Here is a 72089-nt window from a genome sequence, read left to right on the forward strand (position 1 = left end):
GGATAGCTGAGTCGACACGTAGACTTGAGTTAGAGACGAACAAAAGTATTGCTCAAAATAACTTGAATTGCCAATATAGTGCATCCAATAATACCCTTGAGAATGAAGATAGTTTTTCACATAATCAAGATAACGAGGTTATAATTGGTAACACTACTTATTTAGATAAGGTTAAATCATCTTCGTACTATTATGATGATGAGGATAGTAGTGATGAAGAATCTGAAATATGTAGGCATAGTGATCAGGAATCTAGTAATCCAATTGAGCTTTATAGTGATTATATTATTTCTACTTCAAATCCAAATAATTTTTATGATTATTCACCTATTCAAGAGGACGAGGATTTGATTAGGAATACCACCGTTTTAGACGATGTAGTATTTCCTTTTGATTACGAAGCCGATAGTGGTTTAGATGAACTCGTAGAGATTAATGAGGATGAACCTGACTTAGAAGAATCAATTGCCCATTTTCAGGAATCTGATGACCTAGGAATTAGGGAGATTGTGACTAGTCTAACTAGAGACACTGAAAACTCTAAGTTTGGGGGTGATTATCATTCTCCATATGCTTTAACTCTTAGAAAGGTCCCTCACTTGGGACTTGACATCAATGCCTCAGCCATCTTACAAGATTATCTTCATACTCGCTCTCCCGAACCTCATAATGTCCAAGAAGAAGTTCAGTCGTTAGAAACCCATCCTCTGGTAGATGTGGTTAGCTCAGGCAATAACACCAAGTTTGAATTTATTTTCCCACCAAATAGTTTTCTTCCAAATGTGGGAACGTTTGTATTTAAAATGAGTCGAATATTAAGTTCTGAGACTAAGCCTAAGTACTTTAGGTTAATAGAATCGACACATTTTCCTAAGAATGACCATTACTCTCACTATGGTCAATTATGTAAGTCAAACCTGATTGACTTAGAGGATCCTCAGTTATTTAGGTTATTATTTTGTGATTCTAAGTTCTTATTTGAGTTTTTCCAGACTCTAGGACCTAATAATTTGGATCCAACCTATGAGGAAATGCATCCGAGGAAAATATTCTATTTAGACCCTTTCATTGAACCTGAACCTGAACCGAAAATAGCGATAGTTATCAGGAAACTAGGTAAGGGCATGCTAGTATTGTTCATTTCATTGGTTCACTGCAGTTTCCTTTTGTCAGCTCTTTTTGGTTTTAAAGACCCACCAGTTATTCCGAATACTTTTATACTGTTCGAGTTGACTAATCCTTTCCTAAGTCTGGCTGAAGACTTTAAACTTAGCACTTCTTGGGAGGTAACCCAATCTCATGCAACACGGTAATATCTTTCCTTAACTCTTTTGCTTCAAATGGTAACAGTTTCTCCTTGTTCATGCTTTTAATTTTATCTTTAGAACATTGAGGACAATGTTAGATTTAAGTTTGGGGGTATGGGAGAAACTTTTTAGTTGTAGTATGAATAAATAAACTCCAGAACCTAGAAATTTATGCCTATTGAGGATTGCACTAACTAATCTAAGTGGATGGAAGCATTTTGGTTGTAGGAGTTGAGGAACCAATCTGATTAGATGGCAACATCTAAAGAGTCTATTCATAAAAGCACAGAGCTCAGTTGTTAGGAATAACATGATAGTTTCACCATATCTCGTTGAGTCCTTTTCACTTCTTTTTTGTTGTTGTTTTCTTTTTAAATATGTTTCTAAGTGATTTGGTGGGGCTCACGATTCAAGTTGTTACCAATGCTAGGGTGAATTAGAGTGATTGAGAAAAAAAAAAGTTGAAAAAAGAAAAAAAATAAAAAAAATTGAGACTAGACCATTTGACCAAAAGGAATAAATTCAATAAAGTCGACCACTGGTACCCTTGTATATGCCAGTTGTGTTGACCTAGAGTTAGGTTATCGACCACTGTTACCCTTGTATATGCCAGTGTGTTGATATTAGTCAGACTAGTATCTCAATCCATTAGGATAGGTTCATTTTGGCAGAGACCTTCAGACAGATATGGGAAACACCGTTCACTTAGTAAACATCAAAACCATCTATGTTTTTCTATATCCATCTTCTTGATCTATCCATGTGATTAGTTTTGACTCCGGATATTGATGTCCATAGTGCGACTATCTTAGTAGAGCTCTGTCACTTTATATGAATTTTAGTATGCTTGAGTGCAAACTCGTGTACAACAATTGGAATTTCGCATCAGGGTACTTCTTCCTGTAGTCAATAAGTATGCCAACCAAGGAGATTCTTTAGTGCCTTCCAAGGTTCTGCGTAGATAGCTAAGGTCTGGAGTACATGTTTTGTGGGTATATCTCTTTTTAAGCACTCCCGAGACTATAACTCGGCCACTAGGGACACCTAGGGGTTTAAAGGCTTATTGCATACGCTAAATGCAATCGACGATGCCTGCGACAGTGAGTTAGGATTTTATTTTGTAGTTTTGATTTGCTCGGGACTAGCAAATAATAAGTTTGGGGGTATTTGATAGACGCATTTTATGTGTCTAATATAGCTCATTTGTATATATTGTTAGTGCTCGTTATCGTACTTATTTGGTTATTTTATTTATTTGTAGGTGTTTTTGGAAAATAAGCTTTGTGGCGAAATTGGCTAAAAATGCGGCATTTGGACCTCCGTTGATAACTACCAGAAGCACCCCAGAAGTATGTTGGAGACATCCAGAAATACCCCGGAGGAACCCCGAAAAAGTGCGGAAAACATCCCAGAAGAATTGCTAAAGGCACCCCATTTCAGGGCATGTACTAAAGGGACTCTCGAACTGGATAAGGGGGAGGTCATCTTCATAATTCAAATACAAGTTTTGGCGGGAAAATGCATGCAGCGAAGAACAGTTTTGGAGATCGAATTATGACGAGATTTTAGGAGATCCAATGGCTGTATTTGGTACGTATGGACTCTAACTGACTGAACAAGCCTGGTACAATCGATTTTAACCCAACCAGTTGGGCTGGAATGACCGGGAGAAGCAATCAAAGTCCAAACAGGACACGTATGTTGCTGTTCACGTTCAAATATTTTGTGAGAAATTTTTGGGAGACTTTCACGCTGGATATACATGTATCTAGTTTTGTTCAAGTCAGGAGAGAGTTTTGTGGCAATGGGATAGCTAACAGACGCGTACAGAAGAGAGAAGAAGATAGAAACCCGTAACTGGCAGAGAAGAGAAATAGGAGATTTCATCGGGATTTGATGAGCCTGTTGAGTTATAAAAAGGTTGGGTCGAGTCATAAGAAGGGTTAGCAAGTTTAGGATAGAGTTTAGAGTCCAGGAGAGCCGAGGAGAAGCGATTACAGAGAAGACAGTGCTGTTGCTGCTGCCATTGAAGAGCTTCAAGAACACGAAGAACAAACTTACATAGTCAGTCGTTCTTCAGCAGTCTTAAATAACAATACCAGTGTCGTTCTTTTACAACAGTAAAGGCTTATCGTTTACAACAGTCTTCAATAGCACTTACCCCTTTGTAACAGTGACGCTGTAACACTTCTACAGCGTTGCTAATTCTTGTTTCATCTTATATACATCAATAAAAACACCTATTTTAGCCATGAATTTATCTTGTGAGTGTGTTTTTGGGATGAGGAGCTAAACCTATTAGCCGAGGCAACGGAGGAAGCCATTGTCCCAGATTAATTGGTATAATTCTATTTTTATTATTTGTTTGCAATATTTTTTATATGATTATTTGCATGGAATTGAAATAGATAAATTGATTTTTATTGAGTAGTTGTGAATTATTTTGATGAAGCATGCTGGGTTTTTTAAAACTTTTGATGTTTCATACTCTGTGATTACAATTATTACTTCAAAAATTTATTATAGGCAAATATTAGAATCATTTGAAAAGGAAAAAATTGCATGAATATTGAATAAAATTTATCATTTAATGGGACAATGGTGGAATCCAGAGTCTTGGTGTTTTTCTCTATAACTTTGAACAACTTTATTTAATTGTCTAGTTTAATTTAAATCTAAAAATTGTTTTCTTCACAAGTCTGAAAAGAACCTTTTTACCACTACTACAATCACTATTTGAAAATACATCAAGTTTTTGGCGCCGCCGACGCGGATTTGTGTTTAGGTAGCATTTTTTTTAGATTTTTTTTATTATTATTTTTATTTGTTCCTTTTTACGTTTCTTTTTGTGTCTTTGATTTACAGGTTCGAAGTGGAATACTAAGGACTTGGGAACAAAAAGCTTAAAGCTAAAAGCTAAAAGAGAAGAAAAAAAAAATAATTTTTTTTTTTTAGGATTTAATTTTTATTATTATTTTTTTTTTTGTATATAGCTTTTATTTATTTTTTTAGAATTTGTAAATAGGCTTTATTTTTCATAATTTTTGTAATTTTTGGACTTTTTATTTGGACTTTATTCTGGACTTTTGGACATTTTTATATTTTTTTTAACCTTATGGAAGGGTCTTATTATTAATAATTTTTTTTTTAAATATAAACTGTTTGCAGGGAAGGACGACGATTACAATATCGTCTCGGCCCCTCGGGTTCGTACATGACATAGGAGTCGTGGCCCGAGTCGACTTCAACGGTTCATCCCCCGTCTGGTACGGGAGGTAAGCTTTCGAAACACCCGTGAATCCCCTGTTAGCGGGTTTACTGTATTCGTTAAGGTGATTCATTGATTGAGGACGAATTTGGACTGTTTTTAAATTCCTAGTAAAGGGCAAGGACTGGCCAATACAAGATAAGGGTTCGGATTTCATCACCGCTCCCTTCTTGCCCGCCTTAGGAAAACGAAACCTAACGCGAACCCAAGCTTAAAACTTGACTAGAACGAGACCGATAGGGTATCGCGCTTATCAGGAAAAATTTTCGAAGGATATTGGTTACTTTCTTAAGCACACCTCGAAGTTCATGATGGTTTCTGTGAGTTGAATGCGTGACTGCGCCGCCTTGTGATAGCGGTAAGGCCTTGGGTATCAAAGCTCCACTGAGCTTCCCTCGACTCAATTCAACTTACTTTGACTCGGATTGATTCCATAGGGTTTTGCTTAAATTGTAACGAATTCCCCTTCGAGAGATAGAAGCAAGTCTAGAAACAATCTAAGTGGAGCCATCATGCTTTTTGTTTGCTAGATAAAATAGGCTTGTCGTGGTCGAGTCAGCCTTCTTTGTGCTTGTTTAGAATTCCCTTGCAGTTAGAATGTCAAACTGGTATTATAATAGCCATCAAAATGAATATAATTATCCAACTGAACAATATGGACATTATTATGACCATAGTGTGAATAGTGGTTGGGAACGCCAACCTTTTGAAGGTTATGCGTCATACCATGGTGAGCCCAATTACTATCCACACGTGCATCAGTCATACGAGTAAGAAGATTATAGTACTAGTTCTTCGTCTCTAGAGGATACAATCAAACTATTTAAAAGTAGTCCTTATTATGATCCTTCAGTTCCTATTTCTTCTCTAGAAGAGACTCTCAGGAATTTAGCTGAGTCATCACGTCAGTTAGCTGAATCGACGTATAAATTAGACGAGGTGAATAACGTAGTTATGGACGAAAGAACTGCAACAACAACTGAATCTGTAGAAGATATCCTCAATAGATTAACTCAAAACTTAGATCCTACACTAAGGGAACTTTCTTTGGAAGAGACCCTTGAGAGGATAGCTGAGTCGACACGTAGACTTGAGTTAGAGACGAACAAAAGTATTGCTCAAAATAACTTGAATTGCCAATATAGTGCATCCAATAATACCCTTGAGAATGAAGATAGTTTTTCACATAATCAAGATAACGAGGTTATAATTGGTAACACTACTTATTTAGATAAGGTTAAATCATCTTCGTACTATTATGATGATGAGGATAGTAGTGATGAAGAATCTGAAATATGTAGGCATAGTGATCAGGAATCTAGTAATCCAATTGAGCTTTATAGTGATTATATTATTTCTACTTCAAATCCAAATAATTTTTATGATTATTCACCTATTCAAGAGGACGAGGATTTGATTAGGAATACCACCGTTTTAGACGATGTAGTATTTCCTTTTGATTACGAAGCCGATAGTGGTTTAGATGAACTCGTAGAGATTAATGAGGATGAACCTGACTTAGAAGAATCAATTGCCCATTTTCAGGAATCTGATGACCTAGGAATTAGGGAGATTGTGACTAGTCTAACTAGAGACACTGAAAACTCTAAGTTTGGGGGTGATTATCATTCTCCATATGCTTTAACTCTTAGAAAGGTCCCTCACTTGGGACTTGACATCAATGCCTCAGCCATCTTACAAGATTATCTTCATACTCGCTCTCCCGAACCTCATAATGTCCAAGAAGAAGTTCAGTCGTTAGAAACCCATCCTCTGGTAGATGTGGTTAGCCCAGGCAATAACACCAAGTTTGAATTTATTTTCCCACCAAATAGTTTTCTTCCAAATGTGGGAACGTTTGTATTTAAAATGAGTCGAATATTAAGTTCTGAGACTAAGCCTAAGTACTTTAGGTTAATAGAATCGACACATTTTCCTAAGAATGACCATTACTCTCACTATGGTCAATTATGTAAGTCAAACCTGATTGACTTAGAGGATCCTCAGTTATTTAGGTTATTATTTTGTGATTCTAAGTTCTTATTTGAGTTTTTCCAGACTCTAGGACCTAATAATTTGGATCCAACCTATGAGGAAATGCATCCGAGGAAATATTCTATTTAGACCCTTTCATTGAACCTGAACCTGAACCGAAAATAGCGATAGTTATCAGGAAACTAGGTAAGGGCATGCTAGTATTGTTCATTTCGTTGGTTCACTGCAGTTTCCTTTTGTCAGCTCTTTTTGGTTTTAAAGACCCACAGTTATTCCGACTACTTTTATACTGTTCGAGTTGACTAATCCTTTCCTAAGTCTGGCTGAAGACTTTAAACTTAGCACTTCTTGGGAGGTAACCCAATCTCATGCAACACGGTAATATCTTTCCTTAACTCTTTTGCTTCAAATGGTAACAGTTTCTCCTTGTTCATGCTTTTAATTTTATCTTTAGAACATTGAGGACAATGTTAGATTTAAGTTTGGGGGTATGGGAGAAACTTTTTAGTTGTAGTATGAATAAATAAACTCCAGAACCTAGAAATTTATGCCTATTGAGGATTGCACTAACTAATCTAAGTGGATGGAAGCATTTTGGTTGTAGGAGTTGAGGAACCAATCTGATTAGATGGCAACATCTAAAGAGTCTATTCATAAAAGCACAGAGCTCAGTTGTTAGGAATAACATGATAGTTTCACCATATCTCGTTGAGTCCTTTTCACTTCTTTTTTGTTGTTGTTTTCTTTTAAATATGTTTCTAAGTGATTTGGTGGGGCTCACGATTCAAGTTGTTACCAATGCTAGGGTGAATTAGAGTGATTGAGAAAAAAAAAAGTTGAAAAAAAAAAAAATAAAAAAATTGAGACCAGACCATTTGACCAAAAGGAATAAATTCAATAAAGTCGACCACTGGTACCCTTGTATATGCCAGTTGTGTTGACCTAGAGTTAGGTTATCGACCACTGGTACCCTTGTATATGCCAGTGTTTGATATTAGTCAGACTAGTATCTCAATCCATTAGGATAGGTTCATTTTGGCAGAGACCTTCAGACAGATATGGGAAACACCGTTCACTTAGTAAACATCAAAACCATCTATGTTTTTCTATATCCATCTTCTTGATCTATCCATGTGATTAGTTTTGACTCCGGATATTGATGTCCATAGTGCGACTATCTTAGTAGAGCTCTGTCACTTTATATGAATTTTAGTATGCTTGAGTGCAAACTCGTGTACAACAATTGGAATTTCGCATCAGGGTACTTCTTCCTGTAGTCAATAAGTATGCCAACCAAGGAGATTCTTTAGTGCCTTCCAAGGTTCTGCGTAGATAGCTAAGGTCTGGAGTACATGTTTTGTGGGTATATCTCTTTTTAAGCACTCCCGAGACTATAACTCGGCCACTAGGGACACCTAGGGGTTTAAAGGCTTATTGCATACGCTAAATGCAATCGACGATGCCTGCGACAGTGAGTTAGGATTTTATTTTGTAGTTTTGATTTGCTCGGGACTAGCAAATAATAAGTTTGGGGGTATTTGATAGACGCATTTTTGTGTCTAATATAGCTCATTTGTATATATTGTTAGTGCTCGTATCGTACTTATTTGGTTATTTTATTTATTTGTAGGTGTTTTTGGAAAATAAGCTTTGTGGCGAAATTGGCTAAAAATGCGGCATTTGGACCTCCGTTGATAACTACCAGAAGCACCCCAGAAGTATGTTGGAGACATCCAGAAATACCCCGGAGGAACCCCGAAAAAGTGCGGAAAACATCCCAGAAGAATTGCTAAAGGCACCCCATTTCAGGGCATGTACTAAAGGGACTCTCGAACTGGATAAGGGGGAGGTCATCTTCATAATTCAAATACAAGTTTTGGCGGGAAAATGCATGCAGCGAAGAACAGTTTTGGAGATCGAATTATGACGAGATTTTAGGAGATCCAATGGCTGTATTTGGTACGTATGGACTCTAACTGACTGAACAAGCCTGGTACAATCGATTTTAACCCAACCAGTTGGGCTGGAATGACCGGGAGAAGCAATCAAAGTCCAAACAGGACACGTATGTTGCTGTTCACGTTCAAATATTTTGTGAGAAATTTTTGGGAGACTTTCACGCTGGATATACATGTATCTAGTTTTGTTCAAGTCAGGAGAGAGTTTTGTGGCAATGGGATAGCTAACAGACGCGTACAGAAGAGAGAAGAAGATAGAAACCCGTAACTGGCAGAGAAGAGAAATAGGAGATTTCATCGGGATTTGATGAGCCTGTTGAGTTATAAAAAGGTTGGGTCGAGTCATAAGAAGGGTTAGCAAGTTTAGGATAGAGTTTAGAGTCCAGGAGAGCCGAGGAGAAGCGATTACAGAGAAGACAGTGCTGTTGCTGCTGCCATTGAAGAGCTTCAAGAACACGAAGAACAACTTACATAGTCAGTCGTTCTTCAGCAGTCTTAAATAACAATACCAGTGTCGTTCTTTTACAACAGTAAAGGCTTATCGTTTACAACAGTCTTCAATAGCACTTACCCCTTTGTAACAGTGACGCTGTAACACTTCTACAGCGTTGCTAATTCTGTTTCATCTTATATACATCAATAAAAACACCTATTTTAGCCATGAATTTATCTTGTGAGTGTGTTTTTGGGATGAGGAGCTAAACCTATTAGCCGAGGCAACGGAGGAAGCCATTGTCCCAGATTAATTGGTATAATTCTATTTTTATTATTTGTTTGCAATATTTTTTATATGATTATTTGCATGGAATTGAAATAGATAAATTGATTTTTATTGAGTAGTTGTGAATTATTTTGATGAAGCATGCTGGGTTTTTTAAAACTTTTGATGTTTCATACTCTGTGATTACAATTATTACTTCAAAAATTTATTATAGGCAAATATTAGAATCACTTGAAAAGGAAAAAATTGCATGAATATTGAATAAAATTTATCATTTAATGGGACAATGGTGGAATCCAGAGTCTTGGTGTTTTTCTCTATAACTTTGAACAACTTTATTTAATTGTCTAGTTTAATTTAAATCTAAAAATTGTTTTCTTCACAAGTCTGAAAAGAACCTTTTTACCACTACTACAATCACTATTTGAAAATACATCAAGTTTTTGGCGCCGCCGACGCGGATTTGTGTTTAGGTAGCATTTTTTTTAGATTTTTTTATTATTTTTATTTGTTCCTTTTTACGTTCTTTTTGTGTGTGTCTTTGATTTACAGGTTCGAAGTGGAATACTAAGGACTTGGGAACAAAAAGCTTAAAGCTAAAAGCTAAAAGAGAAGAATAATTTTTTTTTTTAGGATTTAATTTTTTTATTTTTTTTTTTGTATAGCTTTTATTTATTTTTTGAATTTGTATAGGCTTTTTTTTCATAATTTTTTTTTTTGGACTTTTTATTTGGACTTTATTCTGGACTTTTGGACATTTTTTTTTTTTTAACCCTACGGAAGGGTCTTATTATTAATAAATTTTTTTAAACTGTTTGCAGGGAAGGACGACGATTACAATATCGTCTCGGCCCCTCGGGTTCGTACATGACATAGGAGTCGTGGCCCGAGTCGACTTCAACGGTTCATCCCCCGTCTGGTACGGGAGGTAAGCTTTCGAAACACCCGTGAATCCCCTGTTAGCGGGTTTACTGTATTCGTTAAGGTGATTCATTGATTGAGGACGAATTTGGACTGTTTTTAAATTCCTAGTAAAGGGCAAGGACTGGCCAATACAAGATAAGGGTTCGGATTTCATCACCGCTCCCTTCTTGCCCGCCTTAGGAAAACGAAACCTAACGCGAACCCAAGCTTAAAACTTGACTAGAACGAGACCGATAGGGTATCGCGCTTATCAGGAAAAATTTTCGAAGGATATTGGTTACTTTCTTAAGCACACCTCGAAGTTCATGATGGTTTCTGTGAGTTGAATGCGTGACTGCGCCGCCTTGTGATAGCGGTAAGGCCTTGGGTATCAAAGCTCCACTGAGCTTCCCTCGACTCAATTCAACTTACTTTGACTCGGATTGATTCCATAGGGTTTTGCTTAAATTGTAACGAATTCCCCTTCGAGAGATAGAAGCAAGTCTAGAAACAATCTAAGTGGAGCCATCATGCTTTTTGTTTGCTAGATAAAATAGGCTTGTCGTGGTCGAGTCAGCCTTCTTTGTGCTTGTTTAGAATTCCCTTGCAGTTAGAATGTCAAACTGGTATTATAATAGCCATCAAAATGAATATAATTATCCAACTGAACAATATGGACATTATTATGACCATAGTGTGAATAGTGGTTGGGAACGCCAACCTTTTGAAGGTTATGCGTCATACCATGGTGAGCCCAATTACTATCCACACGTGCATCAGTCATACGAGTAAGAAGATTATAGTACTAGTTCTTCGTCTCTAGAGGATACAATCAAACTATTTAAAAGTAGTCCTTATTATGATCCTTCAGTTCCTATTTCTTCTCTAGAAGAGACTCTCAGGAATTTAGCTGAGTCATCACGTCAGTTAGCTGAATCGACGTATAAATTAGACGAGGTGAATAACGTAGTTATGGACGAAAAAACTGCAACAACAACTGAATCTGTAGAAGATATCCTCAATAGATTAACTCAAAACTTAGATACTACACTAAGGGAACTTTCTTTGGAAGAGACCCTTGGGAGGATAGCTGAGTCGACACGTAGACTTGAGTTAGAGACGAACAAAAGTATTGCTCAAAATAACTTGAATTGCCAAAATAGTGCATCCAATAATACCCTTGAGAATGAAGATAGTTTTTCACATAATCAAGATAACGAGGTTATAATTGGTAACACTACTTATTTAGATAAGGTTAAATCATCTTCGTACTATTATGATGATGAGGATAGTAGTGATGAAGAATCTGAAATATGTAGGCATAGTGATCAGGAATCTAGTAATCCAATTGAGCTTTATAGTGATTATATTATTTCTACTTCAAATCCAAATAATTTTTATGATTATTCACCTATTCAAGAGGACGAGGATTTGATTAGGAATACCACCGTTTTAGACGATGTAGTATTTCCTTTTGATTACGAATCCGATAGTGGTTTAGATGAACTCGTAGAGATTAATGAGGATGAACCTGACTTAGAAGAATCAATTGCCCATTTTCAGGAATCTGATGACCTAGGAATTAGGGAGATTGTGACTAGTCTAACTAGAGACACTGAAAACTCTAAGTTTGGGGGTGATTATCATTCTCCATATGCTTTAACTCTTAGAAAGGTCCCTCACTTGGGACTTGACATCAATGCCTCAGCCATCTTACAAGATTATCTTTATACTCGCTCTCCCGAACCTCATAATGTCCAAGAAGAAGTTCAGTCGTTAGAAACCCATCCTCTGGTAGATGTGGTTAGCCCAGGCAATAACACCAAGTTTGAATTTATTTTCCCACCAAATAGTTTTCTTCCAAATGTGGGAACGTTTGTATTTAAAATGAGTCGAATATTAAGTTCTGAGACTAAGCCTAAGTACTTTAGGTTAATAGAATCGACACATTTTCCTAAGAATGACCATTACTCTCACTATGGTCAATTATGTAAGTCAAACCTGATTGACTTAGAGGATCCTCAGTTATTTAGGTTATTATTTTGTGATTCTAAGTTCTTATTTGAGTTTTTCCAGACTCTAGGACCTAATAATATTGATCCAACCTATGAGGAAATGCATCCGAGGAAGATATTCTATTTAGACCCTTTCATTGAACCCGAACCTGAACCGAAAATAGCGATAGTTATCAGGAAACTAGGTAAGGGCATGCTAGTATTGTTCATTTCGTTGGTTCACTGCAGTTTCCTTTTGTCAGCTCTTTTTGGTTTTAAAGACCCACAGTTATTCCGACTACTTTTATACTGTTCGAGTTGACTAATCCTTTCCTAAGTCTGGCTGAAGACTTTAAACTTAGCACTTCTTGGGAGGTAACCCAATCTCATGCAACACGGTAATATCTTTCCTTAACTCTTTTGCATCAAATGGTAACAGTTTCTCCTTGTTCATGCTTTTAATTTTATCTTTAGAACATTGAGGACAATGTTAGATTTAAGTTTGGGGGTATGGGAGAAACTTTTTAGTTGTAGTATGAATAAATAAACTCCAGAACCTAGAAATTTATGCCTATTGAGGATTGCACTAACTAATCTAAGTGGATGGAAGCATTTTGCTTGTAGGAGTTGAGGAACCAATCTGATTAGATGGCAACATCTAAAGAGTCTATTCATAAAAGCACAGAGCTCAGTTGTTAGGAATAACATGATAGTTTCACCATATCTCGTTGAGTCCTTTTCACTTCTTTTTTGTTGTTGTTTACTTTTTAAATATGTTTCTAAGTGATTTGGTGGGGCTCACGATTCAAGTTGTTACCAATGCTAGGGTGAATTAGAGTGATTGAGAAAAAAAAAAGTTGAAAAAATAAAAAAAATAAAAAAATTGAGACCAGACCATTTGACCAAAAGGAATAAATTCAATAAAGTCGACCACTGGTACCCTTGTATATGCCAGTTGTGTTGACCTAGAGTTAGGTTATCGACCACTGGTACCCTTGTATATGCCAGTGTGTTGATATTAGTCAGACTAGTATCTCAATCCATTAGGATAGGTTCATTTTGGCAGAGGCCTTCAGACAGATATGAGAAACACCGTTCACTTAGTAAACATCAAAACCATCTATGTTTTTCTATATCCATCTTCTTGATCTATCCATGTGATTAGTTTTGACTCCGGATATTGATGTCCATAGTGCGACTATCTTAGTAGAGCTCTGTCACTTTATATGAATTTTAGTATGATTGAGTGCAAACTCGTGTACAACAATTGGAATTTCGCATCAGGGTACTTCTTCCTGTAGTCAATAAGTATGCCAACCAAGGAGATTCTTTAGTGCCTTCCAAGGTTCTGCGTAGATAGCTAAGTTCTGGAGTACAGGTTTTGTGGGTATATCTCTTGTAAGCCGTCCCGAGACTATAACTCGGCCACTAGGGACACCTAGGGGTTTAAAGGCTTATTGCATACGCTAAATGCAATCGACGATGCCTGCGACAGTGAGTTAGGATTTTACTTTGTAGTTTTGATTTGCTCGGGACTAGCAAATAATAAGTTTGGGGGTATTTGATAGACGCATTTTATGTGTCTAATATAGCTTATTTGTATATATTGTTAGTGCTCGATATCGTACTTATTTGGTTATTTTATTTATTTGTAGGTGTTTTTGGAAGAATAAGGCTTTGTGGCGAAATTGGCTAAAAATGCGGCATTTGGACCTCCGTTGATAACTACCAGAAGCACCCCAGAAGTATGTTGAAGACATCCAGAAATACCCCGGAGGAACCCCGAAAAAGTGAGGAAAACATCCCAGAAGAATTGCTAAAGGCACCCCATTTCAGGGCATGTACTAAAGGGACTCTCGAACTGGATAAGGGGGAGGTCATCTTCATATTTCAAATACAAGTTTTGGCGGGAAAATGCATGCAGCGAAGAACAGTTTTGGAGATCGAATTCTGACGAGATTTTAGGAGATCCAATGGTTGTATTTGGTACGTATGGACTCTAATTGACTGAACAGGCCGGGTACAATCGATTTTAACCCAACCACTTGGGTTGGAATGACCGGGAGAAGCAATAAAAGTCCAAACAGGACACGTATGTTGCTGTTCACGTTCAAATATTTTGTGAGAAATTTTTGGGAGACTTTCACGCTGGATATACATGTATCTAGTTTTGTTCAAGTCAGGAGAGAGTTTTGTGGCAATGGGATAGCTAACAGACGCGTACAGAAGAGAGAAGAAGATAGAAACCCGTAACTGGCAAAGAAGAGAAATAGGAGATTTCATCGGGATTTGATGACCCTGTTGAGTTATAAAAAGGTTGGGTCGAGTCATAAGAAGGGTTAGCAAGTTTAGGATAGAGTTTAGAGTCCAGGAGAGCCGAGGAGAAGCGATTACAGAGAAGACAGTGCTGTTGCTGCTGCCATTGAAGAGCTTCAAGAACACGAAGAACAAACTTACATAGTCAGTCGTTCTTCAGCAGTCTTAAATAACAATACCAGTGTCGTTCTTTTACAGCAGTAAAGGCTTATCGTTTACAACAGTCTTCAATAGCACTTACCCCTTTGTAACAGTGACGCTGTAACACTTCTACAGCGTTGCTAATTCCTGTTTCATCTTATATACATCAATAAAAACACCTATTTTAGCCATGAATTTATCTTGTGAGTGTGTTTTTGGGATGAGGAGCTAAACATATTAGCCGAGGCAACGGAGGAAGCCATTGTCCCAGATTAATTGGTTTAATTCTATTTTTATTATTTATTTGCAATATTTTTTATATGATTATTTGCATGGAATTGAAATAGATAAATTGATTTTTATTGAGTAGTTGTGAATTATTTTGATGAAGCATGCTGGGTTTTTTAAAACTTTTGATGTTTCATACTCTGTGATTACAATTATTACTTCAAAAGTTTATTATAGGCAAATATTAGAATCACTTGAAAAGGAAAAAATTGCATGAATATTGAATAAAATTTATCATTTAATGGGACAATGGTGGAATCCAGAGTCTTGGTGTTTTTCTCTATAACTTTGAACAACTTTATTTAATTGTCTAGTTTAATTTAAATCTAAAAATTGTTTTCTTAACAAGTCTGAAAAGAACCTTTTTACCACTACTACAATCACTATTTGAAAATACATCAATATACCAACAACAAGCACGCGCTGAAACGGCAACAATCCAACTCTTACCTATTTATAATTTCACTAGCTGTAGTGATTATAAACGTCAAAATTTCGAAAATTTGCTCGTTCCTTCAAACCTACAAAGTCGAGCAAAATTCATTATTCAAAATCATGACTTGATTTTCATCAAACCGTGAACAACCCACGTGAATTTTAACATTCACTGGTTTTTCAAAAATTGGACAAACGTCCATTTTATAATTGTGAAAACTCACATACAGACATTATTTCATCATATGTAATTGTCTACTTTCAACAGTTGTTCAAAATCAAAACATGATTTTACAAAATACATAAATATTTAACGTGAAACTCACGTAAATTTGAAAAAAGATGTCTATATATTTTGCTCCCTCGCACGAGCATCTGTCTTTGAAGTGAGAGTATATTTTCAAAGATTTCTGAAAGCTCGAAGATAAAATTTTCATGAAAGCTCATAAACAAAATTTTATTACTAACAGACGCAAGTCTATTAAAAAAAAAAACTTTTCTCTCGTACGAGTATTCACCTTTGAAACGAGAGTTTATTCCACTTTGTGAAATCTCACATATTTAAAAAAGAATAAAAGTTTGTTTTTCGTGAAAGATCATAGACAAAATTTTATCATTAGACTCAGGTCTATCTTGTTTGTTTCTTAAACTAACGAACGTCCGCGGATTCCCTTTCTTGGTCCTGGACCCGTGAATCCTTAATCGACCAAGGTTCCACCATCGAATCAGCGGTTCTACACCAATTTATGCTCACTGGATGATGCTCTATTATGCCACTGGGGTTCCGCCCAAACCATGGTTTGCTCATTCAGTCGAAATCCAGTAATGTCTTATCTTATGACTAAGTTCAGTTACTTATTTTTGTCTGTACCTGGAAAATCACCATTCAATGCTGACTGAGGAACATGACTGTTCCTAACTAAGCAGGGGACTTAATGTAGATGGTGGATTTTCGACAAAGGGTAAAATTGTAAAAGTATACTCCGGATCCGGCAATCAGATGAGTATTGAGACCCACGTCTCTCATTAAAGCGTGAAAGCTCATAAAATCTCTGACTGAGAAGGCTGTCTCTCAGAGTACGTGTGGATGTGTAGTCTCTCAGCTGAGACCACGACACATCTCATGAATACTGAGCAATTTCAGTAATTACTCCGGATCCGGCAATCGGATGAGTATTGAGGCTCATGTCTCTCAATAAAGCATGAAAGCTCATGACATAAAACCTCTGATCGAGAAAGTCTCTCAGGGAAGGTGTAGATGTGTAGTCTCCCGGCTGAGGCCACGACACATCTCATGAATACTGAGCAATTTCAGTAGTTACTCCGGATTCGGCAATCGGATGAGTATTGAGGCTCATGTATCTCAATAAAGCATGAACGCTCATGCCATAAACCTATGATCGAGAAAGTCTCTCAGGGAAGGTGTAGATGTGTAGTCTCCCGGCTGAGGCCACGACACATCTCATGAATACTGAGCAATTTCAGTAATTATTCCGGATTCGGAAACCAGATGAGTATTGAGGCTCATGTCTCTCACTAAAGCATGAAAGCTCATGTCATAAATCTCTGACTGAGAAGGTTGTCTCTCAGAGTATGTGTAGATGTGTAGTCTCTCAGCTGAGGCCACGACACATCCCATGAATACTGAGCAATTTCAGTAATTACTCCGGATCCGGCAATCGGATGAGTATCAAGACTCATGTCTCTGTGCATGAAAGCTCATGCCACCTCTGATGGAGAAAGTCTCTCAGAGAAGATGAAGATGTGCAGTCTCTCAGCTGAGGCCACATCACATCTCATACTGTATAGAATCGAAAGATTGGGCGGCTCCTAGACAACATGTCTGCTAGTATAGAGCGACAACGTCTTCGGGATGTAACCAGATTTTTCCCGACTATGCAAGAGGAATATGACACTCCAGCAAGTTCGTATTGCTCAACCCTCAGATAATTAATGCTCCTAGACAGGAAGCCCTTCTAGTACAGAGCCAACAATTAATTATCTTAAATCGTCTGAATATCCAACAATATTCTACGAGCCATCGTCTGAATATCCAGCAATATTCTACGAGTCGTCAATTAATCGCCTGAATATTCAGAAATATTCCACGATTCCTCGTTATATTTCGTTACTTCAATCTGTGGTTCTTCCCAGCAGAATTCCACAGGTTAGTAATAAATATTCAACGAAATAGGCATCTGGGCATCGAATAAGCCCTGACAAAATGGTGCAAGTGTAATTAGCAGATAATACACAGACTAACATTTTGAATGCATGAACGAGCATTTTAAAAATACGAACAAACGAGGAACCTATGCAAAATAGGAAGGGAAAATAATAATAATAAAATATTAAACAAAAGCGCCAGGGGACTAGGCTCACCAGCCGTCCAGTCATTCAGTGACTAGTCCCGCGCCCAATTTTATATTTTACCATATTTTTACTATTTTCACGATCTCATGAAAATCCTCTCGTTCGAGCAAATTTCCTTTATTTCAAAGAAATTATCTAAATCACATGATTTTATCAAAAAATAATAAAATTAGGGAAAGGTGTCGCGGGGCCGAGCACCAGCCGGCCATGTCTTGGCCGTGGTTGGTCCCACACCTCACATCTCCTTTATTTTATTATTTCTCTCAAATTATGAAAATTCCTTATTTTATATTTTAATTTATGTCTCTCATCTCATGGAAGTTCCCTAATTTCGCCAAACTCTCCAGTTTCATGGAATTTCCCTTAAATCAGAGAAAAATACATAAAATCACATAAAACTGGGAAAAGCATGTGGGACCGCGTGTCAGCCGGCCGACCATGCCCTAGCCGTGGCCGGTCCCACACCTTGTGATTCCTTGTTTATTTTATATTTTCATCATCTCATGTATTTTTGTCGGTTTCAGCAAAACCATGAATTTTGCATATTTTCTCCAAATGTTGCTCAAACGTGCATCAGAAAATATCAAAATTCTCAGGACTGAAGCACGGACACTATTGTGACATGGGCACCTCCCCTTGACCGACCAAGGGTGACCCTGAAGCTTGCAAACAGCTGGTCCCGCATGTTTTAATGATTTTAACCTAATTTGCTCAGTTGCTCATATTAGGTTCGAACTCTTTCCAAACAATTGGAAGTTCGCTCAAACGACCATCTACTGGTCCCACGACCATCAAGAGCCGGTCTCATGACCTCTTGGTCGGCCCCTCATATTTTCTACATCAGGTTTTATGATTTGTTGCTCACACGAGCATTATTTCAGTAAATGATTGAACCAACATTTAATCATTCTTTCACCAACTGGTCCTCAAGAGACTTTGGTATTTTTTGATCATTCGAGCATCTGGGATTTATATGGTGAACCCGTCATCCCATGTATCCGGTCCCGTGTTGATTTGCAATAAATCACCATTTCGATAAAATTAGGGTTTTGAATTCAGAGCTCTGCAGAAGCGTGATTCTGTGCAGATTCGAACACTCTGATAATTTATGTTGATTCCATGATTGATATTCATATTTATTTTGCTCGACCCAACAGTCAGTAACTTAAATTAATATTTTATTTGGTCCAGCTACCAACAATTCATCAAAAGAACAATATTTGCTCGAACTAGCAATATTCGCTCGAACCGGCAATATTTATTCAATTAGCAAAAAATTCGCTCAGACTAGCAATATTTGCTCAAATCAAAGAATATTGGTTCAACTACCAATATTCAACAATTTAGCAACACAGTTTTGCTCGTCTTAGGTTATAATGATACCTCGTCTCAGCAGACACATTAAATTCATGAGTTTCGAAACATTTGCTAATCATGTTCAACTCAGCGCTACATGGACTCATCGTCCCATAAAGTCAGCAACTGACTCCACAATCACGAGATTTCAATCGTGTCACATGGGGGGTTATTAACTAGGGTTTTGGTCTGGCGGTCTACGGCACGTGTGTTCACCCACTACGAGAATGTGAGCAAGTCGTGCAATCAGTTGGAAGAGTCAGCAAAGTAGTGGGTGGAAAGTTAACCAAGTCTCCGCACGATGAGTAATTGGTTTAACACGATTTCCCCATTTTCACTCTCTGATTCCAGCAACTGTCACACTTCATGGGATCATGGTGTTTTCAACTCCGACATTATAAAATGTCTATGAATCCTGATTGAAAAAAAGGAGAAGTTTCCGAACATTCGAACGACATTCGCCAAGACGAGCAATTTCTCATCAAAGTTCATACAGACAATCTTTCGTGTACACGAACTCACAGAAATTACTCTCAATTGAGCAAAATTCAATCATTCAGAGCATTGTCACGTTGAATTCACAACACACCTACAATTTCAGATCACCATTGATCTCACGCATTTCTCAGCTTTCCTCCTACAAATCAACCCATCCTCTCTTGTGACCGAATTGACTCTGGAACTTCCATTGTTCTTGGTTTAGGCCGGGGTCTTACAGATTGATCTCTCGAACTTAAAGCACTCCCTTCTTGCAATGCATTTGTGTGAGGTTCAACATTTCGCTCGGTTTAAGGAGTCTCCACACGGTCGACTCTTCAATTCCGTAAAAACCAGCAATCGTTTTTCCCCACTCACAGCAGGGATTTGCTTAATTGCCTCAAGAAATGGGATGTTGATATTGACTCGTTTGAACATCTCTAACATCTCATTGTAATGAGCGCCTTTATTCTGCTGCACCAACCTTTGAGGAAATGGAGCAACATGCACATTAGATGGCAAAGAAACATTAACATCAGTAGAACTTTTTGATTTACAAACATGCTCAAATTCATTTTCTACAATGGATGTTTTCTGTGGCGTTGTATGCAATGATGAGTCTGACTCAGACTCACTGATCATGCGAAGACTCATTGCAAGTTGATGTACCTTCTTGAAATGCACTCTTAGGATTTTGTTGAGGATGACTTGGGAGTTTACCCTTTTCCCTCTCATTAAGTGCATCACAAATTTGATCCATCTTGAGTTCTAGACTTGTAAAACGTTGGTCAGTCGACTTCTGAAGTTGCAAAAGATTTTGGGTCAACAGACCGACACTTTCTTCAATGCTAGACAATTTTTTATCAGCAGGGTACTGTGTGTAGGACTGCATATGGGGGTTTCTAGGGTGTGGACACCCTTGTGTGTTTCCTGATGTACCCCCTTGCACAGGCCCCTTAGACCATGAAAAATTAGGGTGGTTCCTCCACCCTGGGTTGTAGGTCTGTGAATACGGGTTATGTTCTTGCTTTTGATACAAAGCATGGGCCTGTTCAAGTCTAGATTCCTGAAATGCAAGTATTTCTGGACAACTGTCCACTAGATGGTCAGAACTATTACATGCAGCACAAATAGACATTTCGACATGGTCACTGAGAGTAGTTGCAGTAGGTTTCACATTCTTCTGCAGCTCTAGCGCTTCTACTCTCCTTGCCAACGATTGGATTTTCGCATTTCCCTCAAAGTCAGACTCAATCTTATGAACATTAGCTACAAGGGCAGTCTTTCTAGGTTCACGAATGGACTCCCACTGCTGAGTCTTTTCAGCAACTTCGATAAGGAAAGTCCAAGATTCATCAGCACTTTTGTCAATAAAAAAACCATTGCTCATTGACTCAACTGTTGTTCGGGTGGCAACATCTAGACTTTCATACAAAATTTGCACAAGTCTCCATTTTCAAAACCATGGTGAGGACACTGAAGCAATAATTCATTAAATCTCTCCAGGTATTTAGCTAAGGTCTCACCCTCTAATTGCACAAAGCTATTCAGACTTTGACGAATGGTCGCAGTCTTGTAATTTGGGAAGAACTTTTTGAAAAATTCTTTCGTAAGATCATCCCATGTCCTAATTGACTGTGGCTGCAAGGCATATAACCAAGACTTGGCCTTTTCTTTCAAAGAGAAAGGAAATAGTCTCAATTTCAGGGACTCTTCCGGCATTTGAGTAAAACGTAGAGTCCCACAAATCTCTTCAAACTCTCTCACATGGTGGTAGGGGTTTTCAGCATCAACCCCTCGAAACACAGGGAGCATATGTATTGTTCTCGCTTTCAATTCAAACTGACCAGCAGTTTTTGGTAAAACAATGCAAGAGGGATGGCTTGCCCTTGTCGGGTACATGTAATCTTTGAGACTACGGGGTTGAATTAACTCTTCACCCGTTGTCTCTGGTTGGTCAGGTCTATCTACTACAGAAATGGGGATTTCGACTATGTCCTCTCGCTGAATCCTAACTAGACGGTTAGTTTGGTCACGAAAAGAAACAATCATACCCCATCAGACACGCCATTCAACATGTTATAACACCCAGAAATATCAACAAGTACAAAAGTCGGGCGAAAGATGAAGCTTATGATAAACATACTCGCGGACTCAGGCACACAGACACAAAACTTTTGCAGAGATGATATGCAGAGTAAAATAACAATTCAGCAACACACAAGTTACCCAAATGTCACATAGGATCATGCAAAAATATGTATATGTTGCAGGGGTTTGACAATGCTCAGTAGGCAACTAGTACAACACACAAATAGGGTATACCCTTTGAGACAGAACAAAAAGTTTAGAGAACAATACCGCCGGCATAAAATCGGGTTTAGGCACGATTGTTCAGCCTCTCTTTCTTCCCTTCCTTGGGTTCCACAACAGTATTGCAGGTACCTGGCAGCTCAAGAGAAACTTTCAGTTCCCAGAATTGAATAGTTGAAGCAAAGACAAGAAAATACTAATGCTGAAAATTTCAGAAAGGAGTTTGCGATGCACAACAAAAAGAAAGAAAGGGAATGCGGAGATGATTGCAGTGATATTTTACAGATTGATGCGAAAACTTCAAACTAATTACTTCTACGGATACTTTACCTACAGACGTAATTTATATGAAAGAAAACTACAGAAACAAAAGCTACGTAATACCTATTACTATCAACAGAAAATGAAATAATATATCACCGGGTGTCAGTAATGTAGGACGACTACTGAGCTACTAACAAATTATAAGCGTGCAAACAATTAATAACGATGTACTAACCCAACTTGCACTAATTTTCATTTACAAAAACGAACTACAGAGAAAATACTACATCTATGCACTACTAGCACTAAAGGGGCTAAGCTTTGAAAAACAATGCACTACCATTATATGACACAAACGTTCAACTACAGCGAGAAGTTTAATAAAAAGAAATCAAAGAAGGCACTACCTAGGACAAGGCACTACCTACTGAACGTGAGTGCCACAGATTCTATAGCACTAAACTAAGCCTAACTAAAAGAAAAAAAAACAAGTAAAAACAAAAATAGAAGTTTAGAAATGTAAGCAAATATACAACCTAAACTAAATGAAAACAACAAAGCTACAATAGTTGAGTTATGCTATTCTCACCCACTGAAGCAGTTCAAATGGACAGGAAAGTTACAGATGCAGAACATAATGAGGTGCACTAACAAGCAGCTACAGATTGTATTATGCTATAAGCTGAGAAAGTTAAAAACTACAGGCGAAGTTAGACTAGAAAAATATTAAGAGAAAGGAAATGTAACGCCACTTATGACCAAAGGCTACGTGAGATAAACTAAAATGGAAAAAGAAATTCAAAAATCATGCTACAGACAAATGCAGTTGAATATATGTTACTCTAAAAACAAAAGAACCAAAGTACTAAATGTATTAATAGGAGATGATATATTACAGAGATGCAAATGAGATAAGTAGTTATTATGCAAACAGAGTTATGCACTACCACTAATAATTGAATCCTAGGCAGAAACTAAGTGGAATAAGACAAATTGAATGAAAAAGAGAACTAACAAAGCTACTGAATTACAAAGACTAACGGCTACAAATTCGAAAAGGTACTAAAACAAAGTAAAACCAAAAGTGCTGGACAAAAGGAAAACTAAAATATAATCCAACTAGAGATCAGAAAAGTTAGACTAACTACAGACTATGCACTAAGTTAAACTAAAATGGTGAAAGAGATTTAAACAACATGCTTACATATATTTTTAACAAGAGAAAAATGGAAAAGATGGAACGTTTTTTTTTTTTTTTAAGAAGCATGAACCTAAGTTAAGCTAATATTCACAGACAAACAAAAAAGTTACAAGATGCAAATACTAATCAACTTAGCAATACTACCAGTGACTGAAAGCAAAGTAAATTCAAACAAATATATACAGAACTAAGTTAAAAACCAGTAAAGTAAACAGCAGGTTCACAACGCCGCTACCGAGTCCCCGGCAACGGCGCCAAAAACTTGGTAGGACTAGAAACCTACAATATTAAACCGCAAGTATACGGTGTCTACAATGTAATACACGGCAAGTGCGGATCGTTCCCACGGGGACTTGGCTGGTGCAAGGTTAAATTCAAGTCTTGCTATACTGATTTAGATCAAACAGGGGTGTGTCGATACGACGAGATAATTGTTTTTATGAGATTTAAACTAAATAACAGAAATGCAAATGAAATAAGAGATTAAACACTTGATAGGAAGGCACTAGGGAAATTGAATTCACCACTTAACCTACACCAGATTATTCGGCTAATGAAAATATTCTTGTTCCTTATAGTGGACAGGGGGGAAGATTCGAGTCTGCCGCATATCCAAGGCTGTCTTCAGATGGATGATTTAACATCAACTAAGGTATTAACCCCTAGCATTAGCTGTCTTATTACAGCACAACTAATCACATATTAACAACAATCAAATAAAGCACAAGTTGAAGTACAACTAAGAATTATTCTGACTACCTAGGTTGCATAACAAACAAGGTGAAAGTAATATGTTGTAACACAAGATTAAATATATCCTTAATCATTCATGCACCACAAGAACAATAACATCAGCACAAATATCCAAGAGTTAAATTAAGGGCTTCATCTAAACCATAGTTTATAAACTTAGAACATGGCAAAAACAGGAGACATATGAAATTCAAAGATGGATAAAATCATTCATGCAAACTTCTTTGTTCAACTGATTTCTACAAGAACAGTTTTGGAGAAGATAAGTTACAACTGATTTCTACCTATGACCCTTCTCACTTGGATCTTAAGTTACACAACAACAACCCCTATTTATACATGAATTCCGCCCAAAATTGGGTTTCAATTTGTCAACAAATACAACTGAAATTTAGGGATTGAGATGTCAGTCACTCACCAAATGATACATAATAACAGATTTGATCTCTATAACGTTCACCCACTTCATTATCATCAAAACCATGTTGCTGTTGAGGGAGTTTCAGAGTTGTTTCGTACGACAACCTTCTCTTCACTCACAATTTCAGATTTCTTCTCTCAATATATGGTACCATTAATCGAGTGGATAGGCAGAGAGGTAGGAGAGGTGAAAAAAATTAATTTGACAACAAAGAGAGTTGGTAATTAAAATCATGGCTGCACAGTTGAAACATGGAAGAGAAAGGGTGCAGTTGGGAGAGTATGGGCAATGGTGTCGATGGTTTGAGAAGATAAGTTTTCTATTTTTTTCTTCTGATTTTGGGAACGAAAAGGGAAAGTGTAAAGGGGGTTACTTGGGTGTTAGGCTTGTGTACCTTGCTTAGATATTCAGGGTGAATCTGTTAGTTATCTTGCCTTCAAACATGGATTGAATACATCTGGCCATTGATCAAATTTGAGTTTCTTTTATAATTCTTGACCACAAATATTTGTTCCATTGACTTGGTAAGTTCAGTTCGGCATGCACTCTGCGAACAAGTTCCTTCTGTAGCAGTGCGACCTTCCCACTTCCTCTTGCGCTCCTTTTACAGTCTCGCTCACCTCTTGTTCACCATTCAATCAACCACCTTAAACAAAACACAAAAAGAGATTATTTCGAAAAAATTACTCATAAAGAGAGATATGCTCATGATACAAAATTTGTCGCAAAATAGAATACTAAGGCATTAGAGATGTGATAAAAGACAACAAAATGATTTAGAAATATGCATTATTAGGTTCTGATCATCTCCTATGCCATAAGTCATAGGAAGCAACCAAATATGTAGAAAGTGAATGTTACACGCGATTAAAAGCTAACATGATAAATGGGATAAATATTGTTAATCATTCTTCCTTGATACAACACGATATCATTATGCTAACTTCTTATCTCATATCCGTAAGGAACATATTTAAAATAATAACAATTATCCCTACTATCACTACATAAAGTAAATTTTGTTTGATAGCAAGCACATGTAAGACATTGTTCAGCATAAAACTAGCAGAGTCTTACCATTTTAAATCATTACTTTCTCCTTGCCAGCATAAGCAGAAGTGTTGTGCAATACAGAAGATTCACATGCTCCAAAATCAGACAGCCGGTTAGTTGAATTAAAGGTATCACCATTTTCAGAAGGATCTGTAAAATGCATACTTGTAAAAGCTTGTTTGTACCAACAATATTAGTACCATAAGTATTAGAATAAACATTGTCGTTGTTTTTCTTAAGAGGGTGATATCTAAAGTAAAAATTACTAGCATGATAACCGATCTTGCGAAAAATCTGATATTCAACCTAAAAAGTCAGTTGTGGTTTATTTTTGAATTAAAATCACCAATATTTCCACATGATGCGCAAGAAGATCCAACTTGAAACTGACTATTCTAAATTTATTGCACCATTGTTGTTCGAAGACCATGGATTCTGAAGAAGTTGATGTTGATTAATAGGATAATATTGATCCGCAATACTTTTTATAGCAGTCATGAAAGATTTCAAGAAAAGCTTATGAAAATGTTAAAAAATCAGATCAAACTCAAGAACCGAGAAAATTCTTGAAAACTGATGAAAATGATGAAACATGTAATGAAAATTGAGAAATTAAAAAATACAACTATTGTGTCTCAAATTCTTGAGTTGTTACAGTGTTGTTAGAAACTATACATGAAAGTAATACAAGGACATATGTTCTGACACTACTTAGGTCAATATTGAGTAAGTCAACAAAAATGGATTTCACCTGACTATATTTATCAACCAGTTGGAAGCATAAAGAACCCAAATATAGGTAGTCGACTTTGGATTCACAGTTCACAAAAATCTCTCTTCTCTCTCTCTCTCGCTCCTTCTTCTTCTCTAACAAGGATACCGCTGGCAACCCTCATCTGCTCAGATCTGGCCCATTTTGGGCCGAATGTGAGCATGTTTCGTCACAATTTCTTGTTTTCTAGTTTAGTTTGGTTGTTATTATGTTTTCTACTTCTCTACAACATTATGGTGGTTTTATCTACTCTTTAGAGGTTTATCTACGCTTTAATGGCGGTTCTTGGTTTGAGTTTTAAGATCAATATGGGTGTTATTCAAAGATAAAATCTTCATCTTTGTTGTCTTCAGTGACGGGATCTTCATTGGAATATTCATTATTAATTTATTGAGCGACGGGATCTTCATTGACGATTTTTTTGACGACGAAATCTTCGTTTCTAATTACAAACATTTGAGCAAATCATTCATATTTGGAATCACGTTTCTAAAGAAGAAAAACAAACAAAATAGTTGAAAATTAATTTTGAGAATACATCATTCCTCCGATTTAATTGAATATTATTCATACTTATATTTGTTTTATTTTAATAATTCTATTTTTTTCTTATCAGATTTCTCGATATTGTACTTTTACGTTATGTCTTGTTCTTTTTGTCATGTTACTTCCCATGTTAGACTCGTTATAACCAGAATACTATTCAATTACTATTCATGAAAAGGTTCTTTGTTTAAAAGAAACAAAAAAGCACGGCCAGGTGCTCCAAGGCAAACCAAAACATAAATATGGGCGGTGTATGATAAATAATAATACGACCTAAACGATATCCGTTTGAAGTATAGTCGTGGAACATACAGAACTCAAGTTGGTGTTGTAGGAAAGAAAGGAAGAAAGAAAGGAAAACACCTTCGATGGGTCGGAGAAATTCATCATCAACATCTAAGGTCTCTTCAATTACAAAGCGGGTATTCAATGCAATCCGAGATAAATCTTGTCCAATTTGCCTTCAAAACTTTGATAATCTTCATCATCATTATCACCAAGTAGCAGTTCTTACATTCTGTATGCACGCTTATTGCATACACTGTATTCACAAATGGAGTCACATGAAACGAAATTGCCCTCTTTGCAATGCTGAATTCGATTCATGGTTTTCCAATTTTAGGGTTTTTACTGGGAAATTTGAAGTATTTCGATTACCTAAACTTGATAATAAGAAAATGATTGATTCTGGAGATCATACAAGACAAACAACTCATTTTCTAGATACAAGGTAAGATTATTTTTTTTTTGTTCTTTTTTTTTTAGGTTTTCTAATTTGTTGCTTCATTAAATCTGATTTAAATGCATATCTTGATCAGGATGGTTTTGAGGAGGAGACATAGGGAGTATAACCGATCCAGACCATATCCGTTGCGGCGAGTTTTTATGGAATCGGGACTGGATTCTCTTAGTGAGAGGCAAAGGAATCAAGTTGAGATTGTAACTGGAAGTGTTCTTCAATGGCGAGCTAGGTAATTTACAATTGCGATCACATTCCTCCGAAATACATATTAAGTACTTGTACTGATTTTGCTTTGTGAACGGAAGTGGTCGGTTGTTCTGTTCTATTTCACTGTATTAACCTATAGCTTCTGTTTGTGCTTGGCAGTATTTATAACAAAGGTATACAAGCCATTCCATTGCCTTCAAGGAGTTGCCAGCAGGTACCCGTTTGGGTTCCATGAACTTTTGTAAACGTGGATAGAAGTAAATGGATGTATAGGAGCTTTGTGAATTCATCACTGTCTTTGCCCTCGATCATAGTTTTGCGATAGCCACTGTTTAGGGTGACATAACAAACTGACATCGTTATGTTTCTTTGATATTTTATTGCATCTTTATCTGGCACCACAAAATGTGTTATAGGATTTTTATTTCAGCCTTTGAGCTTCAGTTGCTGTTCCCTTGAATGAGACGCAAGTAGCCTATGACGAAACATCGGTCCGTTTATCGCTATAGGATATTCTAATATGCTTAAATTACCTCATGTGGTTGGATGTCTTTCATGTGATAATTTCAATGATTCAGCTTCATTCTTACTGCATTTCATGTACGGTTTTAGAATCACTAAAGCTTTGTTCACTGGGAGATTTAGCTGAATGCATTTTACCTTCAGAATGTATTAAGAAATAATGGCGTCAAAGAAATAAAGCGACGCAGAATAGAACCATGGATTATAAGAGAATTGCAGTCTGTTCTTGGGGATTCAGATCCGTCAGTTATCGTGCATCTAGCCACTTCTCTCTATATCTCAGGTCTTGAAGAAAAACAGAAGAACCCTTCCAATAATCTCGCAGATGGAGATAGTTTTATTGAACCGTTGAAACCATTCTTGCGGGAATATACCAAACTGTTTTGGCATGAACTTAGGTAAAACTTCACTTGTATTTATAAATTTAAATCCATAAAAGCTCTTCAGTTAACATGAATCCTTCTTTGAATTGTTGTGTACGGCTTTTATTTTACATGTCTGTTGGTTACTTAACAGATGCTATGATGAGAGCTCATTGACGATAGAAGTATACGACACCGTTGTTGATTATAGAAGGTCAACTTAAGTGCAAAACCTTGAGGTCTGTTGTTGGCATCTATCACGTCGATGCCCATGTTCAGTTCTTGCGATGAAGTGCAGTAGCCATTTGAATGCTTGGAGTATTCAAGGTTTTTCGTGACCAAGCAAAGTTGGTATTGTTGCTACAGAAAGAGAAAGGCATGTGTTAATAGTCTACTCCTCAATATACCATAGCCAATCAATTATCCCGTCCGAAATCTTTTCGATTGGTTTTACTATGTTCAAGCATGGCAAGTAAACAATCAGCTTTTACAATTATCATTCAGTTACATTTCTGTCTTTTTGTTATTTGTTCTAGAATGCTGGATATCCTAAAGAAGTTATGTTCTTTCTACAGATTTGAGATATTACTTTCTCACGAACATCTGCTTTGGATACTCTTGTGAGCAATGTGTAGAAGATATGTTGTACTGTGGAGTTAAAAACTGAAAGGAAGTTCGAAGCTAGAAGAGTTTTGGTGATCTAAAAGAGACTGTTACAAAGATGAGTGAATTTGTACATAAAACTGTGTGCTATCTGTAGTCAAACACGAAACTGAAAAAAGAACCGAAACATTATTATTATTTTTTTATTTTATTTTTAAGAAAAATAGAAAAATGCCAAATACATCAGAGTGTTTTGAATGCTCTAACCAGAATTGAAGAGAGCAAATTGCTGGTCGAGATTCAAGTTGCAAGATAGCTTTGTTATGAGGTCTCCATGCCAACTAGTAGGTCTCTGGAGATCTAGTCTTTAAATTAAAAGTTTCAATATTCACCTAAAGTTTAACTAGAAAAAGAAGCCAGCTCGGTCTTGTCTTCATTTTCTCCCTGGTAGGAGTTATCGTAGCAAACTGGGCATCTTCCATGAACTGCATCTTGATAAATCTTCCATGAACTGCATCTTGATAAAGGGATTTGAAGTTTCTGAGGGTTGTTATGTCTTCAGCTTCAATAGTAACATTCATCTACTTCATTTCCTTGGCCGAACTGAGAACTAGAGTTGTTCCCGTCCAGAATCTATCATGTCCATAGTATCCAGGATATCCTCTGGCCCAATATAGTTCCCTGTAGAGTCATAAGCCATTAGTGTATATATGTTGGGTGTGAGGATGTTTAAGGGTACATACTTTAAAAGTAGTCTCAAAAGTTCCGACTTCCGATAGCAGTAGAAGAGAACTCATTTTGATCAAACATTATTCTCAAGGATGTGCGATATACGGAAAATGCTTTATTTCCCCAGATTTCTTTAAGAACTGTGAAATATACACTGGTTAAAGAGTGTGCACGAATTCGCACTTTTTTCGAGTCCAAATCTGTTCACACTCCTCTAACGAGTGTATATTTCACATATTCTTCTGATTGGTTGATTATTTAACTGATGACCCCATTACCCTCCATGTTTAGAATCACTGTTCTCGTTACATAACTCCCTAAATTAAAATCAAGGGTAGAGATTGAAATTTGAAATATACACTCGTTAAAGAGTGTGCACGAATTCGCACTCTTCTCGAGTCCAAATCTGTTCACACTCCTCTAACGAGTGTATATTTCACATATTCTTCTGATTGGTTGATTATTTAACTGATGATCCCATTACCCTTCATATTTAGAATCACGGCCCTCGTTACACAACTCCCTGAATTAAATCAAGGGTAGAGATTGAAATGTGAAATATACACTGGTTAAAGAGTGTGCACGAATTCGCGCTCTTCTCGAGTCCAAATCTGTTCACACTCCTCTAACGAGTGTATATTTCACATATTCTTTTGATTGGTTGATTATTTAACTGATGACCTCATTACCCTCCATGTTTAGAATCACGTCCCTCGTTACATAACTGCCTAAATTAAATCAAGGGTAGAGATTGAAATGTGAAATATACACTCGTTGAAGAGTGTGCACGAATTCACACTCTATTTTCTCAAAGCCGTTTAGTCAATTCAAGTATCCACCATGTCTATGTTTTAACAAGAATTTAGGATTAAAACAACTTTTTTTTTTTGGTAAGCGACTAGCCTAGATGAATTGATCGGTGTTATTAGTAGATTATTGTCGGTTAGGGGTATCTTACTTGAATTAATTCTTAGAGCATGTTTTATGGCGGAAAACTTACATCTTATAAGTTTAATGCTACCTAACCACTTGAAATAGATTATGGATGGGTTAGTCTAATGATGGAAGGTAAAATGAGTTCCAGATTGGCATTCCACATTATATTCAAGGTTATTCTAAATCACATTCAATTTTTAGCCTACAAAATCAACAGTTAAAAATAGACAATTGGATTTAGAGACAAAATCAACATAAGATTAAGTGCAATTTGGAATCGCGCTCAATACAATTTGAAATGACATTTCAGTTTGAATTCCAAGCTCTCTACAAGAAACCTTAGAACATGGATTTATGTAACTTGAAATTCATCAGACTCGACATTCCACACTTTTTTTAAAAATTGAAATAACTTGGACTCCACTACTAAACTTGTTCTTCGTTGACTAATGGTTGTTAAGATTGCCTACTTTCCACTGCTACCAATTCAATCAAGCTACCCTCAACATATGTGCAGGTGTAGATGTATTTTTTGGTTCTCTTGAAAACTCAAGCATGCAGCCTTGCATATTAGCAAACAAATAACGAACCAGCCTTTACTAGGTTTTTAATGAGTTGTATCAAGGTTGTCATATGGATGCAAACTCTTTCAGTGGTAGATTTGGTAAAATGTACATATTATTCATATCTAAATGTCCTAATATGTAAAATTGTGTTTTGTTTAAAAGAAAACTTATCCATGTTTCAACAACAACAACAAAAGAAACCAAAACAAAAAGAAAAACTTATTCAGCTTCGGACAAAAATAATATTGAAAAAAATATTGTTGATACTTATGTTATGAGTAAGTATTTAGATATTACAAAACCTTAAAGCATGTATTAGCTAAACATTTCATTTATACGACGTGTTATTATATTTAGCAGCGACTAAATGCAAACCACACCAAATTTAGATACAATATTTTGAGAATATCATGCACTCTACTTATCGTGGATAAAACAAACTCACAATGATTTTCATAATTCACACCAAGACACCACATTATTGCGATGGCATTTGCAGCACACAATTCCTACGAGTTCTATTCAACTAATAATAAAACAATAAATATAATATTGATGATGATGACATCGATTGAAATGGTGATAGAAGTTTTATTAGAGAAATGACCTTAGTAATCAGAACTACCAATCTAATCTCAACCTATCAGATTAAATTTCATCACCAGAAACCAAAACCAAAACCAAAGGCCTTTAGTCCCAAGCAAGTCGGGGTAGGGCAGAGATATTATCTCGTAAAGATCCTATCTCATAAAAGTATTGCTAAGTTTCTACGCCGGCTCGCAACCTGGGCAACCTGTCCGGAGACAGTATTCAAATCCTTGGCACATTCCGTATCGCGGGTGGAGCAGAGAGTGAGCACACTATTCTAGTAGGGTTTATGCATTCGCGACCATTAGAGTAGCATACTCACTGTATCCCTGCCCAGGGATGGAGGGCTACAGGGAGGAGTCCCCCCTTTCACGATCTTGTTGCCTGCATAGCCACGAGGGAGGGGGGGGTCCCCCTTTCACAATATTCCAGTGTTGTTTCACTTGTTCACAAACTCGAGGGACAGTTAACGATACCTTCTCGGTAAGATATGTACATGAACCAACTATTCTTTCCCGAGGATGAATATGGAAAAATATTGAAGAGGTAATCGGGCTTGATGTTCGACACGCAGGGCGGAGAGCCAATAAGTACCCAAGAACCAAACACCACTCAAACACCAACACATATTGTCCAACAAGGAACGACCGTCTCTAGTAGAACAAACCCTCCTAGCCTTTTAAGGCCAGACGAACACGAGCACCAGGTACGAGTAGTTCGAAGCGGACACGTTGTGCGCGACGATCGAAAGATATATCTTACCAACGAATAGGTAAGACTAAGTAGCAACGGAGGGACACCATTGATACTTTGTCAAAATAGGAAACACCGAAACCAAAAGGGTCCACGATACGGGCATGAAGAGGTAATCGGGCTTGTCGTTCGCCGTTAGGTGCAGAGATCCAACAACCACCCAAGAACCAAACACCACCCATACACCAAAATGTATTGTCCATCGAGCAACAACAGTCTCGGGAAGAACTAGCCACTCATGTCAGTGATGACAAGCAGGACACGAGCTCTCGAGACAGATCATTCCAAATGGACACGTTGTACGCGAACAATCTGTCGTAGACGGGCTAACTCAAACCGGTATCGAAAATCCCACCTCTTTTACACGGGTCGCTGCTCTCCACTTCCGTCTATCCGACACATCTTCCTTCGTTAAATTCTGTTTCTCCAAGTCACGCTTCACAGACTCATCCCACGTAAGTTTAGATCGGCCTCTACGTTTCATCCGACCCTCGGCTCACAAAATGCGTCCTACTCTAACCAGTGCATCAGGGGGTCTTCAACTTATGTGCCCAAACCAGCGTAATCGATGTTGGGTAGGCAACTCTTTGACTGGTGCAATATTCAACTTCTTGCGAACGTATTCATTCCTGATATGATCATGCCTTGTGTGTCCGCACACACATCTCAGCAAACGCATCTTAGTTGTGCTTAGATGTCTGGTGTCCCGGTCCTTCGTCGCCCATCACTGAGCGCCATAGAGCATCACGGGTAAAATCGTAGTGTTGTAGAACTTTCCTTTCAACTTTAGGGGGACTTTTCGGTCGCACAGGACTCCCGATGCTAATTTCCATTTTTCCCATCCTGCTTGGGTCCGATGTTGAATGTCATCTTCAATCCCACTATCGCTTTGGATCATCGATCCCAAATAGCGAAATGAATCCTTCCTAGGTACTAGTTGTCCGTCGAGTAATACATCCCCACCACCCTGCCTAGAATCGTTGAATTCGCACCTCAGATATTCAGTCTTGGTCCTACTAAGTCTGAATCCCTTCGATTCTAGAGTTTGTCGCCAGCACTCTAGTTTCTCCTCTAATTCTGACTTGGGCTGTCCAATTAGCGCCACATCATCTGCAAAAAGCATACACCATGGGGTCTCACCTTATATGTCCCTCGTTACTTGATCTATCACTAGCGCAAATAAGTAAGGACTCAGGGATGACCCTTGGTGTAGCCCAATCTTTATCGGAAAGTGGCTCGAAACGTCATCGCACGACCGAACGCCGGTAATCGCTCCATCATACATATCCTTAATTAAGTTTATGTATTTCGGTGAAACTCTTTTCTTTTCCAAAGTCCACCACAGTACCTCGCGCGGTACTCTATCGTATGCTTTCTCTAGGTAGATAAACACCATGTGTAAGTCTCGCATCTGCTCCCGATATCTTTCCATTAGTTGTTTTACCAGGAAAATTGCTTTCATTGTCGATCTTCTGGGCATAAAGCCAAATTGATTCTTCGTTACACTCGTTTCCTTTCGAAGACGCCGATCGATGATCCCTTCCCAAGCTTCATGGTATGGATCATCAACTTGATGCCTCTGTAATTCGAGCAACTCTGAATATCTCCTTTGTTTTTGAAAATCGGGACAATAGCGCTTCTTCGCCAATCCCCCGGCATCCGATTTTCCTGGAAGATTCCATTTAATAGCTTAGTTAACAAAGATATTACTTCATCTCCCAAACACTTCCACACCTCGATAGGAATATTATCAGGTCCCAACGCCTTCCCCCTTTTGGACCCTCTTAAGGCCTCCTTCACTTCACTCTCGTGGATGTTTCGGGTAACGGTGTCCTCTCTTGTGTCCGCAAGGTTGTAATTGTCCCCAAGCTCAAATGAAGGAGTACCTCTTCCTCCGTTGAAAAACACGTCAAAATACTCCATCCATTGTTCCCTTATCTTTGCGTCCTCCACCAAAACACGACCCTCCGCATCCTTAATGCATTTGACCTGGATTACATCGCGCGTTTTCCTCTCCCTTAGCCGAGCAATCTTGTAAATATCCTTCTCGCCCTCAACTGTGCCAAGCTTATGGAAGAAGACCTCATAATCACGTGCCTTCGCAATGCTCACTGCCTGTTTAGCCTTCTTCTTGGCCGTCTTATATCTATGTAGATTATCTTCGCTTTCATGTGCCTTGGCCTCTCTGAAGCAATCTTTCTTTTCTTTGATTAAATTTCATCACCATCATCTTGAAATTATTACCATCATGGTATGAAGTTTCTCCATGATTTAAATAAAATAAAATAATTAAGTTCACCTATAAATAATTGAGAGTCGAGTGTTTGAAATTTCAAACAACTTAATAATTGAAACCCTTTCTCTAGTTATTCCGTAATCGGAGCATAGTGATTTTTTAAAATTTGGAAAAGAAAATCAAAATATATCTTAAAAATTTGGTTAGGGTTTGGTGAGAATTGATTTGATTGGATTGATTAAGAGTACCAGAAAGAATCAGATTTTGGATTAGAATAGAGCGAGACAATAGAAGACGATATATGTGAGTTTTGTTCACCAACATCAACAAGGTTTATAATAACTTGAAAGGGTTGTATTTAATATTTGCATGGGGTTGTATTTAGTTGGTGTCTTGTTTTTCATAGATCAAGTGTTAAATTAATTTTTCACTGGATTTATTTAATTTTGCGAATAAAAGAAGACCTAACTAATATAAAGTTACCACTCTTATCTTTGGTGCCCTTATCTTGGGTGCTCATAAGTTGGTTTTGCCTATACGTATAACAAAATTGAGAAACTTGGTGCATTCTCCTTTCAGTTGTGGTAGGTGAGTAATTCCATTCCTTTCTTAACTTGAAGATTAGCTGCCCTATTTGCAGACCTATGAGTGAACTTGAATCCGAAAATGTGATGAGGCTCGTTAGATATTTCCCTTTGCTCGTCCATAATTTCTATTTATTAATATTTGAGTGGGTTGTTATATTTTTTTTCATGTACCTGATGATTGATTAATAGTATCTTTCTATGATCAAGTAACCCTAGATTGAATCAAAGCTACCTGGAGCCTTGAAAATCTATAAATAAAGATACTCTTGCAACATGTTTTCTTAATTCGTGACACCCTTGTGACCTACTTGCTAAGCTAGAGTCGTCCTTTGTAACCTAGGTTATTCGCAGATACTCTATTCTAGATTACGACTTTGAAGGCTTCACTTATGGATTCGTGAAGCCCGGTCAGACTATCTTTTAACTGATAGTTTTAGAATCCGGATCTTGTTCTTATTGATCTTTGAGGTTTTTGTAATCTTGGATCAGGTACGAGATAGATAGAAATCACAACGTTCTCTTCGTCTCAGACTTTATGATTCTTCAAGATAAACATCTAAACTCTTATATGATTTGTTTGGATTACTAGAAATAACTCATGCCGTAACGACGCGGCATGGGACGGAATAAGTTTTAGTTAAAGTAATTTAAATAAATACTACACACTATGAGGCTTAATTCTATCCTTGAGAACTGGCACCTATAAAAATCTTAAACCCAATAATTATAAATTCGGTTATGCTTAAATTTTAATAATTCTTCGCGATACTCTTTAGACTTAAAATGATATTGTTTGATAAAAAATCCTCGTTAATCATTTTATTTTGTCCTTAAATAATGAATTATTTCCGATCCCCAAAGATTGGTAGTCTGTGATACTGATTTGTGTTGTATTCATACTATTATGCTGAATCTTCATTTGATGAGCAGTATACGTAATTACATCCTCCCATAAATTCTTCCTCAACCGCAAGGACTATCGTCCTACGTTCGTGGGAGGATAAATAGAGGAGGAAAACTAAGTGAAAAAAATTAGAGTTATCCTAATTTCGGGCATAAATAAAGAATGATATTTATTTCTAGTTTAATCAAAAGATGAAAAAACGTGAGCTGTATACCTTAATTAGCCGATGCATGGACCTTTTTGTAACGTTTGCTGTTGTAGAAACAAACCACCAGGAGGACACAAAATCTAAACCAATGGTGAACTTGGTAATTGTACCTTAGTAGAGAGATGCCCGGTTAAGATTTTCTTATTTTTGTTTGTGTTGTCGATCAAAAAAAAAACGATCAAGATTTTTTGCTCTTCATTTTGTTTCAATTTCTCCTATTTTTGTTTGTGTTGAAGATTTTGATTAAACTATTCACGGCATTAAGAGATGATAAAAATATAGTCATGATCTTAATCAAGAATGCTCAAATGTTCCCAAGAATGATAGATTTGTTATGGATGAAAACATGGATCATTTTTCAATTGGTTAAATGTCTCAGTCGACAATAAATTTGTTATGGATGCTAAAAATTATTCTAAAGTTCTTTGTTCTTTGGGTTTCACACATTGTAACTTTAATGTTATTTGTGTTTTGCAGGTGGATGAGGGTTTGCTTATTGGACTGCTAAAATTAAAATCAGGTCTATGACGAAAGAGTAAATATTTGGTGAGTCATTTTTGGATATGTATTATTTTCGATTGTTCTATTTATACAATGAGTATAATAAAAATTATTCTTTGTATTTTTAGATATTTCCCTTTATACAATGAGTATAATGAAAATTATTCTTTGTATTTTTAAAAAGAACATGTTATTTGTGTTTTGCAGATTGGTGAAGACTGGCTAATTTGATTTTTTAAAGATATGGTTCAAAGAATTTTCTGTATTTTTCTATGGTGGTAACATGGTTGTAACATTTAATTTTTTACTTTATTTTTCTAAGGGCACATTTTTTTTAATTGATGAAGAACTAATTAAGAGGGTGATTAATATCTCCATAATGGAAGGAGGTTACAAACACCACGGCCGCTAGATGTTTATGGCTGGGATGAGACTGGGATTGTCGGATCACCTGTTTGTCTCTCAAAATGTTATCCGTCCGTCCAAACTCAAAAAACCTTTTTGTTTTGTATTATAGATTCTTGAGAGGTGGTTAGTAATCCAAGCTTCTCACCTAACTAAGTGTAAGTGTTCCATATTTGTGAAGTTTGATGGACTTTGTCTACTTCAAAAAAAAATAATCTAAACCTAGATTGAAACATATCAAAAGGGAAATCAAATAGGCTTGTCTGTTAGAGGTTGATCGGTATCAAAAGTCTACACTAAGGTTGAAGCAACTCTTAGGCTATAAAATACGTCATCTTAGGGAATCAAGTCCTAGAATCTTGCGACTTTTAAGAGGCATAAGGAACATGACTGCTACTGAATTTCTTGGGGGTTAATTCGGCCTCAAATACATTCCAGTCCAACGTATGATAATAGGTTGGTATGTGTACGATTTAATAGAGTGTAGTGTTCAAAGTTGGATGAGGTCTCAGGGGTTTTCTGTATGTGCATTTTCCTCATTAACTAAATTTCCGGTGTTTTGTATTTTTCTTTTTTTGGATTATATTATTTATCTTTATGATAGGATTAACACAAGTAGTACGTGAATCAATGTAGATAGTTCAAGCCCTTATTATTTCAGATAAAAAACAAGACTCATTCTTGTTGAATTCATATCTTGAAAGATAGATTGCAAGTTTCATACTTGTTAGCATTCAGATACGACTAGATTGATCTTGGATATTAATTTTTGAGATCGTCCAAGAACTCATCTACACAATCAGGTTCACAGACCTTTGCTTTACATATATTAATTGTAGAAGAGAAAAATAAAAACTCTACATACAATCTTCTTTAATGGTCTTTTCTTTGACCTACTTGTGATCGTATTAGGTTTTGTCCATACAGGTGACAGACACATTTTTGTGTCTGATTTGTCTTAATTGTTTATATTGTTGATGCTCATTTTTGTTTTATTATGGTGTTTTATGTGTGCGTAGGTGTTTTTGAGAAATAAACATTTTTGGAAAAATTGGCTCGGAAAAATATATTAAAGACACCCAAGAAAAGTGTTAAAGTCACCCGGAGAATTTGATAAAGAAACCCTGGAATTTTACAAGGGCACCCCCAAATTGATAAAGGCACCACATGAATGGATATGGGCACCTCCTTCTTCACCAGTTCTATAAATTTTGGCAGGAAATTAGTTTCATAATTGCGTGAATTTCCGAAGAGATTTTTGAAGAGTTTTAATCGGATTTTTTTGGGAGTTTTGGATTAATATCGAGTTGTCGCGTGAATCAGGGCTGGCAATGGGTTTAAAATTGACTGAAAACAAGATTTTCATTGACTTTCAACAAAACAGAGAAGGAGATATACCCGGAACCTTCTGTGGAAGATTGTGTGAGTTTAACTATGTCTGAGACGTGTGTTAAACATGTCTGGAGATTTTGATCTGCCATTTGGCGTGTGAAGGATATAAAAAGGAAAACTACTCTCTTAATTGACAGTTGCAGACACGTAAAAATAAAGGGAAAATATTCCCGAGTTATTGTTCTTAACCGTGAGAAGATATGGGAGTTAAAATCGATAGATTTGGTCGTGGCGTGTGTAAATAGGTGTTGGGGGAGTAGTAGTGTGGGATAGAGAGTTTGGGGTGGTTATAGAGGCTGAGAATCGAAGAAAAAAGAAGTTGCAGAAAAATTTCGTCTGCTGGAGAAAAGGAATAACGCAAAGAACAATAGTTGTCAAGAATTGTCGTTTTTTGGTAATATGTTCATCTTACAATGATCTTTATTACCACTAAAAGTTATTGCATATCCAAATGGAAAACCTCACCATTTATAAATTTTCCAGATAGTAAATGATGGTGTTATACGACTCTGATTTTGCTTATTTTTTATGGTACCATAAAGCACTATAAGAAGAATGTATTACCAACAAATTAATTTCAAATTCATTACTGTTTAGTTTTTATAACATAGAGTCAGGATAACCATATCACGGATCTTCCCTCTAAAAATTTTATCTGTAAATAATAATCTGCGAAAAAATACTTTTGAAGGACAAATAAAACAAACATGCTATGGTTCGATTCCTAATGAATTACATACCGACGATTCAAATATTGCAGAAGCCGTCTCTAAAGATTCTTTGGACTTGACACCATCTTGGATGTCAGTATCTGTTGCACCTCACGTTGTAGTAGCGGATATTTTTTCTAACACCATGGATAACCAATCAATTTACCATCATATCAATTTACGCTCTACACGATATGTTATAAACTCTGGTCCAAAGTTCAGTGGTTTTGTTTTTACAACCGAACATACTTAAGTTCGCAAAAAATTCTATATCGACACATTCTTGATCTCAAAGGTGTCAAAGAACTAAATATATATTTAAGATGTATGGTTTTATAGGATCATGTTTCCTAACATTTGCTAAGTATTTCCAAATTAGGCCTTCTCTTAAATCACAATTCCAAAGGAGAAACAGTTTTCTTTTTCAAAATGATGGGCTAAACCATTGTTTTGACAAAACAAGTAGATTCAGCGAGAAAACCTTAATTACTTATCTTAATTGTGTCTCCAATCCTAAAATTTACAAACAATCAAGTATAAGGACGACGCTTATGACTATGTAGTAATTATCCTTGAAATAACCATAAAAACCCCATGAAATTACTTTACTAAGAGAGTAAAAATAAGGTTAAAGATGAAGATTTTACCAGTGTCGAAATACCAAAACCCTACACACAATCCAAACAAATAGTAAAAGTTAGGAAACACCCAAATTCACTGAAACTATTCGACTTATGGTGAAGGTAAGGCTCGACTACATCTTACATTAACTGAACCTGATCGGTAAAAACACTAGAGTGTACGTATTTTGCTCCAAAAGAAGTAGGGTTTCAAGGAGACAAAGGGAGATACAAGTTTCAGTTCACAAGAGAGAGAAATGCTTATCTTAAACGACTACTTTTGTTATATATGGGCCTATCTAAATGCGACTGTCGTGCGACTATGTTTGTGGGATAAGAATTGGTTAATTAGGTAGTACATGGCTTGTGTATTTATAAATGCCCGTGGTAGTTATGCAACTAAATTCAAGCTGTTATGCTAAATATACCCCCTGATGCACCTTGAAAACATAATTTAATCAATCTTTTATTACTTGTAACTTTTCTTTAGTTTTGGACTTTCTTGTTGACTTTTGGGATGGTTGGACTTATTTTTATTTTTAAATCCTAAAGAAGGGTATATTAAATATAAACTCCACGGAGAAGGACGATAATTACGATATCCTCTCGGCCCTCGGGTTCGCATACTGATAAAGAAATCGTTGGCCCGAGTCCACTTCAGCGGTTCATCCCCCGTTTGGAACGGGAGGTAAGATTTTAACCACCAACGAATCCCCTGTTAGTGGGTTTTCAGGACACCTTTGTGTGCATATATGTTGAGGTTCTGAAAACAGTTTTAAATTTCTAGTAAAGGGCAAGGACTGGCCATAAAAGATAAGGACTCATATTTGAGTATTGATTACTTTGTTAGCTTGACTTAAAGACAGGAAGATTATTATAAGTCGATTAGAGCCTCCTTATATCCCGAGGAAACATTTCCAAAGAAACAGGGTTACTCAAGCTCCTTAGAACTTACTTTAATTCAGATCTTTCTAAGAGGTTTGATAAAATCATAACTAGTTGCCTTTTGGGGGAGCAAAATCTTTCTAGAAAAAATCTAAATTGAGCCATGATGATTTTGTGTGCTAGATTTAATTGGTTTGATTTGGTTTGGGTCAGCCTTGCTTGTGTTTGCTTAAATTCACTTCCAATTATGATTTTTTCTTTTTATTTTTTCTAGTGTATGTCTGAGATCATTAGAGAGTTGGGTTAGAAAAGAGACACAGTAGGTCATTTATTCAGTGAAAAGCGTAGTAGTTCTTCTTGTGGAAACGGAGAGCTCGAAGACTTTTGAAAGCCCTGTTTTTGAAAATTTCATCTTTGAAAATTTGTCTCTTACGGAGGAAAGTACCCATAGTACTTCGAATGTGCCCGCAGTGTTAACTTTGAAAGATTAAATGTACCCAACTAGGTCCAACCAACCATCCTGCTACTACGGATAATTATAAGTTGAAACCTGGTATTATTCAGATGGTCCCTATTTTTAGGGAAAGATAATAAAAACCCTTATTTTCATGTAAGGGACATTGAGGATATATGTGGAACAATTAGGATTAAATACCTTAGTGATGAAGTCTTGAAGCTTAGGATGTTTCTTTTTTCCTTGAGAGATAAAGCTAAGTCATGGTTGCAAAACCTACCATCTGAATCTATAGAAACATGGGATGAACTTACTATTGCTTTCTTCCAAAAGTTTTATCCTAAGCATAAAATTCTAGAAAGATTCAATGATCTCTTATTGCAACATCTCCACCAGGGTTTGAGAAAGCGAAGTTAGTCCAAATCCTTTATGAAGGTTAGATTACACAACCAAGGACATGGTCGAGTCACTGTGTGCTGGTGGATTCTTGAATAAAACTACTAATCAAGCGTATATTTTTTTAGAAGAAGTGATTGAAAAATCCCAACAACGGGAGTCCTATGTAGAACTGAAAAAGCGGGGGTCTAACAACCACACCCAATATTTCGCGTAGCAATCTGTATGGACAAACTCCAATATAATTCCAAGAGACTCAACTAGACAGTCAGCCTCAATCAATGGAAATATATTCAAGAGTTGTATCTCTGTTTCACAATGTAATCAACAAATCAAACAGATAGAAATCCGCGAGTCTTATTATTGTGTGAAACAACTTGAACGGTACCAAAGACCAATGTTCAAGTGTCAATCAATATAATCAACAACCAAAGGTTGGATTCACAATTAATTGAACTTACGCACAACCTGTGATATTTCAATTATATAAGCAAATATAATGCGTAAAAAATATAACACAGACGCCAGAAATTTTGTTAACGAGGAAACCGCAAATACAGAAAAACCCCGGGACCTAGTCCAGATTTGAACACCACATTGTATTAAGCCACTACAGACACTAGCCTACTCCAAGTTAAGTTTAGACTGGAATGTAGTTGAGCCCTAACCAATCTCATGCTGATCAAGGTACAGTTGCGCTCCTTAAGTTAACCCCATCAGGACTCTACATACTTGATTCCCTTAGCTGATCTCACCCACAACTAAGAGTTTCTACGACCCAAATTCGAAGACTTGATAAACCAATCTATCTCACACAGGAAAGTCTATCGAATAGATAAATATGTCTCCCACAGATAAACCTACGAGTTTTTGTTCCGTCTTTTGATAAATCAAGGTGAACAGGAACTAATTGATATACCAAAATTATATTCCCGAAGAACAGCCTAGAAATATCAATCACCTCACAATAATCTTAATCGTATGGTAGCGAAACAAGATATTGTGGAATCACAAACGATGAAACGAAGATGTTTGTGACTACTTTTATCTTGCCTATCGGAGATTAAATCTCGAGCCAATTTTAAAGAAGATAATACTCAATCACGATAGAAAACACCAAGATCAGATAACGCAACTACAGAGAAAATAGCTGGGTCTGGCTTCACAATCCCAATGAAGTCTTTAAGTCGTTAACTTACATGATTTTGGAAAAACCTAAGGTTAAAGGAGAATCGACTCTAGTCGCAACTACTATCACACAAGAGGTGTGGGGATTAGGTTTCCCAGTTGCTAGAGTTCTCCTTTATATAGTCTACAAATCAGGGTTTGCAATCAATGTTTCCTTGGTAACAAAGCATGCAATATTCACCGTTAGATGAAAACCTGATTAGACTCAAGCTAATATCTTTCAACCGTTAGATCGAACTTAGCTTGTTACACACAGATGAAAAGTGACTTCGTTTAGATATGAGTAACCGTACCTAAACGTGTGCACCTTTGTTGCCTCAACAATAGTTAATCGAAGTTAGCCATATGAACACTTTCATATCAACCATATTCATCTTAACCATAACTAGTTCAAATGAGTCAAATGAAACTAGTTCTAGAGTTGTTCTATTGTTTATATTCTCATAGAAGTATAAAAGACACAATTGAAGCAAAATCGATTTTGATTCACTCGAATCAAGTCATGAACATTATAGCCAAGGTTTGCAAAATATTGCATTCCTTAATATATAAATGTATTAGTTCATGAACAAATCGATTTTAGAACATAACCGACTCAAGTATGCAAACAGGTATGCATACCTAGGTGGCCAGACTAAGTTTGGGTTCGTTAGTATGCGAACGGGTGTGCATACCTCCAAACTCAGTAAAGTCCCGGAACTTGAACCTCACGCCAGTTGTAGATGGGGCAAAACGATTTGCTAGTCTTTACGGAATTAAGGAGACGACCGTACGGAGGAGACTCCTTGAACCGAGCGAAATGTTCAACCTCACACAGATGCACTGCAAGAATGGAGTGCTTTGAATTCGAGAGATCAATCTGTAGTACCCCGGCCTAAACCAAGACAATGGTCGTTCCAGAGTAAATTCGGTCACAAGAGAGGATGGGGTCGATCTGTAGGAGGGAAGCTGAGAAATGCGTGGAATCAATGATAATTAAAGATTGTAGGTGTGTTATGTATTCTGAATACGATAAGTTCTGAATGATTGAATCCTTGTTGAGAGTGATTACTCAGATGTTGAGTTGTTAGTCTCGTGTTGTCTGTTTGACGTGAGACTCTTGTATATCCAATCATGATTTCAGAGACTTATTTATATTGCTGGAATTGTAGACACCATGATCTCATGAAGTGTGACAGTTGATGGAATCAAAGAGTAGGGAAATGGAAATCGTGTTTGAAACCAGTTGCTCATCGTGCGAAGACTTGGTCGATTTTCCATCTACTACTTTGTTAACTCCTCCAAATGATTGCACGACTTGCTCACATTGCATCGTGTGTATGAACACATGTGCCGTAGACCGCCAGACCAAAAACCTAGTTAATATCCCCCAAGTGACACGATTGATGTCTCGTGAATGTGGAGTCTGCAGGGTACACGTGTATTTAGTCAGTTGCTGACTTCATGGGACGATGAGTCCATGTATTTGCTGAGTTGAACATGATTCTGCAAAATGTTTTGAAACTCATGAATTGAACGTGTCCGTTGAGACAGAGGTGTAATTCTCACGTTGAGGTGATCAAGTATTGCTCATTCGATGAATTGTTGAATATTGATAGTTGAACCAATATTCCTTGGTTTGAGCAAATATTGCTCATCTGAGCAAGTGTTGCTCGTCTGATGAATTATTGGTAGCTGACCGAAATAAATATTAATTAGAATACTGGTAGTTGAACCGAGTATAATAAAATGGTGATCATGAGATCGTCGTAAAATTATTAGCGTTCGAATCTGGAATTATGATCCTTGGACTCAGAAACCCTAATTCGATCAATTGATGACCGAGTGATAGTTTATTGAAAATTTAACCATGGAATGAAGGAGGACCGGATACATGAGACCATGGGTCGACCATGTAGCGTCCATATGCTCGCGTGAGCAAATACCAAGACCCCTTGAAGAGTTGGTGAAAAGATGATCAAATGCTAGTTCAATCATTTTTCATATAATGCTCGTCTGAGCCTTAGGTGATAAAACCTAATTAATTATGGAGAGGTGAGAGAACGACCAAGGGGTCCTGAAACCAACCCTGGATGGTCGTGGGATCGAATGACGATCATTCTATGAAATTCCAAAATTATTTGGAAGAGTTTTGGACCTAATACGTGCAATTGCGCAAATTAGGTCAAATCATGAAAATGCGTGGGACCGGCTCATTGCGATCCAAAGAGCCAGCCCTGGTCGGTCAAGGTAACATGCTCACGTCTGTGTCTTAGTCCTGAGAATATTGATATTTTCTGGCGTGCGTTTGCACAACCATTTGAGAAAATATGACAAAATCAGGGTTTTGCTGAAACTGAGCAAACTTCATGAGATGAAGGAAAATAATTATAAAATGAAGGAATATGAGGCGTGGGACTGCTGGAGCCAAGGCATGGCCGGCCGGCCAGTGACCACGGTCTCATGGTGCCTTTTACTAATTTTATAATATTTTTCATGATTCTATGAAAATATCATGAAATCAAGGAATTTTATTGAAATTAAGGAGTTTCCTTAAAGTGAAAGAGTTTCCATGGGATCAAGGAAGCAAATAATATTAAAACAATAAAATAAGGGCGCGTCGGGCCAGCCGGCTTGGGCCCGGTCCCACAAGTTTCCCAAATTTTATGTAATTTTTGTGTATTATTTTCCATGATTTGAAGGAATTTTCATAATTTGAAAGAAATACCATGAAATCAAGGAATTTCATGGGATCAAGGAAACCTTAAAATAATAATAATAAAATAATAAGGGGTGTATGGGATCGTCTGAGGCATGGCCGCCCGGCTGGGACCGGTCTCACGAGTTTACCTAATTTTGTATTATATTTTCATGGTTTTGTGAAAATACCATGAGATTAAGGAGTTTTCATGAGATTAGAAAAATAATAATAAAATAATGAGGAACCATGAGGTGTGGGGCCGGCCGGGATCAAGGCATGGCCGGTTGGCCAATAATCACGGCCCCACAATTTTTTTCCTAATTTTATATTATTTCCTTGGTGCGAAGGAAACACCATGAAACTGAGGAGTTTCCTCAAAACGAAGGATATTTGTTCAAATGAAAGGATTTTCATAAGATCAAGGAAAATAACAAAAAATATGATAAAATATAAAACTGGTGTGGGATTGGCCACGGCACGGCCGACCGTCCGGTGAGCCCAATCCCTCAGCACCTTGGTCAATATTTAATTATTTATTATTTTCCTTCCTATTTTGCATAGGTTCATCGTTCCGTCGTATTTTGAAATACTTGTTCATGCGTGATTGTTAGTGCATCATCGTTGAGTACACTTACACCATTTGAGTCGGGTCTTACTCGGAGGTAGCTCAGACGCCCGTGCGTTGAATATTTATTACTAACCCATGGAATTCTGCTGGGAAGAACCATAGATTGAAGTAACGAAATATTGCGAGAATATTTGAATATTTTCGGAAATTCGGTGGATGAATCCAAGAATTTAGGAGTAATTAACTTATGGCTCTATACTAGCAGAGCAAGCTGTCTAGGAGCATTAATTATTCTGACATGAGCTTGCTGGAGCTTCATATCCTTTATATAGTCAGGGAAAACAGTTGTTTGTATCCTGAAGACGTTATCGCTTTATACTAGCAGAGCAAGCTGTCTAGGAGCCGCCAATCTCGTGTTTCTATATAGAAATAATTACAGAAGTGTTCAGTATTCATGAGATATGTCGTTGTCCGGCCGAGAGACCACATATCTGCATGTACTCTGAGAGAAAGTATTCTCAGTCAGAGATTTGATGAGAGACCCATGTCTCAATGCTCATGTCTGATTGCTGGATCAGAAGTTCGTATAATTATGGGTTTACGATTTTATCCTTTGTCGAAAATCCACCATCTACATTAAGTCCTCTGCTTAGTGAGGAAAGCCGTGTTCCTCAGTTAGCATTGAATGGTGATTTTCCGGTCATAAACAATATAAGCAATTGAACTTAAGTCATAAGTTAAGACGTTACCGGATTTTTGATAGTACGAGCAAACCACGACTTGAATGGAGATCCCAGTGGCATGATAGAGAATTGTATAATGAGCATAAATTGGTGTTGAACTGCTGATTTTCATGACGGGACCTTGGTCGGTCTAGGATTCACGGGCCGGGACCGAAAAGAAATCCTTATTTTAGGAATAGACGCTCGTCCGTTCGTTAGTTTAAGGAACAAACAAAATAGACTGAGTCTAATGATAAAATTTTTGTCTATGAGCTTTCACGAAAAACAAAATTTTATTTTTTAAATACGTGAGATTTCACAAAGTAGAATAAACTCTCGTTTCAAAGGTGGATGCTCGTACGAGAGAATTTTTTTTTAACAGGCGTGCGTCTGTTAGTAATAAAATTTTGTTTATGAGCTTTCATGAAATTTTTTATCTTCGAGCTTTCGGAAATCTTTGAAAATATACTCTAGCTTCAAAGACAGATGCTCGTGCGAGAGAGCAAAAAAATATATAGATATATTTTTCAAATTTACGTGAGTTTCATGTTAATTATATATATTTTGTAAAATCAATGTTTTGATTTTGAACAACTGTTGAAAGTAGACAATCATACATGGTGAAATAATGTCTGTAGAATGGACGTCTGTCTAATTTTTGAAAACCAGTGAATGTTCACATAGTAAAAAATTTGCGTGGGTTGTTTACGGTTTTATAAAAATCAAGTCATGATTTTGAATAATGAATTTTGTTCGTGTTTGCAGGTTTGAAGGAGCGAACGAATTCTCGAGATTGTAATCACTACAACTAGTGAAATTGTAAATAGGTAAGAGTTAGAAGGTTACCATTTTTGTAGACTTTGTTGTGAGCACATTTATTCCATGATTCATTGTTCTGTCGAAGCCTGCGCTTTGTATGAACGATGTGCTGAAGTAGCCACTTTGAGAGAATGACTGACTCCCATGATGATTCTTCCAAAGATGGTGTTTCCAGAGATAACATCTCTACGGACGAAACTTTAAGAAATGGTACTTCTAGAACCTCTGGGTGATGGTGAGAGATCCTTCATACTGAGTTGTACTCGTGGTTATTTCATTAGCTTTACCATAGGATGATCGTGTAGTGAGATCCTGGATCAATGTAGACTCCATGGAAATGGAAGAAAGTCTACGGGAGAGGAGAACCCAGAAGTAAGGACTAAGGATGTTAGAAAATGACGTGTAGTCCCCAGCCGTTTCTTTGGTGAGTTGTTAGCGCTTCTTGTGTTATGACTTTGCCCGTGCAATTAGGATCATGAGACCAAGGTTTGTTATTTATTTTCAAACTTTTGCGTCATCGATTGACGGTCTTCAACTTGTTCCCGGGCAAACAATTCATGAATCCAGCACTGATGAAGAAGTCGATGTAGGTATCCTTTTCGTGCAGGTAGTCGTGGCATCTCCTTGAATGAAATAATAATAATTGTTGTTGATGAATCCAGGAAGAAATCATTGTAGATAAGCATCATGTTGATGAAGCGTGCTCTTCTTTGGGATATGGGAATATGGAGAATTCCCGAAATCCCAAACTGAATGGAGATAGCGGCGTTGCCAATGGAGATTGCTGAACCTTCAAATGATTTAGAGACTCCCATAGTAAGTATATCTCCTGTAATCTCTTCATAGAAGTATGAAATTGCTGATTTGTGAATGAATGAATGAGTATCCATGTGAGTATACGAGTAATTTTGCTGAAATACGTCACCAGAAAATTTCAGACTTCGGCATTTTAGCAAAAACATCGTAGAATCTTCGTTCGAAGTCGTATTTTCGCGATCTTCATATGTATCTTCAATCCCAGAAAATTTCCCAGTTTAATCAAAGAAGATTTTTGAGTTTTGAGCATTTTTAGGGCCTGAAAAAGGCGAAACAGTGAACTTCCAGGAGACTTTCAGAACTTTTTCAGATTGTATGTTGTCCAATGTTTTGGCCACATCTCCTTGCTCGTTTCTTCAATTGATTTGAATTTTGGATACGTTGTAGAGGACATTTATACAAAGAGAATGATATATGACCCATCCCTAGATTCTTCACCAATTGATCCCATCTCGTCGGTGATTAAATAAAACCCAGTTATATCCGCAAGCGCACAGGTCAATAGTAATATAGATAGCAAATGCGGTTCGTTCCCACAGGGAGTGTGAGATACTCTACCAACTAATACCAAAAATTAAATAATCAACAAGATATTGTTTTAAGTATTTTTAGAAATTCGGAACAAAATGAAATGATAAATAATTTAAAGATAAACAAAACGAGTGTGGGTTATTAGGATTTTCGGTTTCCACCAATTAATTATGCAAACTCTACTAATCTTTAAAAGTATATTCCATGCTTTTTCAAATACCATTTCTCCGCTATAGTTGTCTTCGCTTCATGAGTAGTGATTCTAAAGTATTACCTATCTATCCTTGCATACCACGTCTAGGGATTTAACCGAAGCACGCAGTATCAATTCAAACGCATAAATAATCTAGAAAATCACATCAACAAAAGAATACCAAGCCAAATGAAGAAAAACTACTAATCAATCAACTTATTATTAAGCATATAAATATAGAGTTTTCATAATAAAATTGGGTTATACCTAGACCCTAACATAGCTTTATCTAGCCATGGCTTTCACAAAAAACCATAAAAAGATTAAAATCAAATAGCTAAGCAAAAATGGAGAAGAAAAACTCCAAACCCTAAACTGCGAAACAGCCGTCTAGCCGCGCCTCCCCCTTCTCTATCTCTGGCCGTCGGCCTCTCCCTCTGGTATATTTTGAAACAACACATAAATATAGCTCACAAATGAATTCACGTTTTTCTTCTTCGTCGCCACATCACCTCCCAATAGAAGTCTGCCACATGTCATGAAAATATAAATTCACCCAATGATGTTGTGCCGCGTGTCATAATATGACGAGACATTGTAAAGTATCACCGAATCTCCACTTTCCATAGTATATGAATTTCATTTAGAAAGCATGATATTTTCTTGCATGTTCATAACGCTCCGTTTATGTTTGGTGCCGCGCAGTGGTGCTGATACATAGGAATACCAGGCCAGCCACATTTACCCATTTTAGTCGCAAATGTCATTTGTTGTTTATTTAACCACTTATTTTTCAGGTGATTGGATTTGTTTATAATTCTTGCAAAAGCCTTAAAACAATATTATTAGCCATATAATGAGGCCTAGCTAATGTAAATATGGGTACAATTGTGTCGCATTTGCGTGCTTATCAACACCCCCACACTTACATTTTTGCTAGTCCTCGAGCAAAACAAAACCCTCTACACAGCTGGTCATATCGAACATTTTTTTTAGACCCGCTATACAACTGGTCATGCCAAATAACGTACAAAAGACCCGATACACATCGGTCATAACACGTAAGACAAGCATAAAAAGACCCGCTACACAGCTGGTCATATCATGTAAGAAAAATGAAGAAGACCCGCTAAACAGCTGGTCATAACCCTAGAAATCATAATAATAATTTTTTTTTTGAAGATCCGCTAAACAGCTGGTCATATGATGCAACTTTTTTTTTAAGACCTGCTAAACAGCTGGTCATCCTAATTTATTTATTTTTAAATCCTAACGAAGGTGTCACTCCCCCACACTTCCACATTACATTGTCCTCAATGTAATTGAGTCGTCCAACGTAGAAATTAAGGCGAGAAATTATAAATGCAAAAAGTAAGCAAATAAAAAAAAAAACTAGAATAAAAGGGAACAAATCTGATGGGTTGACTCCCATGAAGCGAAATGTATTTGTTTCCTTACTTTCAGTAGCACGTAATCTCAAAAAAAAATGAGGTTGGTACCCCAAAGTAAGCTGCCAATCATATATATAGAGTCTGATAAGTTGGGGATCAACCCAACCAACCCGGTCATCTGAAAAGAAGATCCTGCAGCAAGAATGATTGGTACCTAGAGAGATAAAACTGGATTCAATCTTATTCAAAACATAATTCGAACCTTGAATATGAAGTAAATCAGGTTCGCATATAATTAATAAAGATTGTTTAAAGAATTGAACAGTTGTTGTACTCCCTAAATCTGCTTCTAAGTCCGACGAAATAACTTGCAGGACAGATATTGGTTCAAATTCACTCGCTGAATAAGGGCTCAGTGGAGCAATAATATAATGACTTATAGACTCACTATCATTTTCAACGGTTTCATCATTAATATTATCAAGATGAGTCAAGGTCGGAGCTTTCTCGACTGATGGAACTAGTCGAGACTCGGGCAGAACTAGAGGTTCTAGTTTGGGTTTCCATTTATTAGTGTCTAACAGCGGTGCAGAGTCTAACAAGGCACTGACTTCGCAAATAACACTATCATCATTTAAATCATACCCAAAATGAGCTAAGCAAACCTCTAATGGATCTTCCAAGTGGCTGTTGCAAAAGATTTGTGATTGCATAGTTTCTTTTCTGGTACTGCTTTCAATCGGCGCACTTCAGACTAAAGTGCCTAAAAAAGTCAAACAAACTGCATAAAAAGAACCAAAAGAAATCTAAAATAAGATAAAAAATAAAATTATGTACAAAAAGATATCAATCAGAGAGTATTTTGCTACCACTCCCCGGCAGCGGCGCCAAAAACTTGGTATAAATTTTAGATAACCAAAATTAATGATTAAATGAAAACCAGTTACATCCGCAAGCGCACAGGTCAATAGTAATATAGATAGCAAATGCGGTTCGTTCCCACAGGGAGTGTGAAATACTCTACCAACTAGTACCAAAAATTAAATAATCAACAAGATAATGTTTTAAGGATTTTTAGAAATTCGGAACAAAAATAATTTAAAGATAAACAAAACGAGTGTGGGTTATTAGGATTTTCGGTTTCCACCAATTAATTATGCAAACTCTACTAATCTTTAAAAGTATATTCCATGCTTTTTCAAATATTGTTTCTCCGTTATAGTTGTCTTCGCTTCATGAGTAGTGATTCTAAAGCATTACCTATCTATCCTTGCATACCACGTCTAGGGATTTAACCGAAGCACGCAGTATCAATTCAAAAGCATAAATAATCTAGAAAATCACATCAACAAAAGAATACCAAGCCAAATGAAGAATTACTACTAATCAATCAACTCATTATTAAGCATATAAATATAGAGTTTTCATAATAAAATTGGGTTATACCTAGACCGTAACATAGCTTTAGCTAGCCATGGCTTTCACAAAAAACCATAAAAAGATTAAAATCAAATAGCTAAGCAAAAATGGAGAAGAAAAACTCCAAACCCTAGACTGCGAAACATCCGTCTAGCCGCGCCTCCCCCTTCTCTATCTCTGGCCGTCGGCCTCTCCCTCTGGTATATTTTGAAACAACACATAAATATAACTCACAAATGAATTCACGTTTTTCTTCTTCGTCGCCACATCACCTCCCAATAGAAGTCTGCCACATGTCATGAAAATATAAATTCACCCAATGATGTTGTGTCGCGTGTCATAATATGACGAGACATTGTAAAGTATCACCGAATCGCCACTTTCCATAGTATATGAATTTCATTTAGAAAGCATGATATTTTCTTGCATGTTCATAAGGCTCCGTTTATGTTTGGTGCCGCGCAGTGGTGCCGATACATAGGAATACCAGGCCATCCACATTTACCCATTTTAGTCGCAAATGTCATTTGTTGTTTATTTAACCACTTATTTTTCAGGTGATTGGATTTGTTTGTAATTCCTGCAAAAGCCTTAAAACAATATTATTAGCCAAATAATGAGGCCTAGCTAATGTAAATATGGGTACAATTGTGTCGCATTTGCGTGCTTATCAGTCGGTTTGTACAGGACAGTGCAAAATCATCTCAGACGAGCTTGCTGTAAAACACCCATGTTGTGTTCTTAGACCATTCGTTTGTATCTTGAACGGTTGGTGAAGTATTTTAATGTCATTTATTCATTCGAGATCAGGACCCTTTGATTGATACATGAGCATGGTGCTTGTAGTGCCATCTTGTTTCTGTCAGTTGTAGAAACATCACTTCTGAAACCATGGTCACGGGACCATAGCTGAGGTTGCTCTCGAGAGGGGATGATGTAATGACCATGGTTTCATGTCCCGGTGGTAGCATTACTTTTATGATGAATGATTAGCACATGAGAGTATGGTTCCATGAGTCTTGGACTGTGAAACTGATCGTCATGATTAGTGAACCGTCAGTCCCTAGTATTTTGTTAAATCTCTCATTTTCCTTTTCTCTTCTTATGTCAAGACTTGGATAGAGGACCCAGGTAGAAAAATTGATGTAAAGACCTAGATGGTCGAAGTTGGAGGTACCTTGATGAAGTACTTAGTGGAAAGACCTGGTGGACACCGATCGACTGTGGAAGTCATGAATCCCGCCTAAGAATTGTTGCTTGCATGTTGTACGCTCTGGAAGCTGTAGGGACCTCATACAAGGTCGGAATTCGATGTTTGACCCCAACTTTTGAAGATAAGAGGATGAGTTATCTAATGAGAAAAAAATCACTCAATTTGGAGTTATAGAGGTCAGCCAACGAAGCGTGCACATTTGTAATTTGTAATCCCGTACAAATTTTTCAAACTCCGTAAACCTGACCGTAAAGGCCATATCTTTCAGATCGTATGTCCGATTGATGCGCCCCTTTGGTATGTTGTAGAAGAAATATAGATGAACATATTTCATTAAGTAAGTATTGTCCCATTCCTCATCCATTAGTACGCCTGGAGCATGTCGTATCTCATTTGTAGAGGCGATGAGAACATCTTGTAGAAGACTTTGATTTGTACCCGTCCGTCGTGCAAGCTTCAGAAACACTTTCATGTGAACATATTTCATGTATACACGCCTTGATATGAATCATTAGTGCTTGGAGAAGTCCGCTTCATCGAGCAATACTTGAGAGAATGATTAGTTGATAAAGCCCTGAGGATGTTGCTTCTGAGACCGTTGTTGGTGCTGAGACCATGAATGATTACGCTCCCGAGATCCTTGTCGATGCTGAGATCATGGATGGTGTTCCTTTATAGATTATTGTTGATGTTGATACCATGGTTGGAGTTGCTCCAAAGACCGAAAAAGGCTAGAACCATGATTATAGATATAATCTTTGCTCCTCCATCCAGTGAGTGATGATTTTTCAAAAGTTGTTGTAGTAAAAAGATTCGTTTCAGATTTATGAAGGAAATAATTTTTAGATTTAATAAAAATAAAGCAAATTAATTTTCAAAGAGTGATGTCAAGATTTAAAATGGACTAAGGCTCCGGATTCACTATTACTTCAAGTTGATTGGTTACAAAAATATTTCATAATTATTATCTAGCTCTTTTTCCATTAAATCACTTATTAATCTATAAGGTGTCCAAATATTAAATTGTAATCCTTAAGCATGATTTATCAAAGAATTAATTCTAAGCATAAAATATCAAACTGATTCACAACTAATTAAGAAAACCATTTTTATCTCTTTTTTTTATCGACCCAAGTGAATTAAATAAAATAAATAATTAAGAAATTATAAAAAGAATTTACCAATCAAACATGAGTGAATAGCTCCTCCGTCGCCTCAGTCACCAGGTATTTTAGCCGCTCATCATGTTGGAAAACCTCTCAAAATATTTCATTGATGCTCACAAGTGTTTTACAAATGATGAAAAGGAAAATAATTGAGTAAATCGGGTGTTTGCAACACTTATAATTGTTGCAGAACACTGTTACAGAAACGATAGAAATAAACTGCTGCTGACGGTAATTCTAAGACCCTCATGTGTTAGTCGTTATCACTGTTGAAGAACGACTGCCCTGGTCTGTCCGTTCTTCGTGTTCTTCAATGGCAGCAGCAGCAGCAGAAACTTTCCTGTAACTTGATTTTCTCGCTCTGTTAATGCTCTATACTCCTCCCAAACTCTCCATCCCCTCTATGCTAATCCAAGAGTTATATGATGTGATTTTAATTGTTGTAGAAAAAGTGGTAATAAGATTCGTTCAACTCGGACTCGATAAGATTGGGTTCTAGACTTAAAATAAAAATAGAAAATATATATACAAAAGGTTTGTCACAATGTCGAGAGACTGAGACTCAGGATTCCACCAAATTCCATTCATGCGACTCAATTAATAATTCCAATCAATTATAGTTCAAATAATAAAAATATAGACTCTTGTTCTTTGCCAAAAATAGATTTTTGAAAAGCAATGACTGTAAATCAAAAGCATGATGTATCAAAAATACATAGACCAAGCATACACCATCAAACGAAATCACACCCATTCAATAAAAATCATAAATCGATTAAAAATCAATGCAAATAGTCATAAAAGAATTATTAGCATTACCACATGCGTGAAATAGGGCTTCCTCCGTCATCCCAGTGTTTGGGTTTAGCTTCTCATATCAAAAACAGGCTCAAAAGAATAAATCATGGCTCAAAAGTTGTTTTTATTGAAGAGATGATATGATTCAGTGAATATGCAACGACGTACTGGCGTTACAGAGTTCACTGTTACAAGAGGTGTGGCTAACTGAAGATAAATGTGGTTGTTCAGCTGTTACAGAGAGAATACTGTAGCACTGTTGCGAATTTGAGACGTTGTTCTTCGTTGCAACGCTTGTTCTTCAGCAGCAGAGACAGGCTTCCTGTAATCTCCGATTCTCTCCTCCTGAGCTCTCCTCTCGACCCCAAACTCTCGACCCCAAACTCTCGACACACCTCGATGAGACCCTAGGAAACCTATTTATACACCACAGGGCGATTAAATCTCTCCCAAATCGCTTCGAAATCTCTTCTTTCCTTCCTTGGCAGTCACGGCAATAATTCCTTCCAAAAATTGTTTTACGCGTTTCTGAGCTTTCCCACTTATCTCAAACTCTTCCTTAGATATAATATGTATCTTTGGAATGAATTTCTTGCCTTTAATCTCTCTGAATGTCCAAAAACAAACTCGACAGGGACCATGTTTCCTTTTTTACTCTGTTTCCTTTTTCCGGCAATTCCAGCCCATTTCGATCGATCCAAACGCATGTATTAAACCTGTTTTGCTCTATCAAGTCCATCCCAATCGATTTCCAGTGTTGAATCACCCTGAAACTCGTTCAAATATTCAATCCAAAATCAACAGCGTCTGCATGCATTTTCCCCGCCAAAAACCGATTTAAACGTGAAGAAGAAGGGTGTCCCCCTATCCAGTTCCGGTGTCCCTTTAGCACATGCCTAGAAATGGGTTACCCCTTATCCAAAGAGAGAGTCCGAATAGGAAATGTCCTCCCATGTGCCTTTAACAACTTTTCGAGCCAATTTCGCCGCAAAAGCTTATTTCTCCAAAAACACCTACAAAGAGATAAAATACCGAAATAAGTACAAAAATGGGTATTAACAATATACACAATAGAGATGAAAATAGACACATAAATGCGTCTATCAAATACCCCCTAACTTATTATTTGCTAGTCCTGAGCAAATCAAAACTACAAAATAAAATCCTAACTCACTGTCGCAGGCATCGTCGATTGCATTTAGCGTATGCAATAAGCCTTTAAACCCCTAGGTGTCCCTAGTGGCGGAGTGTTTTCTTCGGAGGTCTTACAAGAGATATACCCACAAAACCTTTACTCCAGACCTTAGCTATATACGCAGAACCTTGGAAGGCACTAAAGAATCTCCTTGGTTGGCATACTTATTGACTACAGGAAGAAGTACCCTGATGCGAAATTCCAATTGTTGTACACGAGTTTGCACTCAAGCATACTAAAATTCATATAAAGTGACAGAACTCTACTCAGATAGTCGCACTATGGACATCAATACCCGGAGTCAAAACTAATCACATGGATAGATCAAGAAGATGGATATAGAAAAACATAGATGGTTTTGATGTTTACTAAGTGAACGGCGTTTCCCATATCTGTCTGAAGGCCTCTGCCAAAATGAACCTATCCTAATGGATTGAGATACTAGTCTGACTAATATCAACACACTGGCATATACAAGGGAACCAGTGGTCGATAACCTAACTCTAGGTCAACACAACTGGCATATACAAGGGAACCAGTGGTCGACTTTATTGAATTTATTCCTTTTGGTCAAATGGTCTGGTCTCAATTTTTTTTTTTTATTTCAACTTTTTGGTAACTACCTTTTTTTTTCATCTCTTTTTTATTCATCTTTTTTTTTTTTTTTTGGTATCTCAATCACTCTAATTCACCCTAGCATTGGTAACAACTTGAATCGTGAGCCCCACCTAATCACTTAGAGAAACATAGTTTAAAAACAAAATAAAATAAAAATAGAAGTGAAAAGGACTCAACGAGATATGGTGAAACTATCATGTTATTTCTAACACCTGAGCTCTGTGCTTTTATGAATAGACTCTTTTAGATGTTTCCATCTAATCAGATTGGTTCCTCAACTCCTACAATCAAAATGCTTCCATCCACTTAGATTAGTTAGTGCAATCCTTAATATGCATAAATTTCTAAGCTCTGGAGTTTATTTATTCATACTGCAACTAAAAAGTTTCTCCTATACCCCCAAACTTAAATCTAACATTGTCCTCAATGTTCTAAAGATAAATTAAAAGCACGAACAAGGAGAAACTGTTACCATTTGAAGCAAAAGAGATAAGGAAAGATATTACCGTGTCGCATGAATGTTGGGTTACCTCCCAAGAAGTGCTAAGTTTAAAGTCTTCAGCCAGACTAAGAAAGGATCAGTCACCTCATAGAATCATAAAGTAATAGCCGAAATTTCTATGGGTCATTAAAACCAAATAGAGCTATCACAAATAAAAGGAATCTGCAACCTGTCAAGAAAATAAACAAATAAAGCACACCCTTGTCTAGTTTCCTGTTTAAGATAACTACATCTAGCTGTGGTTCAGTTTCAGGTTCTATAACTGGGTCCAAATAAAATATTTTCATGGGTTGGAATTCCTCAAAGCTAAGATCCGGTTCAGGTATTAGAGTCTGAAGAAACTCAAGTAAAAATTTAAAAGCACATAATAATAACCTGAATAATTGAGGATCCTTAAAATCAATCAGTTTTGACTCACACAATCGACCACGATGAAACTGGTGGTCAATCTTAAGCAAATGTATCAACCCTAATCTCTTAAAGTAATTAGGTTTAGTCTCAAAACTAAATAATTGACACATCTGAAATTTATACGTTCCCACAATTGGTTGAAAAATATTTGGTGGGAAAACAAAGTCGATCTTGGTGTCATAGCCTGGTCTAACCTCATCAACCAGAGGATGAGTTTCTAACAACTGAACTTCCTTATGGACATCACTAGGTTCAGGAAAACGTGTGTGAAGATAATCTTGTAAAATGGTTGAGGCACATATGTCAAGTCCCAAGTGAGGGACCTTTCTAATAGTTAAAGCACATGGAGAATGATAATCACCCCCAAACTTAGAGTTTTCTGTGTCTCTAGAAAGACTAGTCACAACTTCCCTAATTTCTAGGTCATCAGATTCCTGGAAATGGTCAATTGATTCTTCTAAGTCAGGTTCATCCTCACTCATCTCTACGAGTTCATCTTCTTCGTCTAAGACTATTGTTTCTAAATCGCTAGACTCTAAAACATTATTCTCAGAATAAACTCGTTCCTCTAAATCATTATCGGCTTTGTAAACAGGAAATACTACATCGTCTAAAACGAGGGTGTCTCTAGTCAAATCCTCTTCCTTTTGAATAGGTGAATAATTATTAAAATTATCGGGATCTGAACCAGAAATAACACTATCATCATAAAGTTCATTTGGAGTAACAAATTCCTGATCACTATGCCTACATATTTCAAATTCTTCATCAACACTATCCTCGTCATAATCATCATAATAGCATGAAAATGGTTGAACCTCATCTAAACAAGTAGTGTTACCAATTTTATCCTCGTCATCTTGATTATGCAAATAACTATCCTCATTTTCAAGGGTACTATTGGAATCACTGTATAGGAAAGTAATATTATTTCGAGCAAGTCTTTCGTTCGTCTCAGCCATCAGCTTGAGGGATTCCTCTATAGAAAGTTAACTCATTATTGTAATTCTTTCGTCTATAATTACACTATTCATCTCAGCTAACTTACGCGTCGACTCAGCTAATTCCCCGAGGGACTCTTCTAAAGGAGGAATAGGAACAGAGGGATCATAAAAAGGACTACTTTTCAATAGTTTGATTGTATCCTCTAGAGACGAAGAACTAGTACTATAATCTTCTTGCTCGTAAGACTGATGTATGTGTGGATAGTAATTGGGCTCACCAGGGTATGAACCATAACCTTGAAAACGTTGGCGTTCCCAAACACTATTCTCACTATGGTCATAATACTGATGATGTCCATATTCAAATTCGGGTCTATATTCATTGTATTGGCTTCTATCATACCAGTTCGACATTCTTAATTGCAAGGAAATTCTACACAATCACAAACAAGGCCGACTCGACTTCACCAAACCTAAATTTCTATCAAACAAAAAGCATGATGGCTCCACTTAGATTGTCACTAGACCAGCTTCTATTATTTCGAAAAGGAACTCGTTACAATCTGAGCAAACCCCTCTGGAATCAATCCGAGTCAAAATAAGTTGAATCAAGGCGAGGGAAGCTCAGTGGATCTTTGATACCCAAGGCCTCACCGGTTACAAGGCGGCGCAGTCACGCATTCAACTCATAGAAACCGTCAAGAACTTCGAAGTATGCTCAAAAGAGTAACCAATATTCTTCGAACGACTTTCCTATTAAGCTCGTTACCCTATAGGTCTCGTTCTAGTCAAAAATTTAGGCTTAGGTTCGCGTTTGGTTTCGTGTTCCTAAGGCGGGCAAGAAGAGAACGGTGATGAAATCTGAACCCTTATCTTGTATGGCCAGTCCTTGCACTTTACTAGGAATTAAAAGCAACCGTATTCAAGTCCTCAGCATATATTCACCTTAAGGAATACAGTAAACCCGCTGACAGGGGATTCACGGGTGTTTCGAAAAACTTACCTCCCGTACCAGACGGGCAAAGAACCGTTGAAGTCGACTCGGGCCACAACTCCTATGTTATGCACGAACCCAAGGGGCCGAGGTGATATCGTAATCACCGTCCTTCCCTGCACACAATTTGTATTTAAACCAACCCATCCTTAAGGTTTAAAAATAATAATGTCCAAAGTCCAATGTCCAAGTGTCCAAAAAGAAAAGAAAAAATTACAAAAATAGCAAACCCTAATACAGTTCTCTCTCTCTTTTTTTTTAATAAAGAAAAATAAAAAAACCCTAAAAAAAAAATATCTAAAAAGAAATTGTCTTCTTTTTCGTTCTTTTCGCTTTAATCTTTTGCTCCAAGTCTTTATGCTTTAAGTTCCAGTCTTTACGAAATCACCACACTCCCTGGCTTAATTCGCTTTATGATCCAAAACCTGTAGACAAAAGACAAATACCCAAAAACGTAAAAAAGAACAAAAATAATAAAACCTAAAATAAAAAAAAAAAAAAAAAACTAAGTCTAAAAACCCTAAAAGCAAATCCGCGTCGGCGGCGCCAAAAATTGATATGATTTTAATTGTTGTAGAAAAAGTGGTAATAAGATTCGTTCAACTCGGCCTCGATAAGATTGGGTTCTAGACTTAAAATAAAAATAGAAAATATATATACAAAAGGTTTGTCATAATGTCGAGAGAGACTGAGACTCAGGATTCCACCAAATTCCATTCATGCGACTCAAATAATAATTCCAATCAATTATAGTTCAAATAATAAAAATATAGACTCTTGTTCTTTGCCAAAAATAGATTTTTGAAAAGCAATGACTGTAAATCAAAAGCATGATGTATCAAAAATACATATACCAAGCATACACCATCAAACAAAATCACACCCATTCAATAAAAATCATAAATCGATTAAAAATCAATGCAAATAGTCATAAAAGAATTATTAGAATTACCACATGCGTGAAATAGGGCTTCCTCCGTCATCCCAGTGTTTGGGTTTAGCTTCTCATATCAAAAACAGGCTCAAAAGAATAAATCATGGCTCAAAAGTTGTTTTTATTGAAGAGATGATATGATTCAGTGAATATGCAACGACGTACTGGCGTTACAGAGTTCACTGTTACAAGAGGTGTGGCTAACTGAAGATAAATGTGGCTGTTCAGCTGTTACAGAGAGAATACTGTAGCACTGTTGCGAATTTGAGACGTTGTTCTTCGTTGCAACGCTTGTTCTTCAGCAGCAGCAGAGACAGGCTTCCTGTAATCTCCGATTCTCTCCTCCTGAGCTCTCCTCTCGACCCCAAACTCTCGACACACCTCGATGAGACCCTAGGAAACCTATTTATACACCACAGGGCGATTAAATCTCTCCCAAATCGCTTCGAAATCTCTTCTTTCCTTCCTTGGCAGTCACGGCAATAATTCCTTCCAGAAATTGTTTTACGCGTTTCTGAGCTTTCCCACTTATCTCAAACTCTTCCTTAGATATAATATGTATCTTTGGAACGAATTTCTTGCCTTTAATCTCTCTGAATGTCAAAAAACAAACTCGACAGGGACCGTGTTTCCTTTTTTACTCTGTTTCCTTTTTCCGACAATTCCAGCCCAGTTCGATCGATCCAAACGCATGTATTAAACCTGGTTTGCTCTATCAAGTCCAGCCCAATCGATTTCGAGTGTTGAATCACCCTGAAACTCGTTCAAATCTTCAATCCAAAATGAACAGCGTCTGCATGCATTTTTCCCGCCAAAAACCGTTTTAAACGTGAAGAAGAAGGGTGTCCCCCTATCCAGTTCCGGTGTCCATTTAGCACATGCCTAGAAATGGGTTACCCCTTATCCAAAGCGAGAGTCCGAATAGCAAATGTCCTCCCATGTGCCTTTAACAACTTTTCGAGCCAATTTCGCCGCAAAAGCTTATTTCTCCAGAAACATCTACAAAGAGATAAAATACCGAAATAAGTACAAAAATGGGTACTAACAATATACACAATAGAGATGAAAATAGACACATAAATGCGTCTATCATTATATTTATACACCTTTGGACCAAGAATAACTTCTCATTAATCCAAAAAATCTTCCCATTACTCGGCAGTGAATGAAAATATTCCCAAGAAATTTTCTTTCCATGCACGCGTCTGCTGGCTTGTTTTAACCTCTACAAAATCTTCATAGGATGTACCCAAATCAAACAGAATATCTTCTTACCCATCTGGTCACGTAACTTCCATAATTGGAACCAAACAGGACCCGTAATAACTCATGGCTCTGTTTTGCCGAGAACAAATTATCCAGCCCAATCTGCTTCGTGAAATCACTTGCACTAGCCATGTTTAGCTTAATCACGTTCATCCCAGCTGTTTCTAGCGATTGAATCTCTTCAAATCTGCTCCAAAATTCGAGTCCAAAATTATCCAGTGAATATGCATGAAATAACCAGTTTTCCCGCCAAAATTCTGTTTTGAATTTGGTAAGAAAACTGACCTCCCCCTAATCCAGTTATGGTGTCCCTTTAGCACATGCCCCTCATGGGGTGCCCCTTATAAAGTGAGAGCCCGAATAACACTTGTCCTCCTGGGAGCTTTTACCAACTTTTCAAGCCGAATTTTCCAAAAATGTTTATTTTCCAAAGGTGCCTACAAACATATAAAACACCAAAATTAGTTCAAACTCCAGTGCCAACAATATACAGTATTGAGATCAAATTAGACACAAAAATGTGTCTATCAAATACCCCCAAACTTATTATTTGCTAGTCCTCGAGCAAATCTAATCTAGAAAGTAAAATGACTACACTTAGCACGTGCAGCAAGCCGTTAAACCACTAGGTGGCCCTAGTGCCGGAGTCTTGTCTCCGGAGGGTTTAGAGGTGTACCCACAAAACCATTACTCCAGACCCTATCTATCTATGTCGAACCTTGGAAGGAACTAAAGAATCTCCTTGGTTGGCTTACAATCACTGACTACAGGAGGAAGTACCCTGATGCGAAATTCCAATTGTTGTACACGAGTTTACACTCAAGCATACTAAAATTCATATAAAGTGACAGAGATCTACTCAGATAGTTGCACTATGGACATCATATTCGGAGTCAAACTAATCATATGGATAGAAAAAAGAGACGGAAATAGAAAAATTTAGATGGTTTTGATGTTAACCAAATGATCGATGTTTCACATATCTGTCTGAAGGCCACTGCCAGAATGAACCTATCCTAATGGACTGAGATACCGGTCTGAATAATATCAACACAACTGGCATATACAAGGGAACCAGTGGTCAATAACTTAAATCTAGATCAACAAACTGGCAAATACAAGGGAACCAGCAGTTGACTACACAGAACAATAACCTTTTTTTTTTTTAACTTAACGGCATGAATAGATATTTTTGATCCAAGCGCATGCTTCTTTTCAGCATATTACACGATAGTTCCCACGGGTCCTGCATTCCACGCTTGCTTAGGCGACGGAAACAGGAAGAACACACGCATATTGCTATCCAAGTGTTAATACTTATTCCGATTGGTCTAACTGGTCCGGTATTTTTTTTTTTTTTAGTAACTCAGTCACTCTAATTCACCCTAGCAGTGGTAACAACTTGAATCGTGTGCCCCACCTAATCACTTAGAGAAACATAGTTTAAAATGAAAAAATAAAATAAAAAAAGAAATGAAAAGGACTCAACGAGATATGGTGCAACTATCATGTTATTTCTAACACCTGAGCTCTGTGCTTTTATGAATAGACTCTATAGATGTTTCCATCTAATCAGATTGGTTCCTCAACTCCTACAACCAAGATGCTTCCATCCACTTAGATTAGTTAGTGCCATCCTGAATACGCATAAATCTCTAGGCTCTGGAGCGTATTTATTTATTGCAACTAAAAGATTTTCCCATACCCACAAACTTAAATCTAACATTGTCCTCAATGTTTCCAATGATAAAATTAACAGCATGAACGAGGAGAAATTGTTACCATTTGAAGCAAAAAGGGTTGAGGAAAGATATTACCGTGTTGCGTGAGATTGGGTTACCTCCCAAGAAGTGCTAAGTTTAAAGTCTTCAGCCAGACATCAAATACCTCAAAAAGGATCTTCACCTTCCAAAGTCATATACCAATAGCCGAAAAAGTTGTGGGTCCATAATACCAAATAGAGCTAACACCAATATGAGACAACTGCACTGGTTCAGAAAAATGAACAGAAGGAGCACATCCTTATCTAAGGTTTCTTGCAAGACAACCGGATCTATCCAGAGCCTCCATTTGGGCTTCATAAGAGTGTCTTGAAAAATAGATTCATCCGAAAAATGGGTTTCTAATATATGGATTTCCTCCTGAACAGTATCAGGCGGATCAGGTTGTGGAGTCTGAATAGACTCAAGCGATACCTCAGATGCACTAGGCTTGAGTCCCAAGTTAGGGACTTCTACTGGGGATAATTGACAATCTCTACCCCCAAATTTAGGGTAATCACTATTCTCCGTAAGACCTTTAACTATGGCTTGAATTTCCGGATCCGGAGAGTACTAGTCACAATATTCCTAATTTCTAGACCATCCGGTTCCTGAAAAAGGTCAATTGCTTTCTCTGAGTTATAATCAGGTGGTTCATCCTCTAAATTCTTTTGAGGTATACTATCTATAGGACTTATATGTTTCATATCCTCTATGGTCATCCCTAGAGTTTCCTTATTGTGTTGAAGCACGGTTACTGGCCTAATCTCATGATCACTATCCAAATCGGAAGTTATAGGCAAAATCTCAGATGGGCCTACAAATGCATAATTGGGGTCCAACTTAGGATGATATTTAGGCTCTTCGAAATAAGGGATTAAGGTAGATTCGGTAGCTAGTAATGGTTCAAAACTATGTTTCCATCTATCGGTATCTAACATAGGAATGGAATCCAACAGAGCATTTACTTGTTCAATGTTGCTATCATCGTCGAAATCCATGCTAAAACGGGCTAGAAAACTCTGTAATGGATCTTCCGACAAAGTGTTTGGTAATGAATCCTCGACTAATGTTCTTATCATGTTCACCTCTTCTATATTCGAGTCATCTAGTTCAGAGGGTAGCTTACTAATATTAAAAATGTTCAGCTCAGTAGTCATATTACCAAAAGACAAATTCATAATACCATTTCGACAGTTAATGATCGCATTGGATGTAGCTAAAAACGGGCGACCTAAAATCACTGGTATTTGGTTCTCTGGGTCAGGGACAGGTTGGGTATCTAGAATAACAAAATCCACCGGATATATAAACTTGTCGACCTCTATGAGAACATCCTCGATCACACCACGAGGAATTTTAACGGACCTATCAGTTAAATGAAGTGTCATCTGTGTAGGTTTCATCTCACCAAGTCCTAGCTTAAGGTACACATGGTATGGCAGTAAGTTCACACTGGCTCCTAAGTCAAGCAACGCTTTCTCAACACGGTACTTACCTATTGTACAAGCAATGGCAGGGGACCCTGGGTCTTTATACTTAAGAGTAGTGGTATTCTGAATAATAGAACTCACATGACTAGCTATGAAGGATTTCTTCTGGACATTGAGCTTACGCTTTCGCGTACACAAGTCCTTAAGGAACTTGGCATAAGAGGGAATCTGCCTAATTGCATCTAGAATGGAAGGTTGATATTAACCTGCTTAAAAACCTCCATTATATCATTAAAGTTGGACTCCCTCTTAGTCGGAACTAGCAGCTGGGGGAACGGGGCATTGGGAACAAAGTCGGGCTCATCAGGACCCTCATTGGTCTCTTTGGAGACTCTATCAGTCTCCTCATTTTCTGGCTCATAAGGGTGAACTACAGCATGTTCACTTTCAGGTATGTCGACCTTATTATCAACTTTCTTTCCACTCCTAAAGGTTGTAACAGAGTTCACATGATTGTACGATTTCTCTCCTCTAGGGTTAGGATCAGTATGACTAGGGAACCTTCCTTCTTCTCTCTCATTGATAAACTTAGCTATTTGGCCGACTTGAAGCTCTAATTTAGCAAAAGACTGGGCACTATTCTTAAAATTCTGTTTGGTTTCCTCTTGAAAATTACCCTGGCTTTTTACTAACATTTCCTGGCTTTGTGATAGAATCTCCTGGCTCTTCCTTAATATACTAAGGGTTTCCTCTAAGCTAGTTATTATATTCTCAGATGGGTTCTGGGTCTGACCTGAAGAGTTCTTAGTATAACCAAAACCTGGGGGAGGCTGAGAATTACTAGACTGGCCTTGATTCTGGCCCTTAGACCAAGAGAAATTAGGATGTTTTCTCCAATCAGGGTTGTAGGTCTCTGAGTAGGGGTCAAACTTCTGACGTTTTCAAACCTAACATTGTTATAGACAACATGAGCTTGCTCTTCACTAACCTGACCTTCCCAGAGTGAGTTATCGGGCTCTATTCCACAACTAGAGACTTGAGAGGCTCTATTAGGTTCAATAATGGACTTATTTTTAGATTGACCCATTTCCAATGCTTCTAACCTTCTAGATAAAGCAGCAAACTTAGCATCTGACGCAAAACTCGTATCTACCATTTTGGTGCTACTTCTATTGACCAAGAGTCTTTTAGGGGGTTCAACACAAGACTCCCACTGTTGGGATTTTTTAGCGATAGCTCCTAAGAAGGTAAAAGCATCTTCAACATTTTTACTAGTGAACTCACCAGCGCACATAGATTCGACCATAGCTTTGGTCGAATAGTCCAAACCATTATAAATAATCTCTACAAGTTTCATCTTATCAAATCCATGGTGAGGACACTGGGATAGAAGATCATTGAATATCTCTAAAAATCTATAAAGAGACTCTCCTTCTTGTTGCACACTAGTACTAATGTTCTGCCTAACAACTGCAGTTTTATGCTTAGGGTAGAACTTCATATAGAAGGCAGCGATAAGTTCCTGCCATGTTTCAATGGATTCAGATGGTAGGTTGTTTAACCAGGTCTTGGCTTTATCTCTCAAATAAAAGGGAAACATCTTAAGTTTCAAGACTTCATCGGTAAGGTCCTTTATCCTAATTGTTCCACAAATTTCCTCAAAGTCCCTAATATGAAAATAAGGGTTCTCGTCATCCTTTCCTAAGAATATAGGGATCATCTGGAGAATACTAGGTTTTATCTCGAAATTAGCCGTAGTGGCTGGCAATTTAATGCAAGAGGCTCGGGTGGACCTAGTTGGGAACATGTAATCTTTAAAATTTGTCATTGTTGGCACAACAGGAGTACTAGGGTTAATTTCCTCACGAAGAGACAGATTCTCAAAACTGAAGTTTCCAAAAATAGGGCTCTCAAAAGAAGAGTCTTCGAGCTCCCCACTTTCACAAGAAGAACTTCTAGGCTCGTCACTAATCAAACGGCCAAAAGTATTTCTTTTCCAGGCCCTTTCGGGCATACACTAAAAAAAAGAAAGAAAAGTCCTAAACGGAAGGGAGGTTCTATGCAAACACAAACAAGGCTGACTTCACCACAACAAACCTACTGATTTCTAGCAAACAAAAATAATGATGGCTCCACTTAGATTGTTTCTAGACCAGCTTCTAATCCTTCGAAAAGGAATTCGTTACAATCTGAGCAAATTCTCTGGAATCAGTACGAGTCAAAGTGAGTTGAATAGAGGCGAGGTAAGCTCAGTGGAGCTTTGATACCCAAGGCCTCACCGGTATTCAAGGTGGCGCAGTCACGCATTCAACTCACAGAAACCATCCTGAACTTCGAAATATGCTCAAAAGAGTAACCAATATTTTTCGAATGACTGTCCTATTAAGCTCGTTACCCTATAGGTCTCGTTCTATTCAAAATTTTAGGCTTAGGTTCGCGTTTGGTTTCGTTTTCCTAAGGCGGGCAAGAAGAGAACGGTGATGAAATCCGAACCCTTATCGTGTATGGCCAGTCCTTGCCCTTTACTAGGAATTTAAAGCAACTGGTTCAGTCCTCAACATATAATCACCTTAAGGCATACAGTAAACCCGCTTGCAGGAGATTCGCGGGTGTTTCGAAAGACTTACCTCCCGTACCAGACGGGCGAAGAACCGCTGAAGTCGACTCGGGCCACGACTCCTATGTCGTGTACGAACCCGAGGGGCCGAGACGATATTGTAATCGTCGTCCTTCCCTGCAAACAATTTGTATTTAAGGGTACCCTTCCGTAGGGTTTTAAAAAAAAAGAAAAAAAAATTGTCCAAATGTCCAAAGTCCAAAGTAAAGTGCAAAAATATTACAAAAATTTCCTAATACAGTTCTAAAAAAAATTAAAAATTATAAAAAATAATAATAATAAAACTAAATCCTAAAAAAAATTTTGTCTTCTTTTTTTCTTTTCTTTTAGCTTTGAGCTTTGTTCCAAGTGCTTAGTGTCCAATCTTCAAACCTGCAAATCAAAGACACAAACAAAGAAACGTAAAGAAGAACAAATGAAAATAATAAAAAATAATAAAAACCTAAAAATTCTACCTAAGCACAAATCTGCGTCGGCGGCGCCAAAAATTTGATGATTTTTCAAAAGTTGTTGTAGTAAAAAGATTCGTTTCAGATTTATGAAGGAAATAATTTTTAGATTTAATAAAAATAAAGCAAATTAATTTTCAAAGAGTGATGTCAAGATTTAAAATGGACTAAGGCTCCGGATTCACTATTACTTCAAGTTGATTGGTTACAAAAATATTTCATAATTATTATCTAGCTCCTTTTCCATTAAATCACTTATTAATCTATAAGGTGTCCAAATATTAAATTGTAATCCTTAAGCATGATTTATCAAAGAATTAATTCTAAGCATAAACATCAAACTGATTCACAACTAATTAAGAAAACCATTTTTATCTCTTTTTTTATTGATCCAAGTGAATTAAATAAAATAAATAATTAAGAAATTATAAAAAGAATTTACCAATCAAACATGAGTGAATAGCTCCTCCGTCGCCTCAGTCACCAGGTATTTAGCCGCTCATCATGTTGGAAAACCTCTCAAAATATTTCATTGATGCTCACAAGTGTTTTACAAATGATGAAAAGGAAAATAATTGAGTAAATCGGGTGTTTGCAACACTTATAATTGTTGCAGAACACTGTTACAGAAACGATAGAAATAAACTGCTGCTGACGGTAATTCTAAGACCCTCACGTGTTAGTCGTTATCACTGTTGAAGAACAACTGCCCTAGTCTGTCCGTTCTTCGTGTTCTTCAATGGCAGCAGCAGAAACTTTCCTGTAACTTGATTTTCTCGCTCTTAATGCTCTATACTTCTTCCAAACTCTCCATCCCCTCTATGCTAACCCAAGAGTTATATTTATACACCTTTGGACCAAGAGTAACTTCTCATTAATCCAAAAAATCTTCCCATTACTCGGCAGTGAATGAAAATATTCCCAAGAAATTTTCTTTCCATGCACGCGTCTGCTGGCTTGTTTTAACCTCTCCAAAATCTTCATAGGATGTATCCAAATCAAACAGAATATCTTCTTACCCATCTGGTCACGTAACTTCCATAATTGGAACCAAACAGGACCCGTAATAACTCATGGCTATGTTTTGCCGAGAACAAATTATCCAGCCCAATCTGCTTCGTGAAATCACTTGCACTAGCCATGTTTAGCTTAATCACGTTCATCCCAGTTGTTTCTAGCAATTGAATCTCTTCAAATCTGCTCAAAAATTCGATTCCAAAATTATCCAGTGAATATGCATGAAATAACCAGTTTTCCCGCCAAAATTCTGTTTTGAATTTGGTAAGAAAACTGACCTCCCCCTGATCCAGTTATGGTGTCCCTTTAGCACATGCCCCTCATGGGGTGTCCCTTATCCAAAGTGAGAGTCCGAATAACACTTGTCCTCCTGGGAGCTTTTACCAACTTTTCGAGCCGAATTTTCCAAAAATGTTTATTTTCCAAAGGTGCCTACAAACATATAAAACACCAAAATTAGTACAAACTCGAGTGCCAACAATATACAGTATTGAGATCAAATTAGACACAAAAATGTGTCTATCAGTGAGCCTTTTACATTCACGAACTAGTTGATGAGTTGAGCGTCCCTAAGATGAAGGTGTACTGAGAGTTCAACCTGAATGCTCCTGAAAGCGTAACTTTACCATGAACTGGATTTGTCAGTGAGTCGACGTTGTTGTGGTAGATAACATCAGCAGTTTTCATACTGGATGTGATTGGTGAAGAGAGGAAGTTCCTCAATCATGCAGGGGCTTGTGATGTAGAGAAATCCCATTGATGGAGTTTCACGGAATCACCTCGGGTTGCCCAGTGTATGTTGAAGGAGTTAGTTCCATCCATGTATGAATGATGTTGCATCTGCTTCAGAAGTCTTATCATGAGATAATGAAGACTTATCGATTGTAGTTTAGTTACACTTTGATCGTGCTGGTGTTGAATCCATGTGTCATCGTCGAGATATTTATGATGTACTCTTTGATTGGGAGTACAATTTGATGGATTCTTAGATGCTTGAGCGTTGAAGCGTATATTCCTTAAGCATCGAATGTCTTAGGGGTTTGATCATCTCGGCCCTGGAGTATCCTCTGTTGATTCAGCATCCATTTTCGTTGCGGTAATGGGATTCGACACTTGTGCAAACATCAGAGCTTTCTGATTTTGTGGAACACATGGACTTGCAGGAGAAACGCCCAAAGTGTTCTTTGCCATGTTTGAACATCATCTCAATAATGAATGTTTCAGTGCTTGATTTCGAGAAACGTCAGATTGAACCACTTGGTAAAATACTAATGCGGTGAAGCCACCATTCATAACGTCTTGCAGAGTTGCTAGCAGAACCCATGCTAAGATAGCATGTGAGGAAATAAATTACATAGACATGGGAGAAATGAGACTTGTCTGAGTACAAGACCTTTTGATGAATGTCTATGCATCTTTTGCAGGTTCTTGTTTCAACCTCGTCAAAGTTCGAAATTCCTCCAAGTGCTCTGATGATGGAACGTCCGCCAAACCTTTTGGATCAGAACTTTCTTCGTTGGAGAGATGTGTAACCAAAGGCGCTTTGTAAGTACCCATATTTTCAGCGTGGATCCACGCTCGTCTGAAGGATATGTCATATCCTGGATCTCCTGATTATGTGAAACTTGGTTTCCGTCCAGGTTGAACTTATGTTCACTTTGAGAGTGAAGTAGCCATAAGTATTTCCGAGCGTTCCTTCAAGGTCTCTGATTGAGGTGGGAGCATGAGTAGCTCCTTGTCGAGTGATTCATGTGTATCTATGGTTTTCAGTGGAATGTTGTTGATGGCGGTGCCAGCATCGATCAACATTCTTCCAAATTCGTTTCCTCTGGGATTGACTGTGGTAAGCAGTACCCAGTCGTACATCTCTTGGTATGTGGCTGGAGGCTCAAGAAGTATTTTCGGAATGGACTTCTTGACACGATGTGGTTCAGTACTGTGAACATGTCTCTCCTTTGTGCCTTCGAAAGATAAAGCAATTCACGTTCGACCAAGGATTGAGCTGCCTCTTTGATAGGTTGTTCAGAGAGTATAAAGGTTCTGACTCGGAGAGGTTTCTTGTGCATTCCTTCAGTCCCCAATTGAAGCTATTGTGGATCAACCTTCTCTTTGAAAATGTGCTTCAAAACTATGCAGTCACTTGTGGGATGATTGACGAACCTGTGGAAGCGGCAGTAACGAGTACTTTCCATGTCTTCTTCAGTTGGTTCTTTCTTGACATATGGCAACTTGATTGCACCTTCTTGGACCCAGACATCCAGGAGTTCTATCACCTCTTCAATGG

At 37.3% G+C, this 72089-nt stretch overlaps 1 protein-coding gene, 1 long non-coding RNA gene and 1 pseudogene across 3 annotated transcripts; 1 reads left to right on the plus strand and 2 right to left on the minus strand.

The window, feature by feature from the left end:
* Window positions 1-21355: 21355 nt before the first annotated feature.
* On the minus strand, window positions 21356-24822 carry LOC113361674. The gene is made up of 2 exons (XR_003365259.1): window positions 24482-24822; window positions 21356-21977 (listed from the first exon to the last, which is right to left on the minus strand). It is a non-coding gene; the product is annotated as an uncharacterized LOC113361674 (long non-coding RNA).
* A 2325-nt stretch (window positions 24823-27147) lies between these two features.
* LOC113357494 (E3 ubiquitin-protein ligase Topors-like) lies at window positions 27148-29688 on the plus strand. Of its 2 annotated transcripts, XR_003363650.1 has the most exons (6): window positions 27148-27585; window positions 27674-27826; window positions 27964-28018; window positions 28471-28724; window positions 28843-29160; window positions 29264-29688. XR_003363650.1 is itself a non-coding variant. In XM_026600901.1 (5 exons), the coding sequence occupies exons 1-5, from the start codon at window positions 27224-27226 to the stop codon at window positions 28910-28912; spliced, it is 894 nt and encodes a 297-aa protein (XP_026456686.1). In that variant the 5' UTR covers window positions 27148-27223; the 3' UTR covers window positions 28913-29257. The 2 variants fall into 2 exon arrangements, 1 of the variants encoding a protein (XP_026456686.1); XM_026600901.1 differs by lacking the exon at window positions 29264-29688 and having other exon boundaries at window positions 28843-29257.
* Window positions 29689-33194: 3506 nt separating this feature from the next.
* Window positions 33195-34522, minus strand: LOC113360023 (annotated as a pseudogene).
* Between the last annotated feature and the right edge of the window lie 37567 nt (window positions 34523-72089).

This window comes from Papaver somniferum, chromosome 3 (genome assembly GCF_003573695.1).
Source record: "Papaver somniferum cultivar HN1 chromosome 3, ASM357369v1, whole genome shotgun sequence".
In the NCBI taxonomy this organism is placed as follows: Eukaryota; Viridiplantae; Streptophyta; class Magnoliopsida; order Ranunculales; family Papaveraceae; genus Papaver; species Papaver somniferum.

Bases quoted from the DNA above. Each gene is read 5' to 3' on its own strand.
- LOC113357494 (XM_026600901.1), top strand. From the start codon at position 27,224: ATGGGTCGGAGAAATTCATCATCAACATCTAAGGTCTCTTCAATTACA. The intron at 27,827-27,963 runs GTAATTTACAAT...TGTGCTTGGCAG, and splicing joins GTTCTTCAATGGCGAGCTAG to TATTTATAACAAAGGTATAC. The intron at 28,725-28,842 runs GTAAAACTTCAC...GTTACTTAACAG, and splicing joins CTGTTTTGGCATGAACTTAG to ATGCTATGATGAGAGCTCAT.